At 39.7% G+C, this 70742-nt stretch overlaps 6 protein-coding genes across 10 annotated transcripts; 4 read left to right on the top strand and 2 right to left on the bottom strand.

Annotated features, from left to right (window-relative positions):
- Positions 1–6552: 6552 nt before the first annotated feature.
- Positions 6553–12764, top strand: plvapa (plasmalemma vesicle associated protein a). Of its 2 annotated transcripts, none has more exons than XM_054626650.1 (7): positions 6553–6694; positions 6850–7250; positions 7865–7928; positions 8096–8808; positions 9679–10681; positions 11009–11066; positions 11669–12764. In XM_054626650.1, the coding sequence occupies exons 2-7, from the start codon at positions 6855–6857 to the stop codon at positions 11700–11702; spliced, it is 2268 nt and encodes a 755-aa protein (XP_054482625.1). In that variant the 5' UTR covers positions 6553–6694; positions 6850–6854; the 3' UTR covers positions 11703–12764. The 2 variants fall into 2 exon arrangements, with proteins under 2 accessions (XP_054482625.1, XP_054482624.1); XM_054626649.1 differs by having other exon boundaries at positions 11006–11066.
- A 5585-nt stretch (positions 12765–18349) lies between these two features.
- Positions 18350–33223, top strand: LOC129088970 (anoctamin-8-like). The gene is made up of 18 exons (XM_054596264.1): positions 18350–18572; positions 21451–21561; positions 23636–23768; positions 24550–24688; positions 24884–24980; positions 25139–25255; positions 25448–25575; positions 25898–26059; positions 26922–27074; positions 27432–27558; positions 27795–27850; positions 27951–28025; positions 29156–29653; positions 29931–30071; positions 30193–30384; positions 30497–30628; positions 30975–31085; positions 31626–33223. Exons 1-18 carry the CDS (start codon positions 18350–18352, stop codon positions 32274–32276), a joined length of 3246 nt encoding a protein of 1081 aa, XP_054452239.1. The 3' UTR covers positions 32277–33223.
- Positions 33224–34450: 1227 nt separating this feature from the next.
- Positions 34451–36464, bottom strand: LOC129088969 (DET1- and DDB1-associated protein 1-like). Of its 2 annotated transcripts, XM_054596262.1 has the most exons (6): positions 36272–36464; positions 36136–36179; positions 35788–35868; positions 35611–35662; positions 35265–35326; positions 34451–35137 (listed from the first exon to the last, which is right to left on the bottom strand). In XM_054596262.1, the coding sequence occupies exons 2-6, from the start codon at positions 36142–36144 to the stop codon at positions 35033–35035; spliced, it is 309 nt and encodes a 102-aa protein (XP_054452237.1). In that variant the 5' UTR covers positions 36145–36179; positions 36272–36464; the 3' UTR covers positions 34451–35032. The 2 variants fall into 2 exon arrangements, with proteins under 2 accessions (XP_054452237.1, XP_054452236.1); XM_054596261.1 differs by having other exon boundaries at positions 36136–36464.
- Positions 36465–37309: 845 nt separating this feature from the next.
- On the bottom strand, positions 37310–38661 carry mrpl34 (mitochondrial ribosomal protein L34). 2 transcript variants are annotated; one of them, XM_054596528.1, is made up of 2 exons: positions 38515–38660; positions 37310–38036 (listed from the first exon to the last, which is right to left on the bottom strand). In XM_054596528.1, exons 1-2 carry the CDS (start codon positions 38568–38570, stop codon positions 37718–37720), a joined length of 375 nt encoding a protein of 124 aa, XP_054452503.1. In that variant the 5' UTR covers positions 38571–38660; the 3' UTR covers positions 37310–37717. The 2 variants fall into 2 exon arrangements, with proteins under 2 accessions (XP_054452503.1, XP_054452504.1); XM_054596529.1 differs by having other exon boundaries at positions 37316–37991; positions 38515–38661.
- Positions 38662–41053: 2392 nt separating this feature from the next.
- Positions 41054–47798, top strand: LOC129089022 (protein ABHD8-like). The gene is given in 6 exon segments (XM_054596339.1): positions 41054–41391; positions 43908–44741; positions 44859–44926; positions 44929–45028; positions 45160–45376; positions 45502–47798. Coding segments are annotated over 5 exon segments (1410 nt in total). The 5' UTR covers positions 41054–41391; positions 43908–43917; the 3' UTR covers positions 45703–47798.
- A 904-nt stretch (positions 47799–48702) lies between these two features.
- LOC129114094 (lysine-specific demethylase 4A-like) lies at positions 48703–64985 on the top strand. Of its 2 annotated transcripts, none has more exons than XM_054626614.1 (23): positions 48703–48908; positions 50080–50241; positions 50352–50527; positions 50693–50807; positions 50972–51165; positions 51430–51479; positions 51571–51674; positions 51789–51926; positions 52091–52299; positions 53475–53641; positions 53785–54470; positions 54964–55071; positions 55281–55395; positions 55643–55818; positions 56162–56375; positions 56801–56880; positions 58441–58496; positions 59497–59605; positions 60585–60776; positions 62307–62477; positions 62612–62731; positions 63344–63436; positions 63574–64985. In XM_054626614.1, exons 2-23 carry the CDS (start codon positions 50101–50103, stop codon positions 63709–63711), a joined length of 3552 nt encoding a protein of 1183 aa, XP_054482589.1. In that variant the 5' UTR covers positions 48703–48908; positions 50080–50100; the 3' UTR covers positions 63712–64985. The 2 variants fall into 2 exon arrangements, with proteins under 2 accessions (XP_054482589.1, XP_054482588.1); XM_054626613.1 differs by having other exon boundaries at positions 55278–55395.
- Positions 64986–70742: the final 5757 nt, after the last annotated feature.

Below are 70742 nucleotides of genomic sequence, written 5' to 3'. Positions count from 1 at the left end.
TATTATTATCTAAAGCTTGCTTGTCTTGTTTCAATTAGCAAAATGCTGATTATTGACCAGCTGCCGGTAAACATGTTTTACAATAACACCAGAACTGATGCAGTCAAGACCACCTAAACCTGAGACCAAGTCATGATTCGACCAAGGTAGGGTGAGACCAGGTCACGACCAGACCAGTGTAACCAGTCCCACAGTGCACAACATGCGTAACATAAAATGTGACAAATGCAAACCATAAAAAGACCCCACAGAGTAATATTCCCCTTCATTAATGCATGAAAGTATGTAGGCATGTAAATGTAAATTTAGAGGAGATTCTGTTAAACAATGGCTTTCTTTTATTTTTAGCTACATGACAACTCAAGGCTGAGTGGTATTTAATGTTGGGGACATCTAGTTTATGCTCATCAAACCAGGCCAAGACGATGTCAACAGACCTCTTCAGCTGACAGGAAACCATCCCTGTAAACACTTCAGTTTGCTTTGTGTCTAACAGAACATTTACATACTCAAACACGCCAACACAATAGAGCTCTGTTCCCTCTCTACTTGACCCAGACTTTGACATGGAGGCCACTCCAAAAGCAACTGTACAGTTTTAACAAACTGTACAGTTTGTTAAAACTGTAACGTAAGCCACAGGAGTAGGTCCTACCCACAGTAGCTGGGTGGTGTGTAGGAGGTGCAGCTTTGGCCTATTCAACCAGGAGGTGCTGCCAAATGTGGCTGTTTCACACCCACATGGGAATTTTTCGATAAGCTTTTGTGCAAAGAAATAAACATCCAAATATTTGGTTTGGACAAGAAGTTTTCAATTGCAGCTGAAAAATACCTTGGTCACACACAGCTTCAGTATCGCCTCTTAAAATGATATTGATTCACGTAAAAAATGATACAATCCCGCTGCTGCTATGTTTTGAAGACACTAAACATGTAGCCCCAACCCTCTGTCCAAATATAAGGTTGTCTTTTATAAAATATTCTTTAGAAAGATGTATTTATCTGTTGGCGGTTTAGATCACACTAGATTGGACAACTTTATTGTCAATTTGTATTTGGCTTCACAGATATGCATACACTTAAAAGCTTCCTTTGCCATAGGTAAATGAAAAAACCTATAAGTAATCCGTGTGCCAAATGGTTGGGGATAAAATGCTAAAATGTTGTTAATTAGTACATGTCTTAAACAGTTATATCATAAAAAAAGCAGAAGTCTCTAATATATAACACAATCCCTTTTATCCTTCAGTAAGATGACAGAGGATTGAATAAAATATCTCTTCAAGATGTTTCTTGTTGTGGTGATTACCTGGTATCGTCTACCAGAAAGGAGTTTTTCAAATTCATCAAACAAAGGATGTAAAGGGTCCTGAACCCTTCATGTGGCTTTCCTCCTAGATTGGGGAGTGAACAGCTCCATCAGCTGTCTGTCAGGCCATTGTATGGTCTTACTTGCTGTGTGGACTATTTTTGTGAGTTTTCTTTTTGACACAAAAGATCATTTTAGATACTCAAAAGATCATTTTAGATACTCAAATTGGCATACTGAAAACATGCCTTTGTGTATTCATGGGGAGGTCCATCTAAGGATCAATAGTCCTAATGAAATCTGTTCATAGTGAAGTCTGTGATTATCAAGAGTAACTTGGATGTTTTCACTGGAAAGATTTGTGGCTGGTGAGTTTTTCAGATGTCATTTTTTTAGTTCTGTGAGCACCACAAACAAAACTCCTTTCATGTAACTGAGATGGCTTCTCACATTTATGTTGCAAATATAACAAAACCTCAGCACATTCAACAAAAACTGTATGCATGGCTAAGTAACGCTAGGAGTAAATGTGCCTTTAACACAATTTTTAAAGCAACAGTGTATTTTAATATTGCAGCTCTCTCTTGTTGAGGCACACGCATTGTTAAAGGCTTCCATCTTAAAGGGCAGGAGAGCACAGTTGGTGTGCAGAATTACAGTGCTGGCACCCTTTGCACAGGAAACACTTGTATCCTTTCTATAATGGATATATCCGTTCTAGAGGCAGGCTTGTTTTTGCAAGTAGCTCAATGTGTAACACCAATGACAGTTCCATGTTGCGCTGGTTTATTGCTTTAATCACTTAATAGACTGAAGCAGAGAGCTTCTTTGAGATAATAAAGCAGCACCTCTTACATGATTTTTTTTTTAATTTGTAATCTTACAATAAATCTGTGGATAAAGCCAGGCTAGCTGTCTACCCCTGTGGGTAATCTTTGTGCTAAACTAAGCTAACCAGCTGCTGGCTCCAGTGGTGTTTATCTTGTCATCTATCTCTTAGCAAGATTGTAAATAACCAACAGTATTTCCCAATATGTCAATCTATGCCTATGATAAATAGAATTGACTTTGCTGAGCATTCATAACCTCGGCCTGTACACCTAGTACGTAAGAAAGTAAAAAGGTAATATTCAGCCAGATTCTAGGTAAGTTTACATTATTTAAACTTGGAGGATTGTTGTAAGTTTAACAATTCAGGAGCATAGACTGTGTATGTGAGACTTGGTCTATCAAATAGTGAACACAAAATAATCAGATTTAACAGTAGAAGCCATGAATAAGTGAAATACATGTTTTTAACTTAATGTAGACAGGACACAGATTTTTTATAGTGTTCCCAATGTGCTACTATATTTTCACTGTTTTTCTTAGGGTTCATTTATTCTGAAATTTTCATTTATATACATTCATTCACTACATTGATTACTAAATTGAGCATTGATGCGGTCTTCAGATGCAGTTATATTGATCTCCCACTAGGTTGCAGTGTTCCATGACAATTAACACTGTCTGTGTGTGTATTGAATATTACATGGAGACTGTCCTCTCCCTGTACCATCAGTCCAAACGCCATATCATTACTTAATATTATTATCTAAAGCTTGCTTGTCTTGTTTCAATTAGCAAAATGCTGATTATTGACCAGCTGCCGGTAAACATGTTTAACAATAACACCAGAACTGATGCAGTCAAGACCACCTAAACCTGAGACCAAGTCATGATTCGACCAAGGTAGGGTGAGACCAGGTCACGACCAGACCAGTGTAACCAGTCCCACAGTGCACAACATGCGTAACATAAAATGTGACAAATGCAAACCATAAAAAGACCCCACAGAGTAATATTCCCCTTCATTAATGCATGAAAGTATGTAGGCATGTAAATGTAAATTTAGAGGAGATTCTGTTAAACAATGGCTTTCTTTTATTTTTAGCTACATGACAACTCAAGGCTGAGTGGTATTTAATGTTGGGGACATCTAGTTTATGCTCATCAAACCAGGCCAAGACGATGTCAACAGACCTCTTCAGCTGACAGGAAACCATCCCTGTAAACACTTCAGTTTGCTTTGTGTCTAACAGAACATTTACATACTTAAACACGCCAACACAATAGAGCTCTGTTCCCTCTCTACTTGACCCAGACTTTGACATGGAGGCCACTCCAAAAGCAACTGTACAGTTTTAACAAACTGTACAGTTTGTTAAAACTGTAACGTAAGCCACAGGAGTAGGTCCTACCCACAGTAGCTGGGTGGTGTGTAGGAGGTGCAGCTTTGGCCTATTCAACCAGGAGGTGCTGCCAAATGTGGCTGTTTCACACCCACATGGGAATTTTTCGATAAGCTTTTGTGCAAAGAAATAAACATCCAAATATTTGGTTTGGACAAGAAGTTTTCAATTGCAGCTGAAAAATACCTTGGTCACACACAGCTTCAGTATCGCCTCTTAAAATGATATTGATTCGCGTAAAAAATGATACTAAACATGTAGCCCCAACCCTCTGTCCAAATATAAGGTTGTCTTTTATAAAATATTCTTTAGAAAGATGTATTTATCTGTTGGCGGTTTAGATCACACTAGATTGGACAACTTTATTGTCAATTTGTATTTGGCTTCACAGATATGCATACACTTAAAAGCTTCCTTTGCCATAGGTAAATGAAAAAACCTATAAGTAATCCGTGTGCCAAATGGTTGGGGATAAAATGCTAAAATGTTGTTAATTAGTACATGTCTTAAACAGTTATATCATAAAAAAAGCAGAAGTCTCTAATATATAACACAATCCCTTTTATCCTTCAGTAAGATGACAGAGGATTGAATAAAATATCTCTTCAAGATGTTTCTTGTTGTGGTGATTACCTGGTATCGTCTACCAGAAAGGAGTTTTTCAAATTCATCAAACAAAGGATGTAAAGGGTCCTGAACCCTTCATGTGGCTTTCCTCCTAGATTGGGGAGTGAACAGCTCCATCAGCTGTCTGTCAGGCCATTGTATGGTCTTACTTGCTGTGTGGACTATTTTTGTGAGTTTTCTTTTTGACACAAAAGATGATTTTAGATACTCAAAAGATCATTTTAGATACTCGAAAGATCATTTTAGATACTCAAATTGGCATACTGAAAACATGCCTTTGTGTATTCATGGGGAGGTCCATCTAAGGATCAATAGTCCTAATGAAATCTGTTCATAGTGAAGTCTGTGATTATCAAGAGTAACTTGGATGTTTTCACTGGAAAGATTTGTGGCTGGTGAGTTTTTCAGATGTCATTTTTTTAGTTCTGTGAGCACCACAAACAAAACTCCTTTCATGTAACTGAGATGGCTTCTCACATTTATGTTGCAAATATAACAAAACCTCAGCACATTCAACAGTAGCTCAATGTGTAACACCAATGACAGTTCCATGTTGCGCTGGTTTATTGCTTTAATCACTTAATAGACTGAAGCAGAGAGCTTCTTTGAGATAATAAAGCAGCACCTCTTACATGATTTTTTTTAAAATTTGTAATCTTACAATAAATCTAAGTATAGTTCGACATTTTGGGAAATATATTTGATAAATTGACACAAGATGAGCATAAATATTAACAGGATTAAGTTAGTTGGCAGGAATCTTTGTGCTTCGGTTTTTGTACAGAGTAAAGAGACAAGAGATGCTTTAGAGGTGCTGGAGGGTGGATTTTGTTAACTTTGGATGTGGCCAGGCTAGTTGTTTTCCCCTGTTTACATTCTTAATGCTAAGCTAAGCTAACTGGCTGTAGCTTCATATTTAGCGTACAGAGATTTAAGTGTGTCAATGTCTCACTCTCAGCAAGCAAGCAAATATGCGTATTACTCATGATGTCAAACTATTCCTTTAACTTTCTTTCTTTCTTACAATTACGACAGCATACAAAAAACTCACAATCTCTGTTTCAATATCTGACTGTGAGCACCTAGTCAAACCTTTTATTGACTTTTTATTTCATGTGATAAGTCTTCTGGACATAAATTAGTAAAGCTGAATGAACGGCACTCTTTCATTACAATATAAAAATAGTTCTGTTATTGCGTGAGAACTCTAACTGATACAAGGCATTAGTGCGTTAGTGAGGCGTATGAATTATGCAACAAGCCTCTCTTACTGATTTGAGAAAGCTGTGTCAGCCTGTTTGGCAACATCCCGTGACACATGCATTCCAAAACTTAAATACATCTGAAAAAAAAATTCATACCCGGTGTTTCGAAGTGGCGATAAAAACAATCCATTTCAACCACAGTTAAATCAACAATGTGACTGCTTATTTCTTGTATTTGTCTCTGATTTCTCGGTGCTTTTTATCTAGGAACTCGTCCAAAAAGTTGCTTCAGGTTTGTACATAAACAGTTCCTCTATGAATTACTGCTTCCTATGAAGATGAGGCCTGGCACGTTAACAATGCCTGGCAGGAAAAAGTTGTGGCTTTGATTGTCAGGCTCCTCTATATCATTTTAAATTGCTTAGTGTGTGTGTGTGTGTGTGTGTGTGTGTGTGTGTGTGTGTGTGTGTGTGTGTGTGTGTGTGTGTGTGTGTGTGTGTGTGTGTGTGTGTGTGTGTGTGTGTGTGTGTGTGTGTGTGTGTGTGTGTGTGTGTGTGTGTGTCTCCTGTGAGACAGAGGGCAGCTTACCCACGTCATCATGTTGGACTGAGACTAGCGGCATCAAAGAGACACTGGACGAGAACGTCAGAGAACAACATGAGCCATTGTCCTCCTGGCCTGCTGGGCACCGGAAAACAGTGTTTATGATCCCATCATTTTTTTTTAAAAAGTTTGGCACCATGAGCCCAGTAAGCTCTTTATGGCTGCCGTTTTTTCGTAATAGAAAACAGAAGGTGATGTCAGTGTAAATGTCACCTTATCAATAATATCAAATTGAGACTTTTCTATTTCGCATTCTTTATTTTCTCTTTAAAGATTCATACTAATTTGCTCAAAACTAAATGCTCATGAAACTAGATTTTATGTTGATCTTTAAAATCTTTAATATTATCTTTTTACTGTGACTGGCAACATTTCCAACACTGGAATGGCTTAATGTGTTATCCACAAAGTTTTTTGGTGTTTGAATGTGCACTGTAGATTGCATGCATACTGTTGATTACTGTTGATAACCTCTGCATAGGGAGGGGCAGCCAACAGGGGAGGGGAATGAGTCCAAGACAACTTCCCTTCATGGGAAGTGTGTGGCCAGAGGAGTTTATAAAGTCCTACCCATATTTACACCTCACTCACAATCTGATCAATTCTCATATTATCAACACTCCTGTGAGGAAACGTCTGGTCCAACGACGGTAGAGTGTTGGCTTTTTTTAAAGGAGGGGGCGAGCTTTTCACAAAGGGATTGTGATATCCACCAGCTGGTATGAAATAATTCAGCATTAAGATATTTGATCTTTTAGATTGCAGAGTGCTGACCTCTGATTTAGATATAGAACTTGTTTGAACTTTGCTTGCCACTCATAGTAATCCTTGAGCTTTACCCCTTTTTTTTTCTGACCCTCCCTTTTGCCATCAGCACCCATGTACAGCAGCGGCTACTCCCAGGTCTCCAAGTCGAGCCCGCGGGCCCAAAAGAAGGTGCAGTACCACTCGAAGGGGAAGAGCTGCGGCTACTACATGCGCATTGTCTTCTTCTTCTCATCGCTCATCCAGTCTCTTATCATAGTTAGCCTTGTGCTCTTTCTGGTCTACGGTAAGACGCAGGACTCAGCGTCCGTGTCACGCATCAAGGACCTGGAGGAGAGCTTCAGCCGACTGTCCATAGAAAATGTTGCCCTGAGGCAGCAGAGGAAGAACCTGACAAACCTACTCAACTCCACATTGACTCAGAAAGCCATCAACGACTGGGACCTGGCCAAAAGCCGCTACTTCGCCAACATCTCGTCAATCCTTATCCAAGATCTTGACAAGAAGCTGGTGAGAAAGCTCAGCCTTTCCATTATATCTCATGTGCACGTTCCTGTCTGTAGTACTACTTTTTCATGTGTGATTTAACTTCTCGGTCTTATTTGGAAAACCTTTCAACAGCCATAGAAATTAAAGTGTGTATGTTTGTGTCAGTATAGTTCACTAACTGTTGTTAATGTAAGTTAAATTACAGATGGAAGGAAAGCAGCTATCAATGTCCCTGCAATGCTTTAGTTAAGTTGAGCCTCAGCAGCTAAAATGTTTATAAAAAGTGCGTCAATGATCTCAAGAGCTTAACCAGTGTAATTATGGTTTCAAGAGTATATTTAGACCACTGATTATTGTCTGAATGTAAATGTATGTGTTTTCCTATAATATAGTTCTGAGATATTGTCTTATAGTTTTCAGAACAAGAGGCAGCCGAACAGAGTTATTTCAAGTCAAAGTAGCACTTTAGCGTTGAACCTACATGTCAGAGTATTTGTAAGAAAGTGTAAAAATAATAATCTTGGTTAATGGCCATGATGAACAGTTAAGGGACAATTGTTGTTTCCTGTTTTCTACATTTCAAAATCGGTCGAGAACAAATCACTAAAACACCTTCTTCTTCCACTGATATACAGCATCAGTGCTACAGCAGGTTGTATATTTGCGAGAACACAAGAAACAACCCATGCCCACCCAAACGTAAGTATGACATGTCTTCAGTGCCAACCCAAAATGAATGAAATAAATAAATGAGACATATGAGCTGTTGTCTCTAAGTCTCACCTGCAGTCAAAATAGCTTCCATTTAGAAAAATATCTATTTGACTACTTCTTGTCTCTTTTTATGAAATAATTTTTCTGAGCAGCTGGAGTAGGATGCAACTGTGGACTGACTGCTGAAAAGCAGACAGCAAGGCTGGAGCTTGTGGAGTCCAACTTCACGCAAACCACCCAGAGGATGAGGATGGAAATGGACCAGGCTGCCAAAGAGAGGGACAGCATTAACTTGGAGGTCATCCGTCTGCGGAGGGAGAAATCCACACATGAAAAGGAGGTGGAGTTCTTTAGACAAAAATGCAAAGATGACTTTTCCCAGTCCTTGAGTGGTATCGCCAATGTCTCCAAAGCTTTCCTAGAGAAGATCGATTCCCTCTTCCCTTCACACATCGCCTTCCAGCTCACCTGTCCGAAACAGAGGGATCACCTGGAGCAGATCCGCACCAATTGCACCAGCCTGTCCATGGAAGTGGAGGACAAGCTTCAGCGTTACCTGAACAGTGTGGGAGGACAGGTTTCAGCCATCCAGGCTGAGAACAGCCAAGTGAAAGCAGAGAACTGGCGACTGTACGAAGACTACCGCTGGTGCAGCACGAACCGCACGGGTCTGATCCTGCAGCACAGACAGAACTTAGACAAGCGTCAGCGGAAACATGATGAGGAAGAGGAGAGGCTCCTGTTGGACAAGTTAAGGCTAAATGGAGACATAGAGGTCCTTAACAGTAATGTGAAGTATAAAAGTAAAGTCATTGATTACCTTACTGAGCAACTCAAGCATCTCAACATGTCCTGCATGCCCAAGGTAAGAAAACAAGTACTGACTGATTACATGAAAATGTTGATAGCTCTGCAGGTGTAAAGGCAGCTGCATGGCATCGAGTGGCCACAAGCTGGGCTCTATGAGCTCTTTTGTATTCTGCATTAAGCCCATGATTACCAAAGTCACACTCTACGCACGATTTAACATTTAAATTGGTTGTTTTATTGAAACTGTTTGCCAGTAAGGTAGAAAAAAGACATTGAGAGTTTCATTCATGGAATTAACAGCAGCAGATATTACATGCAAGGAATGCTGATGGAGATTCTCTGATATGTATACACTGGCATATACAATACAGAGAATTGCATAGTTGTTGTTTTTAAATATAAAACAGCTAGTATATGCAATAATAAGGGTGTTTTGCACACAAATTTCAGCTTTGTTGTCAATAATAGTTCATCTGTGCAGTGTCAGAAGACATATTTGCTTATATAACACCTGTCGAAATACTAAAACAATAACAAAGCCCTTAGATTATAACATCTTGAACAATATCCATGAAGTCAAAACAGCCTGACAGGTTGTTGGAAATGATCCAGCTTTAAGAGTAGAGGAGGAGGTGAGGGAGGGAAATTGTCTGCCAGTAAAGAGGGCAAAAGGGTGAGAACTGGGCAAATATTTGTGTCAGTTTTGTTAAATGTCTGCTTCTGTTTACGAACAAATTTAGAACCTAGACATGAAGCTCTATGGTGTTATTCAAATCAGACGTTTGTGTCGTAAAAAGAAATGTTATTCAATATAATCATGTTTTGTGTCAATTCAAAAATACTTAAGTTTCAGCTTAGATTTTTTTAAACAAGTGGAGAAGAATGAGTTTTTTCCAATATTGACATTGCTCTCATTTTATTTCAGACAGGGCCTGGCTCGACAGGTCCACTGTCTGGGTTTGGCTCAGTTGGATCGAATCCGAGCTTTGGCTCATTTGGGCCATTCAAACCAGCATCAACTGGGACGGACTTGTCAACCGGGTTAGGTAGCTCATTTGGATCAGCGTACAATAAACCAGCATCAACTGGGACGGGCTCCTCAAGCTCGTCAACCGGGTTAGGTAGCTCATTTGGATCAGCGTTCAATAAACCAGCATCAACTGGGACGGGCTCCTCAAGCTCGTCAACCGGGTTAGGTAGCTCATTTGGATCAGCGTTCAATAAACCAGCATCAACTGGGACGGGCTCCTCAAGCTCGTCAACCGGGTTAGGTAGCTCATTTGGATCAGCGTTCAATAAACCAGCATCAACTGGGACGGGCTCCTCAAGCTCGTCAACCGGGTTAGGTAGCTCATTTGGATCAGCGTTCAATAAACCAGCATCAACTGGGACGGGCTCCTCAAGCTCGTCAACCGGGTTAGGTAGCTCATTTGGATCAGCGTTCAATAAACCAGCATCAACTGGGACGGGCTCCTCAAGCTCGTCAACCGGGTTAGGTAGCTCATTTGGATCAGCGTTCAATAAACCAGCATCAACTGGGACGGGCTCCTCAAGCTCGTCAACTGGGTTAGGTAGCTCATTTGGATCAGCGTACAATAAACCAGCATCTACTGGGACCGGCTCCTCAAGCTCGTCAACTGGGTTAGGTAGCTCCACCGGGTCAGGATTAAATAAGCCAGCACTGAGTGGGAAAAGCTCTTCAGGCTATGGGTCATCCTCTGCGTCGGCTGGTTCCACTGGGTCGACTGGGTCAGCAAATAAAAGTGGGTCATCCAACTCTGGATACTCTTTGCTTGGGTTTGGGAGCAGTAACTCAGGGTCAAGTAGGTCAGGTGGTGGAACAGGGAGAGGACCATCAACTGGGAATAGTGGTGGAACAGGATCGTCATTGGATGCAGGAAGAACGAGTGGACTGGGAGGCGGCTCATGTAAGAATATATGTCTACAATTTATCATTCCCATTCTGGGATATCTTTTAAGTAAAGCTAGGGTTCACACAGATTATACAAAAGTATATTTTCTCACATACCTCATACCTCTGGTGGTATCCAGGCATGCAGATAGTTTGGGTTTCATTTGGTTTCAAACTCCATAATAATAACTTTGATAGAATGGCTCTGATGTTTGTAGTCTTTGTAAATCTTAGAAGAAATAAAAACAATACAAAGATTTTCTGTAGTAAATAAATGAATTCATGCAGCTTGATTGATTACATCATGGCTAAATCCTGACAATTTCCTATGTTTAACCAGCAGTCAATGTTGCTCAACACCTCAGAGATCTGCAACGACTCATCAACCCCTCTGGCCCAGAGTGAGTATGAAGGATCTTTTAGCTGTAGGTTGAGAGTGAACGGGAAAGAGTTGCTGGTGTTTTTGTTGCCAACTGAGCAGTGAATATATTCTTTATTTTTGTTATTGTCAACAGATTCCATTAAAAAAAAAAAGTTTGTTTGTTTATTTATAACTTTTAAATGGTTTTCTAAAACAGCAGCACTGTAGTTTTCAGCAAACTTTACACAACCACAAGTTAATAGGGCCTTTGCCTTTGTTAGGGACTATTTTCAGCTTCAGATTAATACACATTTGGTGCTCTAGTGAGTATTTTCAGCTCGCTGGATGCAGGATTGACTTGAAATATAAAGCAGTGCCCCTGTTCATTATAATGAAGGAACATATCAGTGCAACAGTGTGACTCATTCATGTGTTTTTAATATTTTTTGGACAGAAGTGGAACTACACTATACAACAGAATAAACTAAATCAGACTTTGACTACACCATAGTTGTTAGTCATGGGGTTGGTTGACAATAAGACAAATAAGAAACATCATCGAACTTATCCATTAACAAAAGCAGTGGTTACTTTCGCATAATTTCTTTCTTTGTCTCTTTCTTTCTTTATCTCTTTCTTTAGGGAGAAACAAGATCTCTCCAGAATGTTGGGTTAGTCCATCTTGAAGAGAATAAACACAACATAAAATAAATGTACCTTCCACTGCATTATTAAGCACAGCTAAATGCAAGCTTCTCATATTGAGTTCACATGATTTATAAAAATAAATGTACCATATATTTTGCATTATTTGTGACAGTTTATACTTCAATATGCATTTAGAACAGTACTCTGAATAATTTTTGCACTTTTGAATGTAAAATGTAAAGTTTGTGTGTTAATGATTTGTATCTACACAGTATGAATATGCACATATTGTATTTTTAGACCGTAAATACAGAAATATAAAAGCTTTGTTTGAATATAAGTACATTAATCGAGCCTGCCCCGTCTTTATAAACAAAACTATTGAAGATATCATCCAATGCAGAGCCGGAAGCAACTGTTTGTCCCCATGTGCGTCACCTATTGTGTAGCTAATTACCAATAAATTACTCCTGAGCCCCACCTGTAATTTTTCTGACAAGATTTATTGGCAACGGGTCTAAATCCCTCCAGCGTGTTTATGTTTACCTGTCAACCTGTCAGCAGTCCAGCTGAGGCAGACGGGAGGAACTTTTGGAAATGCTTTTGTATACACATTGTTAAAAACAATGTGCCATCACTTAACTGTAGAGAACACGGATATCCATTGCCTAAATAAAATCCCAATATATCTCTTATAAAAAAACACACAACGGGGAAAAGATGGCACTTGACTTGGTATCGGATGAGGGCTCTAACCTTTCCCAAAACTAGTCTTGAAACGACAAAAGCAGACAGATTGTATGTTTAATCTTTGCTGGGTTTATAAAACAAAGAGAGGGAAATTAATATAGAAAAATATAAACATGGTTGTTTTTGTGAAGAAATGAATACCCCATGTTTGAACATTTGGGACATATGAATGGCACTTTAATTTGTAACAGCCCTACCAGGGAGCAGGAAAACAAAGCATCGTGAGAACAGACAAACATCCTGTGTGTTGCACTGTGGAAGGATGGAAACGTACTTTTAATTCAAGAACTGAGAGTGTATTGTGTTTGGTGCCAATTAATAAAAACAGCACTTAGACCTGCGCAATGGGAGAGCTCTTTCCTGTCTAAAGGATATCCTTTGTTTAACATCAAGTGATTTTCCACATTTGGGATGTGCAGCTAACTGCAGAGGAGCTGTGAGGGTATTAAAGGTTAACTGTTTGGATGCTTCTGGGAGTCGTTTCGTAAGACTCACTGAGACACAGGACGTGTTGAAGATGCTTTACTGGAAAATCATCACTGCGTTTCCTGTCATCTTAATGGAATTTCCTGTCGACTCTTGTCATTTTTTAATTCCCTGTCCACAAATTACGCTGTTGAACATTGTTTTTGCTGACACAGTGGACAATGATTATTTCATTCATCATTTTTGTATAAATCACTTATTTATCCTAGTAGACCAAACTACTAAATTACAGACAGAAAACCCTTTTAATTCATATGCCTGACTTTAACAGGGTTTCAAGAAGGGGGAGATAAGCTTCTTCACTTTCCCACCTTGGATTTACATGCTGTTTTCAGTATTCAACAACCCCCTGGTTTTTATTTTATTATTATCTTTAATATTATATTAACGTCAATAATACATGTCACCATAACTCAGCCATGAACTGTATTACTGCAGGCCAACAACAACAAAAGGCAACATAATACCAATACCAATACCCTTAAATAAGGGGGGAATAATTGTGAATAGTCATCCAGTTGTTAATAAGATATTTTAAATAAATGCTTAAATAAAATGCATAACTGGAGCTTAAAATGTAAAGGTTATGACCCTAACACAAAGTGGATCTCACTGCAAAATTTTATGTAAATCTAGAAAAATTAAAACTCGCTCTGGTTTAAGTACCGAAGGAGATTACTCTGGTAAAACATTACACAATGAACACAATACAGTTAAGACAGAAGGGAGACGCTTTCAATTGTCTTGAAGCAGGCAGTTTAACCAAATTATTTGTGTGATTTTAAAAAATAGCCAGGTGTACTATATCAACTTGTGATCGTGTTACACAAAGGTCCAAAGAGTAGGTTTACATGCATCTCTAACACAATTGGCATCATTTAGTTCTGTCATTGACAACAACTTTGCCACATTGCCAAAAATGCTATTGTGTGATTTTGGCATGTAAGCAAAACAAATTGAACCAAAAACTGTAAAGGGCTCGATGAAATATTTTTGAACTCATTGCTGGCAGTTTTTTAGGGATCTTGACACTAAGCCTTGTAGACAACAATGTGAAAAAAGACTTGGGGCCATTGTGTCGCAAGCCTGCCCAGTCACCTCCCTCTCTCTGGTGAAGCAGGAAAGGGAACGGGTGCTTATGATTACAACCTCCTGCCTCATCTGGTATTTCACAACTGTGGACCCTTTTGTCCGTCGCTGCTAATGTTCCCTCTTTGCTGTGACCTCTAATTGCATTTCCTATCTGCCTGGCCTCCCTCAAGTCCCAAGGCTGCCCAGGCTGGAAAAGACATCAGGGGGCAAAAACCCTTTCTCTTGCAGATACTATGTTGTTAAGGGGGAGGGTCGTAAGCGGAAAATGTTCCCCTGCACTGATGTGCTTTTGTGTTGAAGTCCTTCAGCGCAACCCTGACCTCACCTTGACCTCTTTCTGTAAAGCAGCTATCGAAAGAAAAACACAGGGCTTAATTGTTTAAAGAGAAGGTTTTTGACTTCATGTAGCCTCAGTTTTACAGGCAAATCGTTCAGTGCTAAGGTGGCACACGTGAAGTAAACGTGCCATAGACAAGGTTGTTAACTTGGGTCCTAATTTAAACCTATGTGATCATTGTATTATCCAAAGTTACTTATGTTAAGCAACATTGAGGATATTGTTGAAAGGAAAAAAAAGGGAATACAGGATGGAGAAAAAAACCTTCACAAGTAGCTGCTCACACTTCGCAACTCTATTTTGTCATTTTTCTTTTTTGTTTCACAGCTGTAGGGGATTACAAGCATTTTGTTACAAGTGCAGAATAATTTGGACCAAACTAAACAATTAGGCCAGCTATTAATTTAATGAATGTAACCCCTTTGCTAACATGCTGATGTTTATCGTGTATAGGCTAATGTTCGCCATCTTATTTTTGAGTTTTGGCATGCTAACATTTGCTAATTAGCATTAAACACAGTACATCTGAGAGGAATATCACAGTTCAATAGTTTTGTTAAATAAAAAATCTGAGAATGGAATGGAATCAAAAATAAAATATACACTGAAAATATATATATATTGTGACCAATGTTAATGTAAGATTTAAAACAATACATGGAAGAAGAACTCCCGAAGAAAACTCCAGTTCACCACCATTTTTACACAGCAACATGTATTGTGTTGTTATTCCTTGGTCTGTATGTTTAACAGGGCATGTACAAAAGCAAAACTAAACAAAGTGGAAACAAGAGGCTTTACTCAGGACCAAATGTGTTTTCCCTAAAGTGTCAGTTGTTGTAAACATTGTGGATGTCATGAGCTGAGCTGCTGTAAGCCAGGACCAGTGGCAACAGTGTCCTATTTATCTATATCATTGATTATCCATCACATAGTGAGCCTTACTGGTACTACACTGCAGGCAGGGATATCGGGAGGATCACAGATCATCTAGTCTGCTAAGAAAGAGCAGGGGCGCTAAAGCCACTGCAGTTTTTTGGGTTTAATCCCTCACACCTGTTGAGAGACATCAGTCATTGCATAAAACACATGTGTTCACAGCCATGAGGTGATGGGAGAAACCCTACTCAGCAACCGGTGGTCCTCTCTGACCCTGTGTAAATATTTGCTCATATAAATGAATAAATAACACAATTTTGCAACATGTTGTTTCCTGTTAACAAATAGTTCAGCGGTTCTTGGCCCTCTTTTCATTCAATAAAACAGAGATGGAACATCCCGAACCAATTTCAAAGAATAAGTGATGTTTTCTAATCGGATTTTTAAAATCGGAAGTGGGCTGCACAAAGGCCGACAGTTTTCTCAGAGAGGTCCATTGATTTGACAAAATGCAAACAGTAGCATGCTTTTGATTTGTTCATTAATCAGTTTTTATCAAACTCTACACTACTAGACATTTATAGAGCCTTTTCTATCTTTTTGGTGACTGCATTCTGATGAGCTCTGATCATATTTTTCTGTCATTTTTTTCACTTTTTTTTCCTTCTGTTCTCTGCCCTTAAAATCAATATTTTTACATTTGTTTGTCTCAATACCAATAACTCCTTTTTTACCTGTTAAACGATTGTTTTGGGGAATTGTTGCTCATTTGAATCAAGGCTGTCATATATTGTATATATTGTAAAGCCATCTGAGACTGCGATTTATGTTGTTGTGGCATCTTTTTTTATCAAAAGTTTTAGAGAAAGTGGTTTCAACCAAACTTTCAGCATTTATGTGTCTTAATAATGTCTTTGAGAAGTTTCAGTCAGGTTTTAGGGCTTTGCACAGCACAGAAACCGCCCTCCTCAAGGTATCCAATGACCTCCTTTTAGCAGCTGACGGGGGGAATGCTAAGTGCAGCCTTTGACACGGTAGACCATGCCATTTTAATCAACCGTCTTGAAAACTGGGTTGGCATCAAGGACTCTGCACTTAGTTGGTTTTATTCTTACCTCTCAGACAGAACACACTTGATCACCATAGGTAATTACTCATCCTCTACTTCTAACATTACCTGTGGTGTACCGCAAAGTTCTATTTTAGGTCCAATTTCATTTTCTATATACATGCTCCCACTAGGTCAAATCATCCAACGTCACAATATCTCTTTTCATTGCTACGCAGACGACACACAGATATACTTACCAATGACACCCGGCGACCCAAGAAGCCTAGCTGCTATTTAAACGATATTAACTGTTGGATGGCTCAACATTTTCTTCAACTCAATCATTCCAAATCAGATATCATATTATTTAGTCCCCCAAACCCCATCACTCCTATTGTAAGTGCCCTTGGTCCCCTGTCTGTAAATATAAAGTCCACTGCAAGAAACTTAGGAGTTCTATTTGATTCAGATTTCAGTTTCAAACCCCACATCACACCCAGTCTTGTTTATCTTCCAATGTTGGGCCTCATTGTTGAGCTTTCTTTTGTTTTATTGCCTTGCTTTTGCTGCTTTGTCTGTCAAAGCACTTTGTAAACTCTGTTTTTAAAGGTGCTATATAAATAAAGTTATTATTATCTTGGGCAAAAGAGGTGACATTAATCATTAGGGCCACATCTCACGGCAAAACAGACATAAAAGTGTATAATAACGTAGGTTAACATTTGAATAACCCGACAGTGGCCTGACTCTTTTAAACTGCCTGCTACCTCCATCTACTGTCCATAGAAGAGTATTGCAATACTGGAATTGGAGGGAAATGAATGTGTCATGATTGTGTAATTGAGTTTCCTTCTGGTTCTACTTCTTTTTACAGTTTTAAAGGGTTTGGTTAATTTACAAAGCATGAATTTACGTCACCCTCAATATTATTTAGCTAAGGTGAATTTATTGAATAACCATATGCTCTGGTGCTGCAAACAATATCTGAACTCAGAAGAGTTCAGATGCTCAGAGGATAGTATATTTACTTGCAACATGTCATGTAAAGGAAGTTCATCAGCAGTCGTCATTTTGAAGGTTGTGATGAGTTTATTCTTCTCTTAGACCTCAGCTTAAATTTGAATCCAGTCCACAGTCACAGTGACCTATTCTTCTGTCTGTCTTCACTGGTCACTGTGATTGAAGCAGCGAAAAACCTTCCTCCAACACACAGAGCTGAGGGAGAACTTGTCCATGTCCTTCCTGTAAGTCGCTTTGGATAAAAGCGTCTGCTAAATGACTGTAATGTAATGTAATGTAATGTAATGTCCTGACATGACGGTTAGACACTGCGACAGGCACACAGACGTGCCTCTGGGTGAGGTCCCCAGCAGAGTGTGTAAATGCATAATTGTCAAACCAAGAATTCAAATTAGTGTCTCTCTGATCCTGTTGGGCAAAACATGAGTTTTTATTTATATTGTTGCTGGAAAATGAGACATGCACATTTAAATAAAGCACCATATGGTATTATAACTATGCTCTCATTTAACTCTCCAAGCTGTTTACCTTTCAAACTGCATATACGAATCAGCTTAACATTCTTAAATGTATAACATTTTAGTGTCAATGTTAGTGGCATTAATAGATTTTTAGACTTTCTTCCACATACAGAGGCCCTGCCATGGTCTATTTGTATTCATATCAGAAATTTCGAACACTGTAAGTTGGGTCTAAATATTATTCCACAAATACAAAGGATGGTGCATATGGATATGTGAAGGCATTGAGGGACATACAGCAGTCCTGGGCTATATGATGGAAAGCATCACCTGCAGCTCTGCATAGCTGGGACACGTATGTCATCTTTTCTAGACCTGTAGCCTGCGAGGTGATTCCCTCTGTCGTCACAACTGTAGATGCCATGATCATGTTCCTCCTCCACCACCTCCACCTCCACCTCCTCCTCCTCCTCCTCCTCTACCAGACACATTAGGGGTTTCCCTTTTTTGTGCAACGGCCATGCAATAAAACCAGAGTCCTCCGTGCAGTGCGGTTTTCCCTGCGCCCCTTACACCATCCGGAGTGTCTGTGCACCAACATGCAGGCGGGGGCTACAGAAGCACCTGATACACACGCTACTGAGAACAGCAGCAACAGCGCAGCAGACATCGACGACAGCGACGGGGCAGGGGAGAGGATGGAGAGGATGGAGAGGACGGTGCCACCGCCAAGCGAGCAGCAGGACAGGACCAGCACCCAGCAGCATCAGCATCAGCACCAGCAGCAGCAGCAGACGTCCTTATCACCATCCGGGGTGCTCGGTGAGTGTCAAAGAAAAGAAAAACGCTCTTAAGATTGTAGGCTAAGTGCCTGAGGAAGATGGGCATTTGTGTTTATTTGCGGAAGAAAAAAAAAATGGGTCTGAAAAACATTAGGCTACAATCTGCTGCAGTCACTGATGCTTGATAGACTTAAAGGGTCAGTGGTCTGTAATCGGGATGTAATGTCTTCCCCCTTACATAGTGCGCATTACGATTGAGGCAGGCCCGGGAGGAGTCAGGCTTCAGTGGTCCACAGGTGCATGCAGGAGTCATGTAGGTGCATGTCCAGACGGGCAGTGCCACACTATTACTTTGTAAAGAGAAAGGATTGTGTTGCAGGCTCAGATATCAGTCTCTGGTGTTTCTCTACAGGAGAAATATATATTTCAGACTGGTTGTGTGATTATATCTGGAATTGCATTATGGGGATTATTAAGCAGCAGTGAATATGTGATATTTCATAAGCTTTATTAGGTTCATCAGGGATTTATGGTGCTTTGAAATTACCCAGGCCCCATTCCAGGGTCCCCTGAAATCTTGAGTTTCCAGCATTTTTTTTCAGGTCATCTGGATGTGACCATATAACCTTTACATCCGAGCAATGTCACTGCAGGTATTGCCTTAGTTTTCATCTTGACTTCAAACCAACTAATGTTATACTTTTGGAGAATATCTCAACCACATTTATATGGATCAGGACAGGTGATATAGACTTACAAAATATGATATAAACATAATAATTACACTTTCATGCCCTCTTTTACATCTGCATCAACAATATAAGATTGATTATAGGCATTGTGATAGAGGTCTAGCTGAGCTCTAGAGTATGAATGATGATTTTGCTGATGATTACATCAGTGTGGCCTATAACTCTACTACAGATCACACCTTTCCACAGCGGTCGTTAAAGAGCTGTTGATGGAGTTGTCGAAAACTAGCTCTTATATTTTGTATGCTCTCTGTGTTTATGCCATACACTCCAGTGTATTCCTAAAATGCCAGTGAGGTGAACTGGCCAGTGTATCCACCTGCAGATCTGAATGTAATGGACTCCCTAATAATGGCTGCACCCAGTCCAGGCCGCCTGCCTGCTTTTCATCCATTGCATGCTGGGAAAGGCACCAGAGCAGCCAACCCAACCCCCAAATCTGTGACTCTGAAACGTATCATGTAGAAAAAAAAGGTTATTCTAAAATAGATGTTTGAATTGTTAATGAAAACTTATATTGAGGAGCCTCTTAATTTCCCACATGGTGTCATGTGATGAACCCAGTGTGTTTCTACCAACTGTGAGACAGGAACTGGGATGCACTATGTTGGGTAATATGACCTTTATCAAGATTAACATTTTTACCTCAGTATTGTATACATCAGTATTGTATACATCCTCAACTGAGTGATATTGAAAAAAGAATCATATTTGACAAAATCAATATCTTTCAATGAGACATGCCTGTCAATATCAAAGATGGGTATTTATGGCTATGTTAATCAGTGGCTAATTATATGTTATGCTGTTAAGCTGATGATCTCATTGTTGGACTGATTTCGGAGGTCGTTCTGGGAGAGGTCTGACTTAGAAATATCTTTGTATCATTACATACGGAATGTCAATTAATGATTCAAAACAAATTCCATGGTGAAATTTAAATGGTATATGATAAGCATAACTATAGATTTATTGCCTAGCCATGTTAAGAAGCTTCAAAGATGGTCGCCTAGTTTAAAGAGCTTACCACAACTGTTTACATGAAAGGGAGACATTAAAAAATACACAGTATACTCTAGTTCTTCGGCCTACATTTGCTCTGCTGCAGCTGCAGCTTGATATTAAATCAATTCATCATACATGGTAATGTTGCTCCGAATGGATACATTGCTGCTGCCTGAAGTAGATATTTGCTCTCCCATATATTTTTTGTGGTAGAGAGACAGAGAGACAATCACTTTGAAGTATTCAGAAACATACAGCAAATGCAAGACAAAGACATTTATATCTTTTTAAAAAATCCACATGAAATCTACTGCACCATAACACAGAAACATGATTGAATTGTTGTCTGACATGTCTCACAGGTACAGTAACATCAAGTGTTTGTTACTGTCACTGAGTTGGCATGCTCCTCTAAAACATAATGCTATAACAGAGAGATGACAGCAGCACTGATGGCTCGTAATAATAAGGATGACACATGCTGAAAGTAGGTGATGTGATAATGCAGTTACAATGCGGAATGTGAAATTCTGATCGCAGACTCTGCGATTCCGTGGACAATACAGAGATCGGTCAGTCTATTGTGCCTGCGTGAGACGGAGAGTGTGACTTGAGAGTGTGACTTTAAAGCAAGAACCAATGTGTGAAAGACAAAGAAGCAGTAGAAATGATGACTTCAGAGCTAACGCTGTATTGTGGGATAGGACTGGCTGGAAGGCCTGCTGCTCTGCCTACATTTAATGGTTTTAGAGACAGACTTGATATGCCAGTTTGTTAATGGCTATTTGCACAACACTCAGTTTACAGATCCTCTATTTGTTAACACCATTTGCTAAAAGTCAAATGACTTGCCCAGCACAGTCAACTTTCACGCTGGCTGGACGATTATTTTCGACATTTCTGTCCTTTTTGTTGTACCTTAAAGTCTCTGTGACAAAGCGAAATATTGAAAAATATGGCGAAGAAATAACGTCAGTGCTGAGTGGCAGAGCGATGCTAATGACTGACCTGTCATCTGTGTCCTTGATCACCCTGATGAAAAAATATCTCCATCTGTCTGTCCCCCTTTCTCTCTCTCACACACTGTAACACTCTTTATCCTTTATTCTCTGTAATCATTTTAAACTTCTTTAACTCCTGCTGCCCCTCTTCTCCTTTTAGATAAACTGTTTGGGAAACACCTTCTGCAGGCCAGACACTACATTATGTCTCGTAAGTCCTGGCTGAAGATGGTGCCCACCGAAAACTGTGATATCCTGATGACTTTCCCAGGTAGGGTGAGCTTAGCCTGTCCTCCCTATTCATCCTGTGAAGAATCCCTTGCTGAAGAGAGAACGGTGCATCCTCATTAAATGTCCCTGGTGGTCAGCCAGCCACTCAGACGCATGACTAGGACTTAAAATTATCTCTGGGGATCTCATCCATTTACTGTACCCATTTTTCTATAGACCAGTCTCTCTGCAGTATATTATAAGGAAGCTGCTGTTGGGCATATAAATGAGGCATTTCATTAAACTATCTTTGCAAAACTTGACAATGTACAAAACACATCTTGTATATTATAACGCATTCAAACACAACACTTCAATGGGCTTTATCCTTCTATCTAAACAGAGGGATATTTGTTTGTTCGGATTAATTGCAGTAAAAATGTAAATTTTGTAAGTGTCAACATAGACTCCAGTTTTAAAAATCTGATTTTTACCAACATTCAACATTCAAAATCAAAACGAAACCAAAATATCCATCACAATGTGAGCGCAAAGAACAGCTCTTGTTTGGATGGTTGTATATTAACATGAAAAGGCCTGTTAATAACTAGATATCTCCTCCAAGGGGCTATCATTATTGCTTACTGCTATTTTAATTACCTATTGAAACAGTTTACATGCAGCCTTAATGGCATAGTATATCATCTGACATTACAACTATTTACAGCCACTCCCTCCAACTTTGGTGCTTCTGATTCAACTGAAATTTCATGCTCATTGCTTTTATCTCTGACAATACAACTACTCATTTTGTGGTGGAAATAAGAAATACAGATTGAGAACCAAGGTGCCGTTTAAGAGTTACCTACAACATATGCAAATGGTCTCAAATCATACAGAGCTCAACAGTCTCCACAGAACGACAGCGCAGTAGTAAAGTTACATCTGGCTCTTTGATCTTTGCTTTGGTGGCAACTGCTCAGAGGCAGACAGGAAATGAAGTGAGATGCAATCTGCTCTGACAGTTAGTGAAGGAAAGTGAAAGATTTAAGAAAAGAGAGAGTTAAAGGGATGGTGAGAAAAAAAAAATATTCATGTATATATCTTGTAGTTAGCAGACTCACAGATGTGCAAAAGGACACAAAGGAAGTGGTTTTAGGGTGCAGAGGGTATACATAGAGAAAAACAATTATCAAAGATAAACAACATTTATTTCACTAGTTCAACTGCGTTCAGTGTTTAAATACAAACTGACAATTCAACTGCCTACATGCTTTAATTTAAATTTGTTTCAGCTCAACAGACCCAACCAACTCTTTCAGTACTTCAGCTGAAATATTTTGATGTACTTCAACCTTAAACTATAACTCCCTCATATCTCACATTGAAACATTTAACATTAAAGCACCCTTAAATGTAGCCTTTTCTGGTTGTCTATTACGGTATAACAGTATACATGTGGCTTTAATTACATAGTATGTGTTCATGATTATTATTAAGCAGTTACAAAACTGAAACTGAACAACATGCAAAATACTGATAACCAGGCCTCTTACAGTAAATAGCTCACTAATGCTATCCACTAACATTCAGTCCATAAAGGACCTATTAATGTAAATTACTCCGGAACTAAAGTCTCCGATTTGCTGGATGGATCCAGAGTCTCAGTTATTTCCAATTTGATTTTCATTGTCATCAATTTTAGGCATAAAATGGTCTCAGTGTAAAGATACAAATGGGACACAACATACCTAAATGGAGTTACAATGTGCTGCAGGCAGTTGGCTGAAACTGCTGGAATCAGATTGGAATAAGTCTGTGTTAAAGCCCATCCTCATAACCTTTAGAACATTTTCTTTGTTATATATATATTTAGACAATGATTTGATTGGAGTGACCTTTTACTATCACCACCACCCCACTGCTTCCATGCCCTTCTGTCAGGACAGTGAAGGATGGGGTTTGGTTCAGCCTCTTTATGCAGCACCACACTTGTCATTCCCTGCATTTGGCAAACAGGACTGCAAACCCCTGAGGAATTAAAGTGGGTGAAACAAGGAAATTGCTCTTTCAGAATATGTATTTTGATGCTCACATGTCAAACGTGAGATAAAAACAGCATTTTCTCCCTCCAGATACAATAGATGACCACACGCTGCTGTGGCTTCTGAATCAGGTTCGTGTTGGAATCCCACAAGTCAGCATTCAGGTTCGACAGCACAAACACACCCAGGCACATGCCTTTTTCATCACGACAACATTTGAGAAGTAAGACTCCAAAACTTACGATCTGACTTTGTGTGTGTACATGCATGTGTGGCCACTTGTACTTCTGTCTTTGTTTGGGCTGTTTTGAGTGAGACATTTTGGCTGGTCCTTACTTATCCAAGCAGCTGATGAGTGCTTTTAGTTGATTTTAGTGTTAATTCCTATTTGTTATTTTCAACATGGGGTTGCAGCAAAATTGCTGGAACCAGCGAAGTCAGACAGGTTGTAAACAAACCCCCTAGTTTTGCCATTTTATCCGTTACACATATTTATGATTCAATGTATTACCAAAACTTACTGAGTCTATGTTCTATGTCAATAAGGGTCAATAAATATAAGCATGTACGTATGTTCTTGTATGCATGTATATCTGCATGTCTATGAACAAAGGCAATACAGAATTTGATCATATTTGAGTTTTAGATATTTAGTTTTTGTGTTTGATGTCTGTTGATTTTGAGCACATTGAAAAGTCTGGCAAGTTAAAGGTATAGTTGCTAATTCATGTTCGAGTTAGATGAGAAGATTGATTCCACTCTGATGCAATCTGATGTAATCACCCTGTTACAGTTCTGTGTGTGTGTGTGTGTGTGTGTGTGTGTGTGTGTGTGTGTGTGTGTGTGTGTGTGTGTGTGTGTGTGTGTGTGTGTGTGTGTTACAGTTTGTTGTGTGCATAGCCTCAATGCACTTAATCCCCAAAACATCTGCAGTCCAGCCGCTACACAGTGTTAGAGCTCCATCAGGTCTAATCTGCTGCTCATTTCCCCTCCCTCACCCTCAGTTTACTGCGGGGAGCAGAGCAGATGGGCATGCACAAGGCGGTCAAACCACAGTTTGGTGGCGGGATGCGACGCTTTTCCTGTGAAGAAGACAACATCTACGAGAACATAGAGAGCGAGCTCTGCTTCTTTACCTCACAGGTTAGAGGTCAAAACTGTGGGCCTTGTGAGCTGCATGTAAGGGTTGTTGTTAATGATGTAAAATTGTTATTTTGGGTGTGTTATTAAAGATTATTTTTGTCTGTCTTTTGCTGTTATGTTTCAGGAATTGAAAATACATGGCTCTAAATATTATGACTTATCTTTTCTACCTCCCCATAACTGTATGGTTTTCAGGAGCGTCAGGGCATTATAAAGTATTGGCTGGACAATCTGCGTGCCAAACAGGGGGAGGTGCTCCACAACATCCACTTCCTGGAGGGACAGCCAATCAGTATGCTGTCATTTGTTATGATCCAACTTTCTTTTTTGATGCTGTCCTCTTTGTCTGTCTAGACCTGTATAGCATCAGTACTTTGTGCTGTGGATTTTATATGGAAAGTTAAATATGAGTTTTGTCAAACAAATGTCAACTTAGATTGTCTTCTTTAGTTCCAGAGCTGGAAGCTCGTGGAGTGATCCATCAAATGTTTCCTCTCCATGAACAGAGGATCCTCAACCAGCTGATGACATCATGGGTTCAGGCTGTGTGTGAAAGGCAGCCACTGGGTGGGAAATATCAACATTTTATTTTTTGAAGAAAATTTGACATGACAGTAACAACAGTCTTGACTGTTAATACCAATTCACATTCATTAATACTGTAAAATAGTATGCGCTTGTTGTCAATTATTTGAGACACAATGTTTCCTCTTCTCAGAGTGTCAATACTAGCTGTTTACAATTTCATATGGTTTCCAGATGATATCTGTGACTACTTTGGAGTGAAGATCGGCATGTATTTTGCCTGGCTGGGTTTCTACACTAACTCCATGCTTTACCCCGCTGTCATCGGCTTTCTGCTCTGGATACTCGCAGAGGCTGACCAGGTACTTAAAAACCTTTTCCATGTTAAGATCTGTCTTTTCAAGCACTCTGAATATTTCTGTCACAATATATGTGTACTAATGCAGATTTGTAACCATATTATATTATTTTTATTTTAAGCTCGGTCTTCATACACTTTGTATTATTTCCTTTTGCGTGCTTTGTAAAGATAAGAAGAGAGGTTTAAAATAAGTTGAAGCAACACAAAAGCCTACACACAAACGAAAGTAATGGCACTAGCTTTGGCAGCTGAAAACTGCACGGCATAATCATGCTCTCAAAGGTTACATAAGTGTCTTTTGATTCTCTCATGATCGCTCACAGACCAGTCAGGATATCTGCTGTGTGGTTTTCGCCCTCTTCAATGTTGTGTGGGCGACGTTGTTTCTGGAGCGCTGGAAGAGGCGAGAAGCGGAGCTGGCCTACAGGTGGGGAACGCTGGACACCCCCGCCGAGTCCTTGGAGGAGCCACGGCCACAGTTCAGGGTGAGGATTGTTACTGAATTGAGCAGGTAGCAGCTGCTATTTTGTGGTACAAAAGGTTTTATTCACTTCCTGCTGTGTTTGCTCAGACATACTCCAAAACATTCATAGTCACTTGCCAACAGAACTGAAGACTTCTCAGAAAGCCCATACTGACGGTAAATTATTTTATATCAAATCCCCAAATCCACTATCCTCAAGTAAAGTTGCATTGTATGTCAGTCTGGTTGAGTGGTTTATCAGCGAGCAGTTGTGCAACTTTGCAGTGACAGAATAGCATACAATACCAAGAAATGGTGTTGTATGGTTACAAGAGGAGGGCTCTGAGAGAAGAGGGAGGCAGGCAGCGCCTCTCCCACCCCCACCTGCTGTTGTGTGGAATGAATGGATAATTGAGGGAGGGATTGCAGGTATAACATGAGCCCCATGTTGGGTGAACATGCTTTTAGGGATGCACTTCTGGCAATAGCATTAATATGATATAATGACATGAATAAAGGATGTAGAATGGGTTGCATCCCAATGAGATGGATCGAAACTTTTGTTCATATATTCTGAATTAATGGCAGCTCTTATTAAAAGTTTAAAAAAAGAACAACTTTGATCGAGGTATACACACCAGAAAATCTCAATATTTAAATTGGTGTTTCATTTGCAAGGTCTGATGTTTTCCACAAAAATCTGGCTGCCAACCGCAAAAATATAAGTAATGCGACCTGGCAAGCAAGTAGTTATTATGGAGGACATTTTTTGCACAAACATATCCAATTTATTTTCCAGTGAAGATGATTGCAATCATGCAAAAGGAAATCTCTAAATGCTCACCCTGCTTTCTTGTTTTTCTCCTCCTCTGCTGCCTCTGCAGGGAGTGAAGCGCTGCAGTCCCATAACGGGCTGTGAGGAGTTCTACTACCCGCCCTGGAAGAGAGCTCTGTTCAGATGGCTGGTCAGCCTGCCCATCTGCCTCCTCTGTCTCTGCTTTGTCTTCCTCGCTATGCTCCTCTGCCTGGAACTGCAGGTTTAAACTTATAACACAGCAACCAAGTTCAATCACAGGAAAATGGAGTTGATACAGTCTGGGTCTGATAAATGGGGATGATATTGTATAAATGTATTTGTTTGTGAGGAGGTCCGACCCACCTTAACTGGAAATGTCAATATTAACACAACAGTTAAAAAACAGAGAGACATTAAAAGTAGAGTTACAGTGTATTAGCTTAAGATCCATAACTACATATCAGTCTGGAAATGTGTGAATCATATCATTTTTTACAAACATGTTAAACAAAGCAAGTTCAAAAATAACTCTAATAGTCTTTTAAAATCGCTGTGAATGAATAGGACTTATTAAATATGTATCATGCTTCTAATGCAGGAAGTGGTGATGGAGATTCAGGAGCTACCTGGTATCACAAGGTTCATTCCTAAGATACTCCTGGCCATGACTGTGACCATATGTGATGAAGTGTACAAGAAGATTGCATATTGGCTCAATGATATGGGTAAGAGACACAAAATTAACTCTCTGGGCACAATACTGAAAATATTAAGAGAAAAATTGTAAGAGAATTACTTTATAAGAAATGTAATTAAAATGTATGAGTATATTGGATGCTGCATTTTTATGAGAACTGATGTAGGAAGCTTTGGCTATGAGGTTCCTGTCTTTTATATTCTCTATGTGATCTATGATCAATTTCTACATCGACAAATGCTTCTCTTTTATTTCTCAATCCAGAGAACTACAGACTTCAGAGTGCCTATGCGAATAATCTCATCATCAAGATGGTTTTTGTAAGCCATGCCTCCTCCTCTGTTTGCAGAATAGAGACAATTCATCTTGACTGAGTGGGTGTTTGACTTTGTGTAATGTTTTTTTCTGGTTGTGTTACAGTTTGAATTCATCAATTCTTACCTAAGCCTTTTCTACATCGGATTCTACCTCAAGGACATGGAGCGGCTTAAGGAGGTAACAACAACTGTTGCCAGTATCACAAACATTAAGACAAAATACTGGTCGTAAACTGACTATTTTAACGTTTTTCAAAATCGCCATTGACTGTCTGATAAACCCCCTTAGTTACAGTTGCTAGGTCTGCTTGTCAAGCTTTTCAATTCCACATGGCTCATGTGCAGTTTACAATTGTAATGGTGCCAATTTACCCCATGCAATTCTTACTTGTTTTGAAACAATGAGTCCTTGATTTCAAAGGCAGACTAGTAAAATTGTATGCTGTCTCCACTGGACTTTTAATATTCCCAGCTGGCTCGTTTCAAAACAAGAATCTTGTAAAAAAGGGGTCTTAAATACACACTTGATTGCTACAGACATGATACTGTACTCAAAGACTGAGGCTAAAGCCTCAGCAGACGCTTTTATCCAAAGTCGCTTTGGATAAAAGCGTCTGCTAAATGACTGTAATGTAATGTAATGTAATGTAAAGCCTCAACTCAAAAGTCAGTATCCTCACCAGGCAATGATCCATGTAGAAGATATGGAAATAAATATATTGCATTGATCATCAAAACAATGTAGAGCTAGTTGGTTCTGGCATACGATAAGGAAAAAGATGTACTTATTTTGTCATATCCCGATTTTGTTGTGTAGACTACTTTTTTGTAAGGTTGTCTGGAGTCGTCCAATGATAATGATAGCCTCACTCAGTTACTGTGGTAGGTACAGTAAGATAGTTAGACAGCTAAGAATAACAGCTTAAAATCGTAAACCTGACATACGATTGGACAGTCGATCCTCCCAGGGGCAAGGGTGTATCAAATATTTGAACATTGAATTAGCTACCAATACCTGACCAAGTAAGGCTTAAGAAAAGGTGCATTTTATTGCTGATGAATTCCACTCTTCATTTGTAAGAGGAATTATGTGATATTTCTTCTTTCAGGAGTAACATAATCTTGCTTCAATGTGTGTCAGATGCTGTTAATGTCCTTGGATCATGTCAGCATTGAAACCTTCAGTCAGACTGAATATATAAATCATAAGAGCTTGTTAAACACTTTAGGAATGTGTGTGTGTGTGTGTTTTCTCTTTTGCACTTCTTACAATGAGCACAGTAACAGATGTTGTCCTACTCCTCACAGATGCTTGCCACTCTACTGATCTTCCGTCAGTTCCTACAGAACATCAAAGAGGTCCTCCAGCCTTATCTCTACGAGCAAAACAAGCTGGGCGTCTTCACGCCCAAGGTGCTGTGGGAGCTACTCCAAACCATCGTACTCAAGTACGGCCGCCTGGCTCTGGGAAAAGCCCAAGCCTCCATGGCAGCCTATTCCTTCCTGGGTCCCAGAGGGATCCCTGTCGGTCACTCTGCTAACGGTAACCCAGAGCCAAAGAGAAGAGGAGATCTGAAAGCCGGATTTAGGCTGACAGAAGAAGAGTGGGACATGAATGACAGCAATCTAAAGCAGCGCAAAGTCAGCTTCACCGAGAAGGTCGACTACCAGGATGTCACAACAGAAATGCAGGCAGTGGATCGCAGCTACCTCGAGGACAGTCCCACACTGATAGAGGAAGGGATGGATCCGTCCTGTATTTTTGACAGCTGTGACGAGGACAGTGATTGTGAATTGCTGGATCAAGTATGTGGTTTGTTTGTTTTTATGTTCCTTTGGTTTCTATGTCTGGTTCTATTTTTTCAGAAATTTGCCATTATGTTAAGACAATACTAATTCTTACAGCTCAGCTTGGCTCATGTTGTTTTACAAATTAAGTTATATCATGTTTGTGGAGATTGATTTAATTGATCTAGGTAGTACACTGAGAGATCAAAATGAAACTATCTATTCAAAAGCTGCAGAGTAGTAACTAGAAAAAGTGTCGTAGACCAAGGAGTATGTCATTGTGTCCTCTCCAAAGGAATCTGACTCTGTCTGTCAAAGAAGAAGGAACGTCGGTGAGGGGAAAGAGCATAAGAAGTCATGGATTGATCCACCAGAAGAACCCAAAACCGTCACTCTGACCCAGGCTGAAATTGAGAGCTGTATGCAGACATATGAGGTGGAGTCAAATTTGGCTTTTAACAAATTATCTTTCATCATATAATATCATCTATATCCAATGTCACAACAGTGTGCCCTTTAAAATACTAATATGTTTTCATGATATTTAAACCCAACAGGACACGCTTCAGGACTACCAGGAAATGTTTATCCAGTTTGGCTACGTGGTGCTCTTCTCCTCTGCGTTTCCGCTGGCGGCCATGTGTGCTCTTATCAACAACATCATTGAGATCCGCAGCGACGCCCTGAAGCTCTGTACCGGCCTGCAGAGACCCTTTGGACAGCGGGTGGAGAACATCGGACAATGGCAGGTCAGTGTGTTTTCCTTCGTCAGACAAGCCCTCCAGGCTGCGTTGCACATAATGGGGGCATCTGATAACATGTAAATTTCTCTCTCTCCCACTTTTTTTCTCTCAACAACAGACTGCAATGGAGGCTATGGGCTTGATAGCAATTATAGTTAACTGTTACCTGATTGGTCAGTGTGGGCAGCTACAGCGCCTGTTTCCCTGGTTGAGTCCTGAGATGACCATCATCTCCATCGTCTTACTGGAGGTATGAACTGCACTGTGTACAGTAAAGGCTGGTTTGTTTTATAGCTTTAAGAGACTATTTTAAATCCCCAAAAGTACACTTTTAAAAGTATTCCAAAAGGAGTACAAATGTGCATGGCCTGCTTTTTATTGGTGTGACTTTGTAAAACCTTCAAAATATTTTTTTTGATCCAGGTTTATTAATGAATACAAAACCTCACACGAGTTTTTGGTATGTGTATGAGATGTGTTGCTTGGTCTGTAAAAAAAAGAAGATATATATACACAAGAATAAGAAACAGATTGTGGTTGTGCCTTGATGTAACTGTGTGTTGAGCCTGTCCCTTTGTAATCTCCGTGGTTTACAGCACTTTGCAATCCTCCTAAAGTACATCATCCATGTTGCCATCCCTGATATCCCTGGCTGGGTAGCAGATGAGATGGCCAAGCTAGAGTACCGTCGAAGGGAAGCTTTCAAGGTATAGTTGTATCATAGCTTGAAAGACCTTCGGGCAACGTAAGGCTTGCTGCTGGCTGCACTCATTTTTATATTGTGTTTCTATATACGTACCCCTTTGTGTTCATGGGTCTCTCTCCAAAAATGTACACTAGCGCAGCTTCTTCTGACTGTTCATAAGAAATGACTGTGTGTGTTTGCGGGTGTTTGTCTTTACAGTGTTGTATCACATCAGTGGCAGTTGACTGTGTCTTGGATAGGCCTTGTCAGGGTAGAAAAGCACATTTAGTGTAAACACGATTTATTGTGTTAGCTCACTGCTGGATAGGATGGCAACTTCTTCATCAGTGACGATGCAAAATGATGGTGATGAAGAAGATTGATCTGAAGAAAGTTGCAATTGCTAGCAATGCTGCCTCACATGAATTAATACTCATAACTTATATTCCTTATGCAGTCTTCTCCTCTCTTTCCTTGTGTCTTTTACTGAATTTTTCTTACTTTTTGTGACTCTTTCTCCCTCCTCTACCGGGTATTCATTTTAAAATGCCTCCCTATTTAGAAGCATGAGCAGCAGGCCCAGCAGCACTTCCAACAGCAGCTCAGACGCAGGCGTGAAGAGGAGGAGCTTCAGCGTCAGGCTGAGCTGCAGGCCGAGGCCCGCCAGGAGAGCGAGCACAGGGCAGACGCCCAGCACCAGCACCACCACGACAAAGCGGCAGGGGGCAAGGCGGGGGACAAGCCTAAGAGGCCCAGCTCTCTGCTGGGAAACAACAATGTCATGAAGCTGAAGCAGATCATCCCTCTCCAGGGGAAGTTTTCCTCCAGCAACTCGCGCTCACCTGCCCAGTCCCCAACAGGAGGTGAGGCAAAGCTCCCAGGATTTCTGAAGTTTCTGAAGTCACCTGAGGCCAAAAAAGAGCCAGCAGTGGCAGCTGGAGTGCCAGGCTCCACGGCGACCTCTTCTGCTCCCCCTAGCGGCCAGGAGAGGTCACAGTCCCCCAACAGGACATTCAGTCCTGGGAAGCTGTTCAGTTTCAGCAAATCAGAGGGGACCGTGGTGTGTGTGAATGGGACACAAACGCTGCCCCAGCCCGTTAACGCTCAGCCCAACAGAGGAGATGTAAACACAACCTACGAGGAGTTACCCTCAAATGAGTCAGATAAAGGAGAATCAAGACAATTGACTGATTCAGAAAATTCAAGGAGCTAATACTTGATAAACCACACCGATGTAATATTATGAGAGCAATCTAGAAATGTTCAGGCAACATTCAGAGACACATCTGTACCGTAAGAGAACACACTAGTCACAAGGACCAAACGTAAGGTCAGCGAGCGTTAGACTTTCACTCTTGATGCAACTTAACTTCGCACAAAGTATTATAATGTATTTATTAACGCTTGATTATCTATCTCCATGTAAAATATGTACAGTGAGTGTAACTCCGTCAATGGAGCTTGAGTGATATTTAATTAAGGTTAAAATACTGCATGACTGCCTGGTTTTCAACAGCACCAGAACAGATTATGTTGATGTGAGGGATATTTTTTATCAAAAACCAGGACCTGATCATCAATGAGCCCTTTTATCAAAGGACATGAACAGTAGCTTCCCGTTCCAGGTTTGTTTCTCATTCCTATGCCTGTATTGAATGCATGTTGCATCATGTGCATGCATTACACGTCCATCATGTCTTTTCAGTTGTGAAGCACTTTCGAAGCCATCGTATTCTTCCGCAATAGGTCAAATTATATTCACTGTGACCGTCAAAAATATATTTTTCTTAACTTTGATTTTCTATGAATTATTTTACTACATAAATTAGTGAATGTACTTATAAGATGCAACTAAATCCCATTTGAATAAACATCCATCAAGAGATAAGCATTGGCTGATTCTGTTAACAGTAAAAATAAATTAGATGGGAGACGTTCGCTGGGTTGATTTGGTTCCTGGAAAATGTATGTGTATACTAGATTTTTAATGAAAATAACTAACAGAACCTACACACTCTTATATAAATATGCATCTACAAAGGATATCTTTGCCAGAAGATAATTTTCAATAAAATGTCTAGAGCATCTCCAATACATGCTATGAGACGGTTATTTTCTTCACTTCCACACAAAAATAGTTGCTGTTAACTTTGAGTTATAGCCTTTACTGTATGGCATAGTGTAATCTTTATAAGAACGAGATCTGAAATCGACAATACATTTATACATAAACTCAAAAGCAAAGCATTTAACAATAAACACATTCCAAACTTAATCAGGTGATAGAATACAAACCGTTTGACAAAAGCAAAGTTAACACACTCTTCCACAGAGAGCCTGGAAAATTAAACTGCATGTTTCTGGTTTAAACTTGTACTTGAGAAACTTGTGTGTATTCTAATTACATAAGCAGCCAACCTGAACATATACTTTGTAAATCTTCAACAGCAAAATTAACATTAATAGACTCCACTGAGCGTCATGCCAAGCATTATTGAAAATGTTGCACACACAATTTGGACCAGGTTAATCTTTATAGATGCGCAAAAAAAGTACGATTTCTAAAGGTGCAAAGAAAAATTAGCAAAATACTTTTGTTTGTATTGACTAAACTCTGGCTTGTAACCAAACGAAATGCAATTACAATATGGCTAACCTGGTGAAGACAAAAGTCAGAGTGAGTCGTTGTCTTGTTACCTGATAAAAGGGTCAGAACATTCACGATATACATACTGTACAAATATACAAGACTTTACGATGGCATTATGATGAGCTTCACAGACTTTGTGAGCCACAGTCTGTTTATTTAGTCCTGCTGTCCAAAGCGTGTAAATCCAAACACACACTTCCTCAATGTTACTTAAATGAGAAACCTATGAAAGTAAATGTGAATGGCACATATACAACAAGGATTGACAGCAGTCCTTACAAGTCGCGTACACAGCAGTACAGCTAAATTTTAAATTTCAGCATACATGCGGTCATCACCTTTTCCATAAAATATTGTGCAAACGTTGTAATTACAAAGATACACACACTGCTTATAAAGTGGTGATCTCTAACTACTGAGCATCAAACTTAGAATATGGCTACACAATCTGCAGGTCTTACTGTACAATAACAGTTTGCATCCTCCAGTATGACTCTATTGGCTTGAATATGTCTATAGACAAGCTAACATCCATTCAACTGGTTCACTTCCTCACCTGACACAGCAATGTAAACCAAGGGGGTCACTCTATGACATAGTTTAAACACACTTACTTCAATTTAAGGCAATAAATCATTACTTATCCGGAGAAAACACACGACCCTTTCTTTATGCACCCATCAATAACAAACCCTGAATGGATGATTAAATCTAAGTAACAAACACGATGCCAATGATCACATAAAGGATTTGCCAAAACAACATTTTATGGACCACTGTAGTTACGTTATTCAAAACAAAAACATTCTAATGGAGTGGGAACAACAACAGATGGCATGCTACTCAACCACTTACGTAGACTTAAATTAATATGTGCATATCTCAGAGATGCTATGAATAACTACAGCTATAAACCCTTAAATGGCAGCAAAGGAGCTACATATTTAAAAGAAAACTGTGTGAGCCTTTGTGAAGGAAAATCAGAGGGAATGAGGAATCAGGAGGTAGATGCTGTTCCAAACCACAAAGACTGAAATTTGAGGCTGAGGTGTCTTGGAAAAAAATAAAATACTGGGTGAAAGTACTAAATAAATTGAGGGGAAAAGTTTTTGGTTCAAGAGGAATTATGACGTAAAACATTAAGACCAATGTTTTTTGTTTTTTTTAGATTAATGTCATGCCTGCAATGGTCTGAATGTATCAATCCCGGTGTGCTTCAGTGTCAAGGCCTGGGTTTGCAAACATATATTCTGAATCTGTGTTTGCATTTTGTTTATATAGGTCAGTCTCTGCTGGGTGTGAATCAACAGCACAGCAATTCACGAATCCTCATTTAGCTCCCGACTGTCTGTTCTGGCAATTTTCCGTGGAGGCGCTGTGTTCTCCACTTCGCCGTGTTCCTGCTCTCGTTTTTTTGCTGAATTCTGATAAAGAAAGAAAGAAGTGTTTAACAAACCACGACCACAGAACGCAGGATATCTATGGTCATAAAAAATAGAATTAGCTCCAACTTTCTCCTAAATTACATCAACTATATTTAAAAACCATTACCTTTTTGTCCCACTGTTGATGAAGATATCGCAGTAGGATGTTTGTCTTCTCTGTGACTATGACTGAGGAAAGAAAACACAAACACTGATTATATCAAGTCTTAAAAAGGTCAAGAAAAGTAGGAATGTGGTTGAAATTAGCTGTTACCTTAGATAATTATTAATCTAAACATGTTGAGTAATGACTACACTGTCGACCTGGAACTGACGGAGATTTCCCCTAATGGGAGCCCAAAACTGATGTAAGTACAGATATAACTAATATAAGGTTATTCATCAAAGTAAGATAGAATGAGGGCTGTAGTAACCCCTCCTTTGTAAGCATTTTCTGAGGTCAATGCACTTACTCTGCTCTGATGGATATTCCCGTGTTGGAAGATACACAGATGGTCGACGGTTCTGAAACAATAGTTGCATGTTGGTTAGAGTACTACCATGTCACACGATTTTTTATGAATTCAAAGACACTGACAACATGATTTTATCTCAGCATTTTATGGAATAAAAAAAAAAAGATGACTCACTGATGCTTTACACACAGAGTCTGCATGGAACCTGCTGAAGTTAGTCTTGTTGTAGACTGGTAGTCCTTTCAGGAAATCTGACTGTGAGCAGAACAGAGAAATATTAAGAAAACACTTCCTGGTTGGTAAGACCCACTAACGTTACCTTAGCCATAGATAGTATAGCTAGTATGGCAGTAGATAACCGTCTACCCCTTACATTTAACTAGATAACGTGGAAGAGATGTGAGTCTTTACTTCGCAATGCTAAGCAACATGTCTATCGAAGCTGACGAGAACCAACAATTTAACACCTATACATAAACATTTAAATCTAAGTAAAAGGTCAAACTGTGAAGCAAACGTCACCTTCTCCATGTCTGTCGTAGTCACGCTCTTTGCTTGTTAACTAGCTGGAGAGAAAAGGCGCAGATGTTACTTAGCTAACCCAGGTAGCTACTAAGCCTTGTTGTCTTTGTCGTAGCCAAGATACCGGTGTGTTTACCCGTCGGACAGCTTCTCATGAGCACTATAACACCGAAACTATGTATCACTTCGATATACTCGCATCACGCCACTTCAATCAGTTGGTAACGTCCACCTTTTTAACGTTAGTTACACAAAAACTGGAATTGACCGTCATTAGGAAGCTAACTTGCTACTAGTTCACAACTCCATCTTTGTTGTCCTTCTGCTAGTGGGCGGTTACTTCCGGATATTCGACGTCGCTGATTGGTTGATGCGTGAAGAGACAGAAAAAGCAGTGCGCTGATTGGCTAAGAAGTGATTATGTAACAGACCAATCCCCCAATAGGAGCGGGAGGCAATGGCATGAAGATCTGATGAAAACAACACAAGTACTTCCTACAGCATGTCTTCCATGTTCATTATGTATTTATCTCTACACGCTGTTTGTAATAGAAGCTGAACAACAGAAAAACAACCAATACTGTACTTATTGATATTGTTGTGTTAGTGTTCATATACAGTGCAGAAATTAGTATCTGGACGTCAAGGGAATAGATACAACTTGAAGCAGTTAATTCTTTAAAATCTGTTCATACCAAAAACAGTCAAATGTATGGGCTAAATCTGTACATGTATTATGTTAATTAATGACTTGCAAATTTCCAAAAAAGGAAAATTCTGCTTAAGTAGGAATCCAAAGGAATGTCAAATATGTCTGCACTGTGTGTTATTCCGGCAATTACATGATCAATTAATGCCTCTATTTCTATTCTTGTCTGATGTTCTCATTTTCAACAACATTTTGGGTTGTAAATTAATTTCCACTAATGGAATTCTGGGTCTCTCTGCTAAGAGAGGATCACAAGGCCCCGCTCTATGACAGTCATACCTTCCCCCCAGCTAGCCAGCTAGTAACTCTCTCTGTATACAGCCTTCGGTTGAGTAAACCTACAACTTTGTCTCAAAAAGTAGATGGCAGCATACTTTGAGGGTTAACACTTTGTCCCTTGAGGAAAGAAAAAGAAAGAAACTGACTGACTATCTTTCAATCACAAATGCAAGTACATTGAAATTCTGCAGGGGTGGTTTATATTATTTATTTAATGTTTTGGCTGAGAACAACTTAGATGACACGGCTCTTTAAAGACACATTTTGTCTTTGAATCAAATAACTTCACACAAGCAAAAACAATATCCATATATCTGATAACATTTGACAATGATATGAACAAAACTTTATGGATAAAATATAACTGGGTGAAACTACAAGGCTTCTTTTTTACCCATGGCAAATGCTAATTGTTTGTCAAAGGCCAGGTTTCACCCTCCTGCCCATTATTTATGTAGACAAGCCAAACCCAACCCACACCCAGTATCACAAGTTTCCCAAATACACATCATTTGCTGGGCATCCTGAGCTATTGCAGCATTTCTTAACCAATGTCTGTTTTTGAAAGTCTTGCAGGTTCTCCAACAAGGTCCTTCAGTGTGTGAGTGATTTCCGTCCCTTTAACATGCGCCGCAGAATCACCTCAATGCCACCTTGTGAGCTCATCCTCTTGATCCAGCCGTGGGTCCTCTTGCGTTTGATGTTCTTGGGCTGATACTCTGTTCCTCTCTTCCTTGTCCGCACTTGCTGGTATTGCCACGGAAGCTGCTGGAACACTCCTGAGCCCTCAGCTTGTGAAGAAAGTGGCCCACATCTGGAAATCTGAGGTCCTGCAGCTGCTCTGGGCACAAACCAGCTGCTGAACAATCTAAGGTGAGAGTTGCCAGTTACTGCAAGGTTCCCTGCAGGGATGCTGTTGACAGACCACAGATATTAAGAAATGTTATACACAAATGTTATTCCTCAATATCGGCATTATGCCACTATTACAACACGTTGTAACACATTTATGTTGCTGCTACCTATGTATGGAGTAGTCTCATGTACGGATCCCATGCCTCGGTGTCCATTATCGACACAATGATGAAATGTAGTACAGGTTGAGATTTTAACTACCACGTTAACTCACGTAGTGACACTGTATCAATTACAGCAAATACTGTCTACAGATCTAAATCAATACTGTCGATTATGATATGTTGAGATGGACTTTACTAGCTATCACTAAGCTATGGTTATAATTAGTCATCACCTAACTGAATGTAGTTTCCAATTGCTTGCATGATTAAGTAGCCATGCTGCTAACGCAGTGCTAATCTAGCTCTCTTGTGTTAGCATCGTAAACAAACTCTCTCCGTTTGTCTAGCATGAAATAACACAAACGTTGTTACCTGGTGGAAAGGCTTAGTCCACGGAGTCGGGAAAAAGACGACCGTATGATGTTCATCTTTAGATATCTATACAGTTGACACCGACATGAAAACGTTGAATGTCACAGGTCTGCCAGCTCCCTGCGAATATGAAGCCTTATGATTGGCTCAAACGTCTCAGCCAATCATAAGGCTTCTTGCTGGTTTGGAGTGTTTTAATGCCCTGAGTAGCGTTTTTCAGGTTGAACTCTCGAGCAGTTTACCGATCGACATTGCTATGTTTTACCAATAAAAGGGTTTTATTTGCCAGGATACATGTTCTGGCTTTAACAGGCTCTGTTTGAGATTATAGTGCCTGCAAGACGGGGGATACTTAACTATGTAAGCAATGAGGTTTGTATACAGCCTGATAGGACTTGCTGCCTGATAAGTTGTACTCGGGGTATAAAGTAGGTTGATGGACTTGATTTCTTGAATATACTAATGTATTTAATCACTACTGTAGAAGAGACTGTTCAGAGCATATTTGACTGTAACGATTCACAATCCATTACTGCAAGTGCAGTCAACAACCAGTGCAGCATAACATTTGATTACATATACGTCTATTAACTTGCAATCAGTCTCAGTTGAATAATGTCAGAACTAAATCTCAATCAGTCCACCACTGCTCCCAAAACACAATTTTCACAAAAAAGTAAACCATATATATATAGACAGTACCAGTCAAAAGTTTGGACACACCTTCTCATTCAATGGTTTTTCTTTATTTTAATTTTTATTTGTTTCTACATTGTAGATTAATATTGAAGACATCCACACTATGAAAGGAACACATACGGAATTATGTGGTAAACAAACAAATGCTCAACAAACCAGAATATGTTTTATATTTTAGATTCTTCAAAGTAGTTGAATGAGAAGGTGTGTCCAAACTTTTGACTGGTACTGTATATATTTTCCCACGTAAATACCATTGTCGTGTGTGCCATTTACCAATGAACCTTACAGTAACAGTTATGTTAACCAAAACCAGATTAAAGCTTTGATAGCATTATAGCTCTCAGAAAAGCACATAATGGGCCTACAACAAATCAAAGTACTCACATCGCCATTCAAAACACTCATGTGATTCATACTTGGCATCTACCTTGTCTGGTCATTTGCATGGCAACAGCATCCCATTAATGCCTTTGCTGGGATGTTCTCATAAATGTTTTAAAGGTTATGTTTGTAAACATTATTTTAATACACAATGAGCATGCTAATAAGCGACAATTAGTATGCGTATCACTGGGTAGGATGAAGATATTAACATTGTATTTCTTTATGACAAATATGAGAGATGAGAAAACTTTAAGTTTTGGTCTAGGTACAAATACAATTCAATATAAGATTTAAATTATGTAATGCAAATTGTACGAGTTGCACATCTAGTGGGGTTGGGTCTCAATAAGGAATATCCCCTTTTTTTGCCTAATTTGTCAGCTGTTGTGGGAGTGCAATATTCCCTAAATGCTATATGGCATGTTAATAAGCCTAATTGTTTTCCAGCCTTATTAAGACATGCGTGCCTTACATTACATTACATTACATTACAGTCATTTAGCAGACGCTTTTATCCAAAGCGACTTACAGGAAGTGTATTCAACATAGGTATTCAAGAGAACTACTAGTCACCAGAAGTCATAAGTGCATCTCCTTTCTTAAACAAGCATCTTAAAGCATAAACCAGAGCAAAAGTATAGTGCAGAGGCAAATTACTACGAAAACAATAATTGCAACAGACTAATCCGAATATAGTAAGTGCTACAAACTACTACGAATAGGATAAGTGCAGTAAACAAATACAAATTCAATAAGTGCAGCGAACTGATACAAATACAGTAAGTGCAACAACTAATACGAGTGCAATAAGTGCTACGAGGAAGGCTCAGGGTAGTACTTCTTGAAGAGGTGAGTTTTCAGCCTGCGCCTTACATAAACATGAAGTAGTTATTGTTATTTACATCGGCTACTATACAATATACAACAATAACAGAAACCCTTGTTTGCCCAGGCTCTCCCCCATGGACGTCACAGCTGGTTATTCAGTGACAGGCACCGGTCTGTCCCACTAGTGCCAATGTGTTGATGTGAGGTCAAGGGTGACAGAGGGACGCAGCTCATCTTAATCTAATTGTTTCAAACGTAAAGGCCATGTCTCCCTTCAGTGACGCAGCAACTGTCATAACAAGTCTCCAGGTGTCAGTTTATTTCCATGCAGTGAGGAGGGTTTGAACCCAGGTGTAGAATTTGAAATGTTGGGTCACACATGCAAAGGCCTGGTCGTGGTCACGTGATCGCCAATTTAGATAATCAGATGGACTTTTGTGTTTTTTTTGTTGATCATTTTCTGTTCCTCTGCCTGAGGAACAGAAAACGCACGCCTCACACACGCCTTTTGCTATTTTGTGTCAGCCTTGGCAACAAGGAAACAACCCTCTCCCATTGGCCTCCTCGCCGTGTTCAGCTGTCTTCTATTCGCCTTCCCCCACTGCCACTCAGAAGCCCAAAGTGCCCGAAGACTGCTGGTTGCTGCTGCGGATACAAGGACAGCAGGGCTGGGGAGAGTCTGCTCTGAGTGCGCAGTGGATGCTGAGGGGAGAACAACACCGTTTGTTATCGTTATGGGTAGCTTATTGAGATGCAGTCACACCACTTGTATGGATTCATGCATTCTCATCAATTCAACCTGTGATAGTCTTATGAGGCCAATTAGAAGCGTTTACTGTTTTGCAGCATCTCTAGCGTAGACAAATTGTTGCACCGAATGCAACGTTTTCTCAGCTCAGCTGCGTCGGCCCTCATCTTTCGGTGCAGAATTCTAATCACCCTCAATCATCAGTAATTCTGCAGGTAAGGGATCGTTTTTTTTTATTGCATTATGTTGTCTAATTAGATAATGTTCTGTGGCAGATGTAGTCATCAACATCGATAAACAGCTGCACAATGTTCTGACAGAGCAAAAATAGCAGGCTTATCAATGATATAACCGCAGCAATTATGACCCTCTTCACTTCACTTCTATTTTTTTTTTTTTTAATTTGTGCTGCGACGTTGGGCATGAACTAATTATTGTGAATAGCCCACAAACAATACACAATGGTGTTCGTCAAATGAATGTAATATTGTCTCAACTACTGCTGTTTCTGGATTGATATTAATTGGCTTGATATATTTATTTTAAAGGCTTGTAGAACAAGCTAAGCTTAAGGACATTTGTGCATTAGGCCTTTTAAACAGAAAGTAGGTGATTATGGTCTATCTTTTACAAATGTACGCATATTTTGTGCAGACATCATGTCAGAAAGCTCCATTGGCTACTGTACAGTTTGTTGTGAAAATAGATCAGCACACTGTGTACCAAATGTGTGTTACTGTAAAACTTGGCAGACATATCAACCTAGATATTCTGCAATGCAGACAAAAAAAATCCCATGGATGAGTAACCTTCAGCTCCTTTGACTTTAGGGTTTGTGGATCTGAGAAACTGGTCCACTCGATCCCCTCAGTCATATTCAAATCGAGTTGATGGATATAGGTCAGGAGGAGAATCCCTGATTTAGACAACAGGGCTGTTGGTCAGTGTTAACATTTTGTGTTAATGAGTTGTAGTTGCACCTCTACGGCAGGGTCATCCGAACCTCTAAACATGGTCAGATGACGTCCTGCTGCATTGTCAAAATACAAACCGTTATCATGAGTGACCACCGTTTAGGACTCTCCTCAGTGGACAATTTTGCCTCATCTTGTACCACTGTAGCTGATGGGGCATGAGAAAATAACAGAATGGCTTCAAAATTGAAGAACCATCACATATATATATATATTTATATATATATATGTATGTATATATATAAATGTCTGTGTATATATATGTATGTATATATATATATATATATATATATATATATATATATATATATGTATATATATATATATGTATATATATATATATATATATATATATATATATATAAATGCATGTATATATGTATATATGTATGTATGTATGTATGTGGAGGGTGTAACTGCATGGCACTTGATGTTCTGACCTTCAGACCACCCTGCCACCAACAACAACACCACACACACGCGCACAGACACATGCCCACATGAACCCCCCCTGTTGAGATAGGCTTAGGTAAACCAGCTCCATTTCTCCCTCACTGTAGTGCCAGACATCTGAAGCAGCAAGCATTACAAGACTATTTCATTTTGATGAGTATATATTGACCATACTAAAGTGAAATAATTATCCATTTATAGTATTTATAATCTGAAGAGTCCTAGATGTTATGCATTCCTATTAATTATATTAAGAGGGAAGACTGGAGCCAGGATCTTTACTACTAAGACTATGTCTTATGATATGCTTTGAGCAGTAATGGGAAATCTGCCCTGAAGGCAGTAATGTGCAGTACCTGTGCTCTGTTTCACTTTGCTTAACCAGGAAACAAGGAAGCCTTAGGCTTCCATATAGATGTAAATCTCCCCACTCTGTTTCCTAGAGATAACCAGCCAATGTAGGTTATGTATGAAATTAAGACTAATGATGCTTTATATGCACAACTGCTAAAATGCAGTTGCGACTGGACCTTGGCAGGAAAAAGATAGATAGTTTTCCACTTATCTCTATTTGAAGCAGTATAGCTTGGAAAACTGCCATCATGCATTTTGAGACGCACAGTTCACAGTCATGCCATATGATTGGTGTTTTCTATTTATATATATATCCTTGTTCTGACCATGTGAAAGGAGGGGTTATTAATAGCAAACATCTAAGTCGGAATGTTCTTGGCCCGTCGTAACTGACATTGAAACTGTAGCACAGCACAAGTATTGTTTTGATGATGTCTGTTTATGAACTTGGATCCCTTGACTGCTGCTTTGTCACCCAGGTGAGTGTTTTAGTCGAGCTCTGCAAAGGCTGTTGGAGCTGCACTTATACTGGCTATGGTATTTTGAATTTGCAAAGCAGTATTGAGTCCATTCAACTGAAGCTGTCCTTGCTCTTAGTGTGTTTCATTTTACTCAACACTGTCTGTGGTCTGATGATAGGATAAAGAAGACTGTTTCATTATAACTGCGTTGCTAGGAAACAGCTTGTGTCCAATTTTGTGGGAAACAAGCTGGGACACAATTTCTTCCTGTTGAGCTTTTGACGTTCTGAAACACTGCGACAGGAAATAAACCTGAAAGCATTCATAATGCATATGTTTGAAACTGTGAGAAAATAAATCTGTTGTTAAAAGCTAGAGTAGGGTAACAAGCTTCCTAAACATTGTCTATTTTTCCATTTTGTCCTTTTCATAAACCTGCATCTGAGTAATGATCTGCTTTGTTGTGTCTGTGTGATCTTGTTTACACAGGGAAAGCATCATGCTGACAAGTATCACTGAAGGAATACTCTGTTGCCTGACTGGGAAGGTTACCAGTCTAGTCTTGCCCCTGGAGTCAACAGAACCCTCTGATGGTTTTGAGTTTGTGGAGGTGAAACCTGGTAGAGTCCTGCGAGTACGGCACATCATCCCTGAGCGGCAGCCAGTAGTAACCGAAGAGCAAGTTGCAGGCAAGGAGAAGAAGGATGGCTATGATGATGATGATGACAGCTCTCCTGAGGATTATAACGAGAGCAATACCGGCAGCAGCGTCCACTGCAAGAGGAAGATCACAGTCTACCGCAACGGCCAGCTGGTGATTGAGAATCTCGGTGATGTTTTGCACTCTGAGATACTGCAGTGTCAGGATGGGGATCTGGAGCCTTGCAGCACTGTAGAGGTGGAGCTGGCTGACTACAAAGAAATGCCCTCTTCTCCAGACCCCAACCCTGTTCCTCCTTCAGTACCTTCCCCACTCGGGGAACAGAAACCAGCTCCGCCTCCTCGCCGCCGCCGTCGCAAGCCCAAGCGCACCGTGCAAATCGACTCAAAGAGGGTGATCTCGAGCTGCAAAGGGACGCACTCGGATGTAGCGCTGTTTTTCGTGCACGGTGTGGGAGGTTCTCTGGACATTTGGAGCAGCCAGCTGGACTTCTTCTCTCGGCTGGGCTATGAGGTCATCGCACCTGACCTGGCCGGGCATGGAGCCAGCACCGCCCCGCAGATTGCAGCAGCTTATACTTTTTATGCTCTTGCAGAGGACCTTCGAGCCATCTTCAAGAGATATGCTCGTAAACGCAACATTCTCATTGGCCACTCATATGGGTGAGGATTTGTGGCCTGCTTTTGTTATAAATCATTCACCATATCAATCTATCTAGTAGAGATTAACATGAAGCTTTATTTAACAATGCTGTACCAATCTCATTGTATCTCTTCCAGAGTTTCATTTTGCACCTTCCTGGCACACGAATATCCTGATCTGGTACATAAGGTGGTGATGATCAATGGAGGGGTCCCACAGCTCTGGAGCCCAGCCTGTGTTCCATCTTCCAGCTGCCGTCGTGTGTCCTTCACTGTCTGTCACCTTGTCTGGCCTGGAGCTTCCTCAAGTAAGATCTGCATTTGTATGGTGCCAAAATTGACACCAGAGACAATGACACACCAAAGTTACTGCTCTTGTCGCTGAAAAATAACATAGAAAACCTAACCAAATAACTTCCTCTATTTTTCTGACCTTCAGGGCTGGATTTGCCCGACAGGGTGCCAAAGAGAAGCAGCTGTTGAAGCAGGGCAATGCCTTCAATGTGTCTCCGTTTGTCCTGCGAGCCATGATGAGTGGCCAGTACTGGCCTGAGGGCGATGAGGTCTACCATGCCGAGCTCACTGTGCCTATCCTCCTGGTTCATGGCATGTGTGACAAGTTTGTGCCCATGGATGAGGACCAACGCATGGCAGAGGTGAAGTACACCTTCATATGTGAATGAGTGCTGATTTATCATGTGATATTCAATCTGAATTGCCGTGTTTGCTCTGTAGGGTTACCTGTTGTAATGTTCTGCCTTCATTTTGTCTCCCTTTCTAGATCCTTTTGTTTGCATTCCTTAAAGTCATTGAGGAGGGAAGTCACATGGTCATGATGGAGTGTCCCGACACCGTCAACACCCTCCTCCACGAGTTCTTTCTATGGGAGCCTGACATGTCCAGAAAAGACAGCATCAAGACAGACACAGCTCTCAGTGACACTCTCCACACGCTGAAAATCAATAAGCCTATGGACAAATAACCAACGAAGAGTCTAGTTTTATTACACGACAAAGCAGAAGGCCTTTTGAGGCTTGTGTTTTTAAGGCTGCTACAAGGCTGAGAGCTGTTATACACAGGGCCACATCTTAAGGATGCAGATGGCCACTGGTGCTCCAAGATAAAGCAGGACTTAGGCATAGTGCCGACCAGAGAATGGTGGAACGGACATAAAGTGAGAGGAATGGATGCAAATACACAGTCAGTTTCCGCTTCGCTTTTTGATACCAGTTTGTGCTCCATCATGTCATGTTTGCAAAATTACACAAAACCTGGAGGACTATGTCCATTAGTGATGTGTGTATGAAATGTATCTGGCGAAGAACTGACTACTGCAAGATGCAAAAAACATAAAATCCATGAAATGGTGTGTGAATTCCCTCACTTTAAATATTCTGTAAAGTAGTGAAGAGCTTCTGTTCAACCTTTACAAAATGTTTATTAACTTAGTGTTGGGCCCATAATACATCTGCATTCAGTGGGAAACTTGCTGAATGATGTTTCGTGAATTGAGGAATTACAGATCTGATTGCTGATTTGCCAGTATAGTGAAGGACAGCTTATGGTAAAACTAAAGTGTTGATAATAATAGTTTATTATCAATTACTGACTGGATAACAGTTGGACATGGGTTAAAGACATTGAATATATACCGATAAACATGCTAAATGTAATTACTAATTGCACCACATGCATATAAAAAATCTGTCATAAAGCGAAAATATATATATATTTGTTCTCCTGCATTCCAGCCATCCGTTAAACACATTCATACAATGAAGTGTACACCATTTCAAACATGAAGACTCACAATCACAGCTATTGTCAATAAATAGCTGTGGCTCTTCTCATTCAAAATTACAGCAATATATTATCCGTATATATTGAACTCTTATATAAAATCTAAATCCGAAAAGCTATGTGTGTCTATGTTAAGCACAAAGTTACCAATTTATCGATTCACAGTTGCATGAAAATTAAATAATATTTAATGAGAGATTTGTGTAAACTGGTTGCAAAAACAGATGTAAACAAATATGGATGCCAAAAGGTTCTCCTCCTTTATTCTAGCAGCCAATTTCTGCAAAAGTATATAATATCCTAAGGATACAAGTACTGAGGCCCTGCATGAGTTCTGAATATTAAAAGGTGAAAGGGTTGTTTCAGACAGTTGCAATATATTCTTATATTGAAAAATTCCCTGTGCACTTCTCTCTAATCAAATGAGTGTTCCTTTTAATGTGTAAGTATTATTTTGCCTTTATATTGAAATAACAGCAACTGCCATAATAAACTGTGGATGTATTGGCTGCTTTAAGCTGCTGAGTGTGTTCCCGTACTACTCTTCAGTCCATCCTATTTATCTAATGGTATCAGACAGAAAGAATGAGCTAAACATTATGCTCACTGAAAGACATTCATTGATGGGTGCTGCTTTGTCTCATAGTGGGACAGTTAGTTGCGAGTAAAAGCACAGTCTGACATAGTGTATCTATTGACTGGATAGTTTATACTGTTTTGAAAAGCAGAAGATGTAAATTGGTGGATTTGAAACTGGGATGTCCAAAGATTATGACTCAGCCAAACAAAAAAGTCCCCTTAAAAGAGGGACATTTGTGCTGACCATGCTGGTCTGGTATATATGCATTTTGACAGGATGCTGATGCAACATTACTGGTCTTATGCAACTGGAACAAAATAGAAAGAAGTAGAATGGAAATAAACTGACTTGGCACTGACATCTCAAACACATTATATATTCTCTGTGGACTTTCCAAAAACCAACAACTGCTGCTGATGCAATGTACTGTAGGTCTCTTTTGATGTAAAAGGTCAGTAAAACTGTATGGACAACAGGGTGCACATGTACTTCCTCTTATGCTAAAAGTGTGCATTTACAAATTGTCAGTGCTCATATGTGCTATATCTTTTTGTGGTTATCAATGTGTTAATGTTATTGTTGCATTTATTCATGGAATCATAAAATATGCACTGCCTGAATGTAGATGCATATAACATTATATAGCCTATCAAAAAAGTTGGATTCAGTGTATGAATGTGCCTTTCCTGGCATTAAATAAAACCGATGTTCACAGTCTACAGGTGATTTTGCTTGTTTGTTTGCAGTATTATATTGTCTTTTTCTTTAGTGGGCGTTGGATGTAACAGCATCACAGTAATTTCAGAATTTCAGTAATGCAAAGTACACCAAAAATTTACCACATTTGTATTTTCAGATAATCTTTCCTAATTATTTTTAAAAAAATACAACATCTTCACCTATCCTCATAGCAGTATACCTAATTTAATACATTTCCCAAAATTCCATGATAATTTTGCTTTCATTATTTTAAACTTGATTTCTTTCTTAAATGTCATTTAATGTGATGTTATTTCATTTTTAGTATCTTCATTTTCTTTGTCAGTGCCAGAGATACTAGTATTCAACTGTTAACTGATTACCTTGTAATCAGAAGAAATAGATGGAAGAGTTGAAACATTACTAGCACATTAATCTAATGTTTGGAAGAAAAAAAACTAGATATAAATGACTGAACCATGTCATTTTTATTAATATTAGAAAATTGCTTGTTTCAACTCTTCCATCTATTTCTTCTGATTACAAGGTAATCAGTTAACAGTTGAATACTAGTATCTCTGGCACTGACAAAGAAAATGAAGATACTAAAAATGAAATAACATCACATTAAATGACATAACAAACTTAAGAAAGAAATCAAGTTTAAAATAATGAATATTGGGCAAAAGTGCTCACAACGTTCACATGGAATTTTGGGAAATGTATTAAATTAGGTATACTGCTATGAGGATAGGTGAAGATGTTGTATTTTTTTTAAAATAATTAGGAAAGATTATCTGTGGTGCAGAAACATAGACAATACCCGGGCTAATGAAGTAACACGAAAAGTCGAGAATTAAATGAAATGTTTGAATCCATCCAGAGATGCAGCCCTCTGATTGGCTGAGCGTGTCCCATGCGTGTTGTGGTAAACACAATCCGAGATGCGTGTGCATGCGTAGACGTGGTAATGGAGGATAGTGAGCTATTCACTGGGGGCTTAGTTAGCAAGCTGTCTTCTTCACCGTATGCCACTATCTGTTCTTTCTATTGACTGCGAGACATCTGCAACGCAAAGGAATACCGTCTTAACCAACTAAGAGGAGGTGGTAAGTATCTGCATGTCGAAATATATAACTGCTGCCTCCGTTAGCTTCTAAACTCTCAATGCTAATCTGATAGCTAAACTAGCCGGAACTGCTCCACAGCTAATGTCGATGCTAGGGGTCGGGTGTAGGCTATTTCCTGGAAACGATATCACTGACTTGGGAACTGATAGTTTCACTGTTTTGATTTGTCCGTAAAAGTGAACTCTAGCACTTGTTGACTTTCGTTTATATGAATTAGACAGCACCTACGAGCAGGCTAACGCTAGCTATATCCACATGTGCCGACGGCCCACCACACGGTGATCTTGGAGGGATGTAACGCGGCTAACATGTTTTCTGTGAGACAGGAAGTAGTCCCATCCAATCACGGTATCAACGTCAAGTGGCTACCTAGCCTTAGTTGTCTTATGATTATCACTTAAGCACCATGATGGCAAAATGGCAAGTTCATCCCAAGTGCAGTAGTATATGTTAATGTGGGCTATCGTGTGCTTATGTCACCGGAGCTCACGTTAAATGGGACTTGAATACTAGTCCAAACATTATGCTAACAGGTTAGCTAATGCTAGGCTATATGAGCTGCACAGTCGTTGTAGAAGTTAGCCAATGCTTCTTTAGCAAGTTAGCAAATTAGCTAATGTTGCTAGCTGGGCTTCCTCTGTGGGGCCCGAATTAAAGAGACGGAGGCTCAACCAATCGGAGACGGTGATAGCTGTCCCCGTCCCTGTGCAGCCTCCAGGCCGGCTTGTCCCCGCCATAGTGAGGAGAGGTATGCCATCACGTCACAGTGACAGGGACACATTTAGATTAAGTTATACTCTCTCTACTATTCAGAACCAGCTGTACCTTATTAGGAATATAATAAAGTAGGAGTCATTTGCAATTAATGGCTTTAAAGTGGCGCCCACTTAAAGATGGGTTAAGTTTTGGAAATTCTGAAAAATAAATGTTCCGAAATATACAATGCTATATCATTATAGTACTATTAAACATAGGTTGAATCATTGAACTGTAGATATTCGTTTTCAATTGTTCAATTAAGTTAAAATGTTAGGGGCGGAGGTCAAATAAGGCAGGATCCAGTTAAAGATACCAGTCTCTGGTAGAAAACGGATAATGGAATAGCTGATTTAAGATGTATTTAACCGATTTCCGCATTCACAATTTGCAGGAGCCGCCATTAAGTTTTGGGATGGCGTCCGATGTGATTTCCCAAAACAATGGTTCCAAGGGGATCATGACTTTTTACCCCACAACTGAGGAATTCAAGAACTTCAGCCGCTACATTGCATATGTGGAGTCCCAAGGAGCTCACAAAGCAGGCCTGGCTAAAGTAAGTACTGATACACTGCTTGTGTTCACACAGGTCATTGTCAAAGCCGTTATAGTGTTATGGGATTATATTTGTTGCCAGTAACGCACTGTCCACTTTCCTCCTCCAAGATTGTCCCACCAAAGGAATGGAAACCCAGAAAGTCTTATGACGATATAGACGATTTGGTGATCCCTGCACCCATTCAGCAGGTGGTGACGGGTCAGTCGGGCCTTTTCACACAATACAACATCCAGAAGAAGTCCATGACCGTGAGAGAGTTTCGCAAGATTGCCAACAGTGACAAGTAAGAATTTCAGCAATAAAAAAACCCCCCATTAAAGTCATTTTTTCATCAGTTATCAGACAATCTGTTACAGCTGCAATTGAAGGCTGCCAACTGCATTTTTAAGTTTATGATGGTAAAAGTTAGTTTATGGTGTTGGTATTAATTAACTGCTGCCTTTTATAGGTTCTGTAGTCCACATTATGATGACTTTGAGGAGCTGGAAAGGAAATACTGGAAGAACGTGACATTTAACCCTCCCATATACGGGGCCGATGTTAATGGATCTCTGTATGGCCCTGTGAGTTGACATTCTTGGATATTGTTGCTGTAGTGAATATTCATGGATTTTAATGGATTTTCCGATTGCTGTCTGTGTACCTGATACATTACTGAACATAGTGGTGTTTATCACCGCTTCAAGTCCCATCTGTTGATTTTGTATTGTCTGCTCCACTTCTGCAGGACGTCAAAGAATGGAACATTTGCCATCTGGACACTATTTTGGATACTGTGGAATGTGAAAGCGGCATCACTATTGAGGGTGTTAATACACCCTACTTGTATTTTGGCATGTGGAAGACCACCTTTGCATGGCACACTGAGGACATGGACCTCTACAGTATCAACTACTTGCACTTTGGAGAGCCCAAATCATGGTAAGGACACAAACTTCTTTTCTTGATCCGATGTACCAATAGATTCTTACACATTCTTATAAAATTGTTATAATAATCTGACACTATAGCATTTATGCAGCAGGGTGTTCTATCCCAGAATGCTTTGGTTTGAAAAAATGTGGGAAATTGAAAACATCTTTTTCAATGTAGTAATGCAATCTAATCTGACACCACACTGTATAGTACATGCATAAATCCATATCAGTTTACTGTGACTAAGAAGACTAATTTGAACCTCTGCAGGTACTGTGTTCCTCCAGAGCATGGGAAACGATTGGAGCGTTTGGCTAAAGGTAAGAAACAAACCCAATATTATCTTTCCTTGTTTATATTATCAGGCTGTTCATTCTCATGGACTTTAACATCTGTTACCTCTCCTTCTAGGGTTCTTTCCTGGTAGTTCCCAAAATTGCGAGGCTTTTTTAAGGCACAAGATGACGCTCCTCTCTCCCTCTATACTAAAGAAGTACGGCATTCCCTTTGAAAAGGTACGAGTAGATTATTTTTGTTTTTCCAACAGAGGGCCTTTTCTTCATACCCACTGAACAAGCCAAATGTGTAAACTGCAGTTACTGAAAAAACGTTCTACCTCTCCCAAAAAGATTACTCAGGAGGCTGGTGAGTTCATGGTAACTTTCCCCTATGCCTATCATGCTGGTTTCAACCACGGTTTCAACTGTGCAGAATCCACCAACTTCGCCACAGAGAGATGGATTGAGTACGGCAAGCAAGCTGTTTTGGTGAGGATTAAAAACCATACATAACCTAATTTGAATCAGATTTTATCTTGCTAGTACGATTGTAAACATATACATTCATACAATATAATCAACTATATGTTTATAGATTACATGCAACATTATCACCTTGAATCACTGTCTCTTTTTTGCTCTCTTCCCTTTAGTGCTCCTGTCGTAAAGACATGGTGAAGATTTCTATGGATGTGTTTGTGAAGAAATTCCAACCAGATCGCTATGAACAGTGGCTAGCAGGGCGAGATGTGTCACCCATTGACCACACACGGCCCACCCCAGAGGCGAAGGAGTTCCTAGGGGATTCCTTTGACATCAGTAACTCCACGGAGAGCTGTGGGGATGATGGGGAGCGAAAGAGGTGGGTCATTTCCTACATTAATGAATGCTCTTGTATATTTGTTTAAATGGTTTATACAGTAAAATGTTTTAGTACATAGATTATTTATTAGTCCTGATTATGTTGTGCTCTCTGTTTGGAACACCCATCGGCGTGTCTGCCATGGAAAGTCTTGTAAAGTGACTGGAGACAATCATCCCTATGACCTTGTTTGTCTGCCTTTTGTAAAGCAATGTACATGAAAGCTACTTATTCCACATTCTATAAAAGGAGTTGTGAACCCTGTTAGAAAAATACGTACTCAAAAATATACAATATATAATTGCTTAATGCAAGTTATATCAGATTAAAATCCCAATTACAGCAGAGGAAATCAGTACTAATTACTCTAGACAAAACAAATCCTGGCTTTCATTTATTAATAATCTGGGACATGCTAAGGCCCTGTTTCCTGGAATGCCCTGCTACCCACTCATATAGAGATTTATCCTTTTCCTGCCAAATTAGCTTGTATATGAATTATTATTATTATTATGTTTTTCATACACAGGAAAAACCCAGTATAATTTGCTTCGGCAAGATAAAGTTACTCTTGTCTGCCTGGAGTCTGGTGGCTTTTAGAAAGACATATTAATTTAATGTTTTGTACGTTTATAAATTATATTAATTGTCCACATCCCTGTTAATGCTATTATTATATATTCACTTTAACACGCGTCAGCATCACACGGGTGAAGGGATTAAAATAAGCGCTTCACCCGGGTGTCATGTTTCCTTCACTTACGTTTGGAACTGGAGCTGATAAATACCTGTGACGACTGCAAAGTAATTTGTCCCAGGGATGAATGCAGATTGTAACTTTGCCCACTGAAGACAAAAAACAGATGTTAGTGGTCAGTGATAGGGTTTTTGTCCAGTATGAAAGCGGCTTGAGACACCGTTGCACCCGAAGAGCGCTCTGCACAACCACAGTCTTCCTTCTTTGTTGGCCACATATACGTTTTACTAGAGCAGTTGAAGTGGCTTGCCAGAGGGAACTCAAACAATTCAGCATTTTGCATTGTATTGAATTCTATTATTAACATTTCTTGTTCTAAGAGGTATTTCACAAGGTTTCATTTCACAGCAGCAGAATAAACTAATTGTGTTTTGATTCCTGCAGTTTATAGTCCTCTGTTTCTCTGTTTGGTCCTCAGCACTACACAGAGGATAGAGACCAAGAGACACAGAGTCTGTCTGGAAGTACCTGAGGAGGTTGTTCCCAAGGATGAAGATGAGGACGATGCGGAGCAGTATGGGAAGCGTCCGAGGCTGAGCCTTATACCTCCACGTACTACGTCACAAGATGGCAAGAGAACTAAAGGTATTATCCCTTGTGCATTACCCTTTAGTTTCCTGTAGGCAGCTAAGCCTCAAAGAGCAAATTTTATATGGAGAAAGAAAAGTGTCATGAAAGTGCATTTTTCACCATCCCTTCTTAACGGAAATCTCTAATTAAATTTACAGGTCCACCAAAGTTGGTTGTCACACCAACCAAGCTCACTTTATTGGATCCATTTCATAGGAGCCTAACCCAAAGTAACAGCGATGTAGGGCGGCCCCCACATTATACCAAGACTCGTGCACCTGCGATCTCGTCTCAGTCCCAGCTCAGAAACGGATATTTATCAGTTTCAGCAGCACCTTCATGGACTGAGGCCACTGCTCAGCCGGCCCGCAAAATGGGGGTAGCCAGCCTGCTCTTCCACAGAACTCTGAGTCCAAAGGAAACTCTTCAGGTGCAAAGCTACACTATAGAAAAGCAGCAGCGGCAGCAGCAGAAGCAGAAGCAGCAGCAGCAGCAGCAGTCTCAGACACAGCTGCAGGTTCACAGCTATGCTAGAGCGCATCAAGCCCGTCATCTCCAGCACAAAACCTGTACATTATCACACACACAAGTTCAGTCCTCGCCACAGCCAGAATCCAAGATTATTCTTACCAACGCAGCACTGAATCAATCGGAAGCAGAGAGTCTTGTAGAGCAGGGCCAAAAGGAGGACAAACCTGAAATATCGATGCCCGCTGAGGCTCCAGCTGAAGTGAAGGAGCCTGAAGTTGATTCCACCTGCAATTCTGCTGCTGCTTGGCCACAAATACATCCCACAGAGACGAGCAAAACCGTGAGGGAGGCCCCAAAGAACAACAAGCGAAAGGTCCGTTTGTTTTTTAATAGAACATTCATTGACTTAACAGTCATGTCAAAGATGCAAGAAGTGGAATGTCATTTTAAAGTGTTATTGTTGTTGCCTGTCTGTGCACTATGACACATGCATGTTTGAGCACAGGCTATGTTTCTATGTAGCATGCTTTGTCTTTTCTGTCAACTTAACCCCAAATCATCTCAATTAGCGTGATCTCCTGAACATATGACTTGCTAAGTTTTTATTTAGTGCTCTTAAATTTGTGTCTTTGCTTCACAATACTATGTTGCATCTAGTTACTAAAGAAAAGGAGTTTTTGGTGGTCTTTACTGGTGCGTTTTCCTTGCATGATGTTTGCCTACTTGTCTCTTTGAGCACAGTTGTGTTACTGATTCTAGTAACACAACATTCTTGGAGATTTCTCTGGTGGCAGAATATACTTTATCAGGTATTATTCCAAAGTCTCCCTGAATGTTAAATGTTATTCATTCTGTTCAAACTACAGAGTAACCAATCCCCCCTTGTGGATAATGGCATTGTCATCCTCAACGAAACCATTCCTGTCAAGAAACCTGTCTTTGATGAAGTGAAGGTGATCCCTCAGAATCATCACGTAAGTATTTACTAGCTGTGACCAAATTCTCAAAGGGATCTATGGACCCAATGTTTATCTGGAAATGTATGCATACCAGTAAAGAGCCCCCAACATCTCTTACGATATATTCCAATCCAACTGATGTTGGATGTTGTGTTCATTGCTACAGGTGCAGTATCATGCTTGCTCTGAAGTTTTGTCTTGCTATGCACTTCTTATTCCAGCAGGTGTCAGAAGAGCAGTCATACTGCAAGTCAGCTGTGAAGAAACATCAGCAGCAGGCCCAGCTCTGCAAGCTGCCCCGTCATCACCCTCTAATCAGAGAGTTGCACAGTGACAATGGTACGCAGTTGTTCACCTGCGTAATGTAGTAGTATGTGGTGTGGAGCTTATTTACTTATTTACTTTACTCATATTTATAGTAATAATATTAGATCTTGTTCTAATTATCATTTCTACGCATGTTATTATATATACATCCTATTTTTCTTATGAACTCACATGGCTTAAATCCTCATTCTTCCACCACCATCTTCCTCCTTCATTCACACTTGCGTCTCTGTTCTTCATCCCATCCTCCTATCTGTAGAAGAGTACATAGACGAGGAGTTTGAGCAAGAGGAGAAAGAGGAGTGGGCAAAGCCTTTAACCCAGCTGTGGCAATGTCGCCCATATAACCCTCAGGCAGAGAGAGAGTACAACAAGAGCATGGGACAGCAGGCCCCCTACTGCTCCATCTGCCTACTCTTCTACACCTACCATCAGGTGACAACTACAAGCTAATATACAATAATACAACTATTATGAAGTTTTTTGTATTTTTGTTCTTATCATCTCATCATTCTGCATCTATATTAAGTGGACGATCATAGTTATTAGGATTTCATAAATAGTTGTCTTTTTTTTTTTTTTTTTTTTTTTGGCAACCCACCACTGAAGCAGACACAATTAAATGCATTTCAGATATATATAGATATATGTTTATATAATAAATTTGGCCACAGTAATGTTAACATTTTCACATAGTTGTGAATCAGTGAGGATTGGACCAATCAGATTATCGTATAACAATCACCAAGACTTTTTTTTTTTTTTTTCTCCCCCGAAGTCTGAATCCAATAGTGGGAGTTCCAGCGTGACGTTGGTGAACCGTCCAGGCGGCCGCCATTGGTCCAAGCCACTCATCCCTGAAATGTGTTTCAACACCCAATTTAGCAAGACAAATGATAACGGAGAGGGACAGCTGTCTAACCCTCATGTTGCAGAGGACGGGACCAGCCGGCTGGTCAGCTGTGCTCAGTGCTGCGTCCGCGTACATACAAGTAAGCCCCTTTTCTGTGATGAACAGCTATCTATTATAGTATGAGGTGGTAAGAACACTTCAGGGATTGGTAAATTAAATTTAAGCCTTCAGTTTAAAACTACTGTTAAACACAGTTTTATTAAAACAGCCATCCCTTAAGACCATAAATGGATTATGGGTAAATGCACAAACACATTCTACACTAAATCATTCAGCCAGTAGCACCATGACATTGAGACAGCGTTTACATACATTAGAGCCTTTCTGAAATGAATTATTTTGCTGAATTAAATTCATTTAGTTTAGTTTTACTTGCAATTGGATGGTCGTTCGATAGCCTGATGACTTATCAGTGATAATTATCTAAGATAACACGCCAAGTATGACGAATAACCATGCTGTGGGATGAGGATGTGAATGATGACATGTTCTGTTCTTGTTCAGGTTGCTACGGTGTGTCTGGGGATGAAGCAGAACTTGACGACTGGTTGTGCGCCCGTTGTGAGGCCGATGCCACCACAGAGGTTAGTTCATTTAGCTATCTTTTAATGGATAATCATTATTTCTATTTAAATTATTTGAATTTCTCATGAAATTGATACTGCCACAGAGTTGCTGTATCCCTGCACCAGGTCGCCTTGTATTATAGAACATTTGGTGCCGTTCAATAATATCAAGGTCACTGTCATAACGGCCAGTGTCCCGGAAAATTGGTTGGAAAAGCCTAGAGATTTGTGAGTTATGCACTAATGTTTTATTAAAGTAGTAATAATAATTTGTGGGGTTTTTTTAAGATGAAATGTAATGCCCTGGAATTAATGTCTGTAATGTCTGCAGGTTTTTATTTTTGTGGTTAAATGTGTTAAGTTGGGAAAACTGTTGTTCTAGGAACAGTTTAGCGTGAAAACCACATGGTGCAACATTAAGAGTACATATATTTATTTTTAATTAAAGTGAATAGCAGCTGCTGGTGCTAAAACCATTGTGACACCATTGTGAGTATCATAAGAGGCATCTCTGCTTTACTGTAGTTCTATGTTGCTTTTAACATCAAACAAAAATGTATTTGCATGTGCACAATATTATGAGGCTTCTCTAGTATCTTAAAGTTGGTCTGTATTTTACCCTAAAAGTACAATACAAACCATTATGTACCTTTACTGCACTTACAGTTTATGACAATTAACAACCACAGCGGCTTTTGCTACACTTCTAAAGTTGGCTCTTTATGCTGCCGCTTCCTTTGTCCTGAGACAGTGAGTGTCCCTTTCTTGTGTTTGTTATTGTTTGGAGAATTTGTTTTCCTAACTTTCAGCTTTCAACCGTCCTGCCCGGTCCGAACAATGGGTTGTTAGGAAACATGTTAGGAATGTGGCACAAACACTTTTGACCACCAGTGGGCAATGCGTCACTCTATATTAAATTGTGACAGCACAATGGACTTGGCTTGACACCATTTTTTGTATTTTGTAGGATGTAAGATATTCCTTGTAAAATTAGAATTATTTTCATTTAAATTATTAAATTATTAGGACATTGACTGCTGTGGATTTTCACTAAGGAGTTCAAGCCATTCCTTGTGTTATTAACTCGGCTTACTAGCCAACAAGCCAGTTGATTTCTTTTAAAGTTTTCCTGAAATATTTTGTGTATTTTACCACGGTGGTTTGTGTAATATCTGTGGATAAAGGCGTGTCGAACAAGAACTGTTTTGGCAGGAAAGTTTGAACAGGATTTGAATATAACGACAACATATGGAAGTAGTCCGTTACAAGCGGCACCGTTTTGAAGGTTTTAAGAGAGTACAGTAGGGCGTTCCTGACAGCTGCCAAACCAGGTGCACAGTAGCTTTGTGTGAAACAAAGGATTAACAATAGATTGATCTTTATATAGCTGAAACCTATCCATGTGATCCAGTAGAGGAGACTGGGTAATCGCCAGTTTGAGCTATAAATAATATATATATATATATATATATATATCTATCTCCAGACATCAGGATTTAGGTGTTATGAATTTAAAGGAGTCAGTTGCAAGAGTTAGTATTTTTAATAATATATTGTTTTGTGTTTGTATTCCTCCAGGACTGCTGTCTGTGCTCCTTGAGAGGCGGCGCCCTGCAGAGAGCCAACAATGACAAGTAAGAAATACTAGCAGACCATAGTGCTGCCAATACAGTGCATGAATTTGTAAACCAGAAGCCCTATAACCGACCCAACCTCGAAGTTTCATCATACATGTATAGTAGTCATGGCAATCTGAGTCTCTAATCTGGAACCATAGGATATAAAACAAGAGTTTTAGAATACTTCTTTAAATGTCATATACTATATATTGAAATAGGACTTACTGAACAGTGAGGCATCAGTCTTATGCGGAAACCAAATAGCTATTAGTTATATAGTGAAAGAGAGTTTGGTTTTATAGGGCAGGAAGTGCGATCATATTTATTCATTCTTTAACTGAACACAATGTTAATATTTATGATATATCAAAAATGTCATCCCTAAATATATATTTGTCCCTTTGTACTTCTATAATGCGTAAATAGTAGATTGCCGGTTGTGTCAGGATCGATTTGATTAACGAATGTTTTTGCGAGTCCAGTGGGTGCGGATATTAAAAAATGAATATCGGCACGTGCGAGCTGGTCGGCTTTTTGTCTCTCACGTTATCACTTAAGTATAAAATAATTAGGTTAAACATAATTTGATTTGCTGCAAATAGCATTTGATGTTTATTGTAATGAATTTAGGCTACCAGGAAGAGTGCACTTAGTGACTGTGGTTGATTTAGTTAATCTAGAGATGACTAGAGATTCTTTTTCCACCATCAACCAATCGGATGGTCGAAGAGTAGGTAGAATTTCAGTAGACCGAGATTTTCTTTGGTTGCCTACAGCAGCCCTAAGAAGGAGTCGACAAGTTGTTATAAAAGTTGTAGTTGTTTTTCTTACACCTCATATGTAGACATTAACATGTCTTGTAGTTGGGACTACAAGTTGATGTCTACATATAATGTTTACTTGTCTCACTGTGTAACCACATTCTTCAATACATGCTCTTACATTTCTAGAAACATTGCTTCCTGGACATTGAATTGTTTGTTCTAAATCTCCCTAATGTTTGCCTTTCTCCCAGGTGGGTTCACGTGCTATGTGCAATCACTGTGCTGGAAGCTCGCTTTGTCAACATCACTGAGCGTGGCCCCGTTGACCTCTCTGCAATCCCACTGCCTCGGTTCAAACTGGTAAGACTCACTACAGTTATCTGCTCTAGATTTAAGTCTAACTAAAGGGATTTAGAATAGGAGACCTGTTCTGTAGCCGTAGGCATAAAGGTAATACTTGTTGATTTGATGTGCCAGAATTCTTAAATTGTTCTCAAGTACTTGAATAGGAATAATCATTGACGTACAATAAATGCATTTAGTGTGGTTGCAATTAATCTTTTCTATCTCACTATCATCACAATACCTATCCACTTATTTATGGCAATATGAGTCGGGTCTATTTTCCCCCTGCCAAGTAGTTTTGACCCATACACAGATTGGATTATTGGTAAACAGAGTAGTACTCTAATGGTATCTGTTTGTGGTTCTCACTGAGGACAGGCTTTTCACCATAGTGAAACTACTGTGGCGCCTGTTGGCTGTTACCCACTTCTCGATCTGGCCACCGCAGGTTTCTGAAGAATGGATGCTGTTTCAACTACGTAATGGAGTTATGACAGTCTGACCACCTATGATATATATATATTTTTGTTTGTTTGTTTCAGGCATAATACACAGTTTTTTGTTTTTTTTACTTGAAGACAATGTTGAAGGCAAACAGAGTATGCTTGTGCATTAGTCATGTTCAGTCTGGAATTAAAGCTGGCCATTGTTCACAATGGTTGGCCTTGTCTCCATTGTCATAGGTCTTGATCTCAATGGATTTACTTCTAAATAAGTACTTATGATGTCAGAACACTATTAAATTACCAAAAGGAAGTTGCGTAATATCCTTCATAACATATCTGTGTTCCAGTTCGTGTCTGGGTCTGCCTGCTTTGTACCCCCTTTGATAACTTTTATTTTTGTAATCTTTTTTCATCTCATGCTCCCCATTTGGCTTGTTTCCTTTCTCCTCTTTTCCTTCCCCTGTACTTCCTTTGCTTGAACCTGTAACCCGTAACTTTTCTTCTTGACCGCTATACCACATCCACGCTTGTCTTTGTCACTCTGGTAGAAGTGTGCATACTGCAGGAAACGGATGAAGAGGGAGGTGAATGGCTGCTGTGTCCAGTGCTCCCACGGGCGCTGCTCAACGGCGTTTCACCCCACCTGCGCTCAGGCAGCTGGAATGCTGATGCACCCAGATGACTGGCCGTTCATAGTCTTCATCACCTGCCACAGACACAAAGCGCCCAGCATACCAGAGGTAACCTAGAGGAACACGGTCAGGCCAGTAGTAATTAATTAGATGCAAAAGGTCACATCATTTTTACATGCATAATCTTGCAAAGCTGTGTTTGGATTTAGTTGTTTTCTTTTTAAGTAAAATTTAGTTAGCTGGAGTAATTCCTGTTGTATCAAAGAAAAAGCCAATGAACATGATACACACTAACTGGTTGCTCTCCATATGATCACACTGCTTAGCTTGTTTTTTTTTTAGTGTACTTTTTCTTTTCTGAGATGCATGTTGAAAAATAGTTAACTTTAACTTCACTTTTAATTGTTTTTTTCTTCTTTTTTCTATTCTATCCGAAAAATGGCACTAATGTTAAAAATTCAAAAAGTAAGTTTTAAGTGTTTTTTTTTTTAGTTTCCTCATTGCAAAGAAAGTTTCCTTCCATGTAATCAGTTTGGCTTAATCAGCAGGCCTAAACAAATAGCTTAATAAAGTGCTGCAGGCATAACATACTTTTCTAGGCCAACCCTGGAAGTAAGCATCACTCTGGTTCCCTCTACAAAAAGCTAAATGGACTCTTCCATTGGATTTTGGTTTATTATAGAGAATAAGCTCTGTGGAAAACAGATTATGATACTGACATGTTTTGTTCAGCAATATGTTCTCCACTAAAAGAAACGCCACCTTTTTGGATTATTATTTTTTTAAGCCCAAATGTAATGCCAGAAGTAAAAATCTAAAATTGGGTTGTAAAGGAACTACATCACGGTCGAAGTATACACAACAAGGCTGTGAGTCAGCTTGATGATTTGTTTCATATAGCCACTTGTTAGTAATCGCCTTTTTTAAGATATGTAATAGCTTCAAAACTCAAGAGGTATTTACTGACATAATCTATATGGTAGAACAAAACATTAAAACCTCTTAAAATGTGTTTACCATGGACTTTATTTCAGGCATCTAACAAAACACCCATTGAGCTCATTGAACCGGAAATGCAAAAATGCTAACTCATTTACAGATTTTAGTTACATCTTCTAAGATCAGATTCCAGACATGTCAAGTATGTCAGAGGAATATTTATTTGTTTTGTTTTATGATTAAGCAATTACGTTTGTATACCAACAGTTACTGCCACTGCTCAATAAATGATACCTTCTAGATGTTTGTTCATTTTACACTGATAATTGAAGTTTGTTTACAATACTGTTTAGCATGCAGTTTGTTTTTGTGCTTTATAGAATGTGACATTTAACGTATAATTTTCTAAGTCACATTTTAATTTTAATATAATATTTATTTCCCATCTGAGAAGATGGATAAGAAATACCTTATTTGGCGCTGTTTTGGTATTGAGCTATGTGACCACAAAGCATATTGTAAGTTAAAGCAGAGAGCGGTATAATTTCTCGGGTACCCATTGCTAAACGAATATTGTATTCGTCATTACAGTAGACTAATCATCGCTGAGTTATCTTTACAGACTCGTGCTGTTTATTTTGCTCTACAATGACTTATCTCGCATGTGGCCGTTAGATTAACTCTGTTTATGTCCACCAGCGCAACAAGGCTTCCATGCGTGAGCTGGCAGTTGGGCAGAGGGTGATATGCAAATACAAAAACGGCCGTTACTACCACAGCGAGGTGGTGGAGCTGACCACAGCCACCTTCTACGAGGTGGTGTTCGACGACGGCTCCTACAGCGACAACCTCTTGCCAGAAGACATCGAGGTTAATAGAGTTGCTTCTAATCATTTACCCTGTCAAGTGTAAAAATGTATAAGCTGATGTCATTTAAGTTCCCTGTTTAGAGAAGTTTTCTAAACTAATACAAAGTCTGAGTTAACCATTCCCTCTCTTATCAGAACCGTGACTGCGTCCGGCTCGGTCCACCCGCTAACGGTGATGCTGTTCAAGTGCGATGGACAGATGGGTTGATATATGGAGCCAAGTTTATTGCGTCGCACTCCATCCCCATGTACCTGGTAAATCCTCCTTTATGTCTCTCTTTCTGTCTCACTGGAAACTGACTTGCATAGACTGTCTCTAACGGGCTTCCTCAGTTTGTTCAAACCACATCAGAGAGTTGGGTTTCTCAGCCTTAAGATGAGGGTGATCTTGTGTGGGGGAAAAAGTAAAATAGTTTGGACTCATTAACAATGAATAAGCATGCTCAGCAATATGTGATCTGTTAAATGGAACCGCTTTAATGCTTCAATTAAGTAGTTTTGGCTGGTGGTCTATGAGACAGAAATTATGATGTGACGCGACAGCCTGCATATTATTGTCTTTTTATTACCCAATTAAACAGTTATATAAAATGTGAATGTATTGATTTATTGCAGCATGTGAGTAAAGTGCTTGAAATGTAATAAAGAAACAGTTTAAAGCAGCAATCCTAAAAATACATGGCGGTAGAAGGAATTTTCATGCACATTATATGTACATTAGTGGTTTCACTTACTGTGTGTGTGTGTGTGTGTGTGTGTGTGTGTGTGTGTGTGTGTGTGTGTGTGTGTGTGTGTGTGTGTGTGTGTGTGTGTGTGTGTGTGTGTGTGTGTGTGTGTGTGTGTGTGTGTGTGTGTGTGTACATTCAGGTGGAGTTTGAGGACGGATCACAACTCACTGTCAAGCGAGAAGACATCTACACTCTGGATGAGAATCTTCCCAAACGAGTCAAGTCACGACTGGTAACGTACAATCCCCCTTTTTATCAGAAGGTCTCTGAATCTTTCACGCTAAAACAAACGTGTGTGTATATAACATTTATTCTATGTTTGTGATCTGCAAAAAGCACTAATTTCTATTTCTGATGTTTGGTCCTCAGTCGGTGGCGTCAGACATGCGTTTTGAGCTCTTCTCACAGACCGACGTCAAACCGAGCTCCAAAAGGCAAAGGGTGATCAACTCTCGGTACAGAGAGGACTACATCGAGCCCGTCATTTACCGCGCCATCATGGAGTGACATCCCTTTCCGTTTTCTCCATCCTGCTCTCCACCTCATCAACTCACCGCAGAGAGATGCAGCTCCAGATCTTTGTTTCTGGGTCTGGCCTCTCTGTTTCTGGCTACTGCTGATAGGAATGACCCCCTCCTCTTCCTCTTCTTCCACTGCCTGTCAGGCTACATATTTATAAACTACGGCTGGGACTTTAAATGACTTTTGTGTGCATTAAATAATATTCTTTGACCTGTCTTTCCCATCACACTGTAGATTGTTTTCTTCCTCCAGTTCATTTAGTTTTTTCTTTTCTCAGGTAGAAGCCATTAATGGATTATTAAATATGGAAAAAGGATGGACTATCTGATTGAGGCAAGATATATTTTTTCTCGACCACCACAGTTACCAGCTGAAAAGGAAACTTTACACGTTATACAATGGGCAGTTGATCTTAATTGTGTGACAGTTCTTCTTTGAATGACCGTTTGCTCTTGACATACTGATTTATGTTATTTTCATAATAATTTATCATATTTTGCAGTGATAAAAAATGATGCTTGTGAATGAGGATTTAAAGGAAGCATCATTTTGGATCAATTTAATTTATGAGCCAATCAGCTGTTGATTACAAAAACAACTGGATTCATCTAGACCTGTGTTAAGTTTTTACCCCAAAGACATGAAATAATATCTCAAGGTCACCTTTTGACACATCTTCAGGTTGTACCTATGAATCATGTAATGCGATGCATGTATGATTGAGGTATTGCTTCTCATTGGTGTGTCAACGTGCATCTACTGTGAAGATAGAAGAAAACTAGACATGATTCAAAGGCCCAAGCCTTACATTTCAAAGGGCCACGCATACCTTGTTTTTTGTAAAGCTTAAGGTTTATTATAACTATTGTAATTAATTATTATTACACTTTATTTATGCGAGAGCACTGAGTTTAAGAACAAAGCTATTTTTGTCATGTCCTTTTCACAATCTGAAGAAAACCTAAGATGTATTTATATTTATTATATTGATAGGTTTTCATATACCCTGTTTAAATTTTCAACCTCTTCTCCTGTATTGGGATTGAAGGGTGTGAATGCTAATCTGATTTAAATCCTTCTCTAAACGAAAAGCACTTATTTTTGCCTCCTGCCTCAGGAGGTTTACCATTTTTTTCGACACATGGCCACAACTAAGATTTGATTCTTTTTTTTTTTTTTAAATGCTAGCTCTAGAGGTGAACATTGTAACCAGGTTCTAGTTTGATCACAAATAAATGAAAAAGCGGTAAGTGAATCATTTAAAAAAGTTTTCTCTGAGTCCTTTTTGTTCGGATTAAGAAAAGTACCCTATAATTAACTTATTTTCTACGTGCACCGTATACCGGATGAGTCGATCAGAGTGCTGAGATCCAGTCAGTATTTCTATATTAGAACCAGTACAGTTTTTCCCCAGGCTGTTATCTGCATTTTTGCCTTTCTCATGTGTTTGAACTTGTGTGTTGGATGTCTCAGCCAGAGGGCTAGCAGCTGTGCAAGAGCAGCACGACCTTTGTGAGTTGGAAACCACTATTGGATTTTGACTAGATGGATGGCTCCTGGCTCTATGTGTCACTGCACCCTTAAAACCTCTATGAACTTCAGGTTATTTGACGTCCCAGATTTATTAGAGCTCAATTATAGTCTGACAAAAATATGTCAACTTATTTAAGACACTAACATGGTAGTTGTCCGGCTTTTAACCTTCAACTATTGTGCACACTGATACTTTGGTGGTTGCAATAGAGTTTACAGTTAAGCATGTTGAGTGGTGTCCATCTGAAAAACTGCATCCCACTAAAGCCAGACCATCACAAGAAGAAGTCTTTGTCATAGAGCAGGTCTGCATTACGACAGAAGATTAATTTGAGAATTTCAAGGCCTTATCAGTCCGACAACACAGTAAAGCAGAAGTTATATTATAATGATGGCGATCTCTTGAGTTTACATAATAGTTGTGTTAGGAAAAAGGAAATTTGCAAGCTTACAGCAGCATAGAGTAAAGTGCACACAAGAGACATAGTAAAAGAAAGACGAGATAAAAATGAAATAAAAAAACAAGTATAAATAAGCAATAAGAAACAGTAGAAAAACAACAATAACTGAAATATTATATTTACAGACACTGTTTTTTTAAAGCCCTCCCTTGACGAGATCTAGCATGTGCCAATGCTTACATGGCTAGTAAACACAGAGTGCTCTTTACAGTGAGTTACCGCTTGACAATGGGTTGTCTGTTTGGTACATTAATCATTTGTGTGCCAAGAGGAAGTAAATAGTTATTTGGAAATGTCTAGCGTGAATCAAGTTGCCATCCTGAACTTTATGAAATTTCCTTTGAATGCCTCTGGGGAAGTTTTGTAACCAACTGAGCGACACTTTAAGGAAATGCCACAAGAGTGCCATTTCAGTTTCATGTCACGTAAACTCCCATTACTGTAACCTTCAAATTTTGCTTAAGGTTTGATCAAAGTGTGTTGGTTGGTTGTGGTCATTTTCTTGTGGGCTGGTGGTGAGAAATGAGAACCAACATCCTGCCATCTTCACTTCCATGCTGTGCTTTTGCCCCCACTGTTACTACTTCCACATCACTTATTACGAGAAATAGAAACCTCAGTGACGCGTCAGTGCACAAATTCCCCTGCTTTGAGGTGAAACCATTCTTGGTTGGCTTGTGACATTGCTCTATGAATGGCAATGTCGGTTGGTCTATTGGTCGTCAGTCGGCTGGTATTTTGGATGGAATGCCATAGAATTTTATAAATATTTTGCTGACCCCGGACTTTTCCTCTTGTTCCACCACGAGGTTGGTTTTTTTTTTAGTGTTAAGTTCGAAATATCTTGAGAAACCACTGGATGGATTTTCATGAAATTTGAGACATTTATGCTGAATTTTCGGATTCATTGTCAGGGTGAACACCTGATATATCACATAGTGCCACAATCAGGTCAAACTTTTAATTTGTCCTTTTATTACCAAATATTTTTGCCCTATGAGCCTGAGCTGTACTTTGTGTTTAATGCCAATAAGCAAATGTTAGCATGCTAATGTGCTAAATTAAGATGGTGAACAGTATACACTTTAAACATCAGCATGTTAGCATTGTCATTGTGAGGGTGTTAGCATGCTACAGTTAGGCCTGTGATAGTCTGGCAACCTGTCCAGGGTTTACCATCAATCTATGTACTGTATCTCCATTTAATGTCATGAAATGGATCAAGGCAGGCTCTTAGATAGGATGGCAGAGAGAAAAGCCCATCACTACACAGACGTGTGGCAGGAAAGCACCAACCTATGTTGTTACAGAGATGGACGGATAGGTATCTCACTCATGCACACACACAGGCATAAAGACTGTCAGTAAACGAACTGCAGCCAGATTCCCCAACCATCCAACACGGATCTACACAGGATCATGACAGCTGTTGACGGATGGGTGATGGTGCCAGCTCGAGCTGCTTTGCTTGCCTCCATCCCCCTGAGCCTCTGCCAGGTGGTGGGAAGTCAAAGCTACAGTGTACGAAATTGTAGTTAATAAATATGGACATTTTTACAAAAAACCTTAAGATTTGGAACTTCTATGAAATTTCAATACATGTAAAAAAATACCATGATTGCCAGTTTTTCTATTATCAGCAGTCGCTGTTGGAGCTTGAATTCAAAGAAAATGCTTTTGTGTGGTTAAGTACTACTCAACACATATGATGCATGCACTGACTGTCATGTGAATTCCTCCAAGAGTCATGCCAGTTTGCCTATAGCCTATTTAACTAGACTCTGGCATTTAGTCTGGGGAGGCTGTGGCGTAGTGGAGAGCAAGGTAGTTCTCCAATCAGAGGGTTAGTGGTTCAATACCCGGCTTCGGCAGTCAATGTGTCCTTGGGCAAGACACTTAACCCCAAGTTGCTCCCGAAGGCTTGCCATCGGTGTGGACTGGATGTTGCATGAATGTTAGTTAGAGTCTGATGGTGGCACCTTGCATGGTAGCCTGTCATCAGTGTGTGAATGGGTGAATGATATGTAATATACTACTGATTGTAAGTCGCTTTGGATAAAAGCGTCTGCTGAATGACTGTAACGTAACGTAGTCTAAAAATAAAGCTACAAACAGGAGTCAACTCAAATGTAAGATTTATTTAGCCTTTGCTGTGCTATATTTAAGGGTTGGATAAACCCAATTCATTTATTATTAATTTGTGTATAAAGATTGTGAATGTTGTAGTCTGAGATGCCCTGAATAGTCAGTGTTCACCACATCTTTGTATATATTAACCACAAATATTTGCTCTCTTTCTTGCTTTCTGATTCGTCGTCATCTGCATCAGACCTTTTGCACTGTTGAGTTCTTGAGTCTCTTTCAGCTCATTACTTTAGTTTAACGCAGCACCTCTGAGCTGTTTTGGTTTACTCTAACAGCTGTCATTTATGTCAATTATTGCACCATGCAAAATATTCTGTATGCTGCTATCTGTCCAGCATCAAACTGCAGGCAAAGTTAGCAACTAGATAATGACCCCAATGAAACACATAGCTGCTCCAGAGGCAGATATTTGCTTCAGGAGTTGGTGGAGACAAAAACAGACCTTAAAGTCGAGAGCATATTGGATCTGCATTCCTCAGGCTTATGTTTTGTTTCTTCTTGATGTGTTTAAAAAACGTAGATACTAAATAGGAAGTTGTTGTAGTGTTTGGGACGTCCCCCATTGATTGTGAACTGCGATTTTAAAGCATCGAGTTTGACATTTTGTCCATCGTCATCTTTGGTTATGGTCGTCGCCATCTTGTTTTTTTGCAACCAGTAAACGGAAGCCACTTCTATACAGTACGAATTTCTTTACGCAACCAGACAAGTCGCCATCTGATTGCCAGAGGCAATTCCGCATTGGCTTTAACTTTTCAGATCCGACTCTCTGTTAACATGTTCACCATTTCAACTTTAAAAGTTACATTATGTCACTGTGGGTCAGCTTGTTTTTGGGCCAAAACAAGTCTTGAATACAGGCATAAACAACAAGCAAGCAAATGGCTAGCTTATTGTTTTCACACCAGTGCTCTATCTCTGCACGCCTTCATATTTAAACTCTCAAACAATCCCCCCCCCTTCCGTGACCCGGCAGCTGTGTCTCCCTCAAGGCCCTCTGTTAGTAGGGTATTATTGTCTGCCTCAGACCAGTCACATGGTAGTCAAGTGACAGAGCTCAGGTTGCTTTATACTATTGATGCCAAATTTTCCGACACTGGTGTTAATCAATAGTTTACATAGCTTGTTTCCTTAGAACAGCAGTAAATATAGTAGTGTCTTTGTCTTGGCTCATGCAGCCTGGGGAGTTCCACTCAGTGTTTAATAAGCAAATTACCAAAAGGTTTGACTTTTTCCACACTATACAGCATACAGCAACCCACTGATTTATGAGCAATATATAAACACAAAAAAAGGTTTATAAGTAAGAAATCTTAATATAAAACACATATAAGGACATTATTAAAAGTGTCTGCAGAGATGTGGCTCATTACTCAAAACAGCCATTCTGTAAAGATGCTTCTGCACGTTGTTCATGAAAGGCCCAGCGAGGTTAGATCAAACAACTCCATTACATTACATTACATTACAGTCATTTAGCAGACGCTTTTATCCAAAGCGACTTACAGGAAGTGTATTCAACATAGGTATTCCAGGTAACTCCACACACTGTTTGGCGTTTCCTCTGTGGTAGCTTTTTAATTTGTAAGTGTGTCAGCGGCCAACAGCCCCACTTTTATCTTAATCATGCTCACATTGAAAAATCATACTGTAGCTACATTAGACTTGAGTCAGATGAGGAGTGAGATCACAGATGTTTTATTCAGAACTGTGTATGGTACTGGGAACTACTTCACAGAAAGGTAAGGTAGTTCCCGGTATCATTTGTTTTCCTTTTAATATCAATTTCTCTTCCTGCTTCCCCAGGTGAATTTTTCTCTTTTGTTCGGGGATTGTGAATGTTAGATCATCTTTCAGGTTTCCGATCTGTTCTCTGTGCTTGTGAAAGCTACTTGCACTCATGGGAGTCATCGCCACATCAGAGACAGTGGACTTTTCTTCCTATAGCCCTTCATTAGGAGAAAGTCACTTTGTCTATTAACGGGGGCTCACAGTGTTTCATCCCTCACAAATTAAGACTGTTGAAAGCCGAGCTACAGGCCCACTGTCATGGTTACATAGCTCTAAACTCTGAACACAGGTGAACTGCAGCTCAGAGCAAACAGGGATTAATGTCAACCTCAGTCAGTAAATTTATGACTCCATTTCTTCATTCCTATCCGGGCTGACAATGGTTGCTCTTTGTCTGGCTCAAATCGAATTAAGATTGCATTAATAAACAAAGCAAATGGTATTAAAAGGTCAGTGAACAGGGGTTGAGAACTTAAGTTCCTTAATGTTTTGCAATCTTTTATTATTGAAGGAACATGCTGTCTCACTTTCAGTTTTGACATTTTCACAGGAACAAACAAAAGCAAAAACAGTTTTTTGTGGCTTTAATTGAATCGGATTACAAAATGATTGATTTGCCAAGCACAACACTGTCGGCAGGATCTTTAACTATATAAGACAGAAAAGAGAAATATTTTAGAAATTATGAAACAGACCTTGTGTGATACTGAATTTCTGTTGGCAGAGCCCATAACCTGACCTTAGGCTGATCGCTTTTATTTCATCAGCAGCGTATATGTGCTGCACTTGTGACAACCTACCAGCTTTCCCCACATACTGCTGCTTGTCGCCCCCCCACACAAACATAAAAACGGTTTTGCTGCATTTCTGTGGCTGCTTTGCTGATCTGCAGTTCTACAGAGACATCAAGTATGTGCATGTGCACACATACTAGGATGTGAAAGAGAGTGTGTGCGTGTGTCTGTGTATATGCGTTAGTGGCGGAGACAGAAAGTCTAGATGTGTAAGAGTGGGGAAAGTCTGCGTTTATAAATGAATCGATACATCATGAGAAAAGTTGGTGACAACCAGTTTCTTGCTGTTTCC

The sequence above is a fragment of the Anoplopoma fimbria genome, chromosome 3 (assembly GCF_027596085.1).
Source record: "Anoplopoma fimbria isolate UVic2021 breed Golden Eagle Sablefish chromosome 3, Afim_UVic_2022, whole genome shotgun sequence".
Classification (NCBI taxonomy): Eukaryota; Metazoa; Chordata; class Actinopteri; order Perciformes; family Anoplopomatidae; genus Anoplopoma; species Anoplopoma fimbria.
The sequence above is the reverse complement of the archived record's forward strand: the minus strand, read 5'-3'. Positions and strand labels throughout refer to the sequence as shown.

Coding starts and splice junctions, on each gene's coding strand:
- plvapa (XM_054626649.1), top strand. CDS start 6,855: ATGTACAGCAGCGGCTACTCCCAGGTCTCCAAGTCGAGCCCGCGGGCC. Junction 8,809..9,678: donor ACATGTCCTGCATGCCCAAG/GTAAGAAAACAA, acceptor ATTTTATTTCAG/ACAGGGCCTGGCTCGACAGG. Junction 10,682..11,005: donor TGGACTGGGAGGCGGCTCAT/GTAAGAATATAT, acceptor ATGTTTAACCAG/CAGTCAATGTTGCTCAACAC.
- LOC129088970 (XM_054596264.1), top strand. CDS start 18,350: ATGCAGGCGGGGGCTACAGAAGCACCTGATACACACGCTACTGAGAAC. Junction 24,689..24,883: donor TCTGCTTCTTTACCTCACAG/GTTAGAGGTCAA, acceptor TATGGTTTTCAG/GAGCGTCAGGGCATTATAAA. Junction 29,654..29,930: donor ATTGTGAATTGCTGGATCAA/GTATGTGGTTTG, acceptor TCCTCTCCAAAG/GAATCTGACTCTGTCTGTCA.
- LOC129088969 (XM_054596261.1), bottom strand. Junction 35,663..35,787: donor ACTCTGTGTGTAAAGCATCA/GTGAGTCATCTT, acceptor CTATTGTTTCAG/AACCGTCGACCATCTGTGTA. Junction 35,327..35,610: donor GGAATATCCATCAGAGCAGA/GTAAGTGCATTG, acceptor TTCTTTCCTCAG/TCATAGTCACAGAGAAGACA.
- mrpl34 (XM_054596528.1), bottom strand. CDS start 38,570: ATGAACATCATACGGTCGTCTTTTTCCCGACTCCGTGGACTAAGCCTT. Junction 38,037..38,514: donor GGACTAAGCCTTTCCACCAG/GTAACAACGTTT, acceptor GTCTGTCAACAG/CATCCCTGCAGGGAACCTTG.
- LOC129114094 (XM_054626613.1), top strand. CDS start 50,101: ATGGCGTCCGATGTGATTTCCCAAAACAATGGTTCCAAGGGGATCATG. Junction 55,072..55,277: donor TGATCCCTCAGAATCATCAC/GTAAGTATTTAC, acceptor TTCTTATTCCAG/CAGGTGTCAGAAGAGCAGTC. Junction 59,606..60,584: donor CACTGCCTCGGTTCAAACTG/GTAAGACTCACT, acceptor TCACTCTGGTAG/AAGTGTGCATACTGCAGGAA.